Genomic DNA, 72,089 nt, shown 5'->3' on the forward strand with positions numbered 1-72,089 from the left:
AAATTATATATTATCTGTGCCATTGAGAATTTAGTTACCTGGCTGGGTGTCTCTTCTTCTGCAATTTATTGGAAATCACAATGACCAGTGAAGAAGACCAAGAAGGAAAGTAGGGCAAGGACCTAGAATTTTCAGAAAAAGCCCAATGTTTTAGAGACAAACAAGAATCATAAAAAGGCTATGACATAAGAGTAATGGTGGTGTGAGAGGTACTCCTGATCTCTTCCTTTAAAATTTCAACAAATTGAACAATGATAATGCAGTGAAGGAACCCTAGTCAGACTCACAGGTGTGCCTGAAAAATCTATGCAACAAATGGACTAAAGGTGGGACAGTTTTAAAAGGGGAGCAGAAGATAAAACGCATTCATGGTGGGCTCTAAAGAGGAGACAAACCTGGAGTGACTGGGGATTTTTTTTTTTTGCTGCTGGATTATGGGGAGAAGGGAAGTTCAAACAGTCTGGGTTATATCTGAGGGGTATGGAGAGAGAAAACTGAGTGACTGGGACTCTTTCTTCCAGGAAGAGCAGTAAGATACAGGGGCAGAGGGGGAGAAACTAAACCAAAGTGACCAGAGTATGGTATCACAGCCAATGTTCCCAGAGTCTGCCTGCAGTCAACACTCAGCAGAGACAGAGAAAGCTAAAGTGTGGCCCCACAGCCTCCCATATCCCACCTTCCTCATCTTGAGAGTACAGAGATCAGCAAAGACAAACCCCATGGCTAGCTCTCCAGAACCATGGCTAGCACTCCAGAACCACTCTCTCCCCTGAAGAACAGACATGTTCTGCATCTGGTTCCTGGGCCAGTTGAGACATGGGAGGAGTGCCCAAAAGCCTGAGATCACCATTGCTAGAGCCATAGCCATAAAGCTGAAAAGCCAAAGTTATAAAGCCCTCATAAAACACCCCACCCACCAATGTGACTGTGGCCCAGCCTATATCATTGCAACAGCAATATCTCAGTGAAGGGGAGCCCAGGAACTTCATAGAGCTAAAATTTGTAATACAATGATACCAACTGGTAGAAACCCTCCAAAATTTTTATCATTTTTTTCTTTTTTCCTTTTTTTCTTCTTATTTTTTCTCTTTTGAGTTTAATTTCCTTTAATTTTTATATTTTTATTACTATTTTTGTGGGTGTTTTTGTTGGCTTTTAATATTTATTTTCTGTGCTTTTTCTTTTTTATTTCTCATAATTTTTTAAATTTTTATATTTTAATTGTATTTTTTATTTTAAATTTTTCAGTTTGTTTGTTTTTTTAGTGTTCTTAACAATACCACCTCAAATGCCATCAAGGAAGAAAATATTGAATACCATGGCTGCACAAGACAGAGATGTATTTCATAAAAAAAGAATAAAATATCTCCATAAAAAATCTCAATCACATGGAAACTTTGGGGTTAAATGATAAAGAATTCAAACTTGAAGTCCTGAAAATACTCAAGATGTGAAAAAACACCAATATGCAACTTAATGAGCTTACCAAGAAGTTTGAAACTTTAAAAACAGAGATGAAAATTCAATACGTGAATTGAAGACTGAGGTAACAAGTTTAGCTAATAGAACAAGCTAGATAGAGGAAAAAATCAGTGACATCAAAGACAGGCAACTAGAGATGCTACAGAGAGAAGAGGAGAGAGACTCAAAAATTTTTAAAAACTGAGAGAGCGCTACAAGAATTGTCTGACTCTATCAGAAAGAGCAATATAAGAATAATGGGTATATCAGAAGAATAAAAGAGGGAAAGGGGGATGAAGAGCCTATTCAAATAATTGATGAGAACTTACCAAGCCTGTAAGAAGAGTTAGAGTCTTGAATCCAAGAAGCAAACAAAATGCCAAGTTACCTCAATCCACGCAGACTTACTCCAAGGCACATAGTAATAAAATTGTCAGAAATCAATGATGAAGAAAGAATCCTCAAGGCAGCTAGGGAAAAGAACATATTTTTTAAAAAAGCCCATTAAGTTATCATCAGACTTTTCAGCAGAAACTCTACAAGTCAAAAGAGAGTGAACCCAAACATTCAAAATACTGAAACAGAGGAATCACCAGCCAAGAATACTATTAATATATTCATCAGAGTTATGTTTCAAATATTAAGGAGAAATAAAAACTTTTACAGACATACAAAAGCTGAGGAAATTTATCAGCAGAAACCTCCCACTGCAGCAAAATACTCAAGGTGGTTATCCAACCAGATACAAAGAACAAAACAAAACAAAACTACAAGTAAAAGCTCCAACAAGGTCACAATAAAAACAAATATAATCTGTGACAACAATAACATAAATGGGGAGAAGATAAAGATCTGCAGTAGCAAAAAAGGATGGAGTGCAAGAGCACTCATAAGACAAAGGGTTCTTGTACATATGAAAATTTTCCTTTTAATAACCTAATAGTAACCACCCACAAAAAAAGCCACTACTGAAATACACAGTTTAAAAAAAGAAGAGAAGGGGAACAAATGTGGAATACCACCAAACCAAAGCAACTGACAGAAACAAAGAAGAACCAAACAAGACACTGAGCTACCAGAAAAGAATACATAAAATGGCTTTCAGAAATCCTCCAGTGTCAATAATTATCCCAAATGTAAATGGGCTGAATTCACCAATAAAGAGGCACAGAGTAGCTGATTAGATCAAAAACCAAAACCCATCTGCCTGGCCAGGCAGTGGCACAGTGGATAGAGTATCAGACTGGGATGTGGAAGACTCAGGTTCGAGACCCCAAGGTCGCCAGCTTAAGTGCGGGCTCATCTGGTTTGAGCAAGGCTCACTAGCTTGAGACCAAAGTCGCTGGCTCAAGCAGGGGGTCACTCAGTCTGCTGTAGCCCCCAGTCAGGGCACATATGAGAAAGGAATCAATGAACAACTAGAGTGGGTGCCACAGTGAAGAGTTGATGCTTCTCGTCTCTCTCCTTTCCTGTCTGTCTGTCCCTATCTGTTCCTCTCTCTGACTCTCTCTGTCTCTGTCACAAAAAAAAGACACATCTAACCTGCAAGGACAAAAGTAAACTCAAAGTGAAAGGTTAAAAAATGATTATTCAAGCACATAATATCCAAGAAAAAGCAGGTATAGCCATACTAATAGCTGACAATGCTGACATCAAGACAACAAAGGTAACCAGAGACAAAGATGGACAGTTCATCATGATAAAGGGGACATTGTATCAAGAAGACCTAACACTTCTTAATATATGTGCACTAATCAGGGAGCACCAAAATATATAAGACATTTACTAACTGATCTAAAAATCAAATCACACAAAAACACAATCATACCATTGATGGCTTTAGATAGATCATTCAAACAGAATATCAATAAAGAAATATCAGCCTTAAACTACACTCTGAGCCAAATGGACATAATAGACATTGATAGGACATTTCATCCCAAAACATCAGATTATACATTCTTCTGCAGTGTGCATGGAACATGCTCAAGGATACACCATATGTTAGGCCACAAAACTAACAATAAATTCAAGAATATTGAAACTGTATGAAGCATATTTTTCTGATTATAAGCCCCTGAAATTAGAATTCATTGGCAAAAAGGGAGTAAAGAAACACACAAAAATGTGAAAATTAAACAACATACTTCTAAGAAATGACTGGTCAGAGAAGAAATAAAAGCAGAGATCAAAAGATATATACAGGCAAATGAAAATGACAAGACATATAAAAATTGCTGGGACAGAGCATTGGCCTGGCGTGCGGAAGTCCGGGTTCAATTCCTGGCCAGGGCACACAGGAGAGGCATCCATCTGCTTCTCCACCCCTCCCCCTCTCCTTCCTCTCTGTCTCTTTCTTCCCCTCCCGCAGCCAAGGCTCCATTGGAGCAAAAGGCCCAGGCACTGGGGATGGCTCCTTGGCCTCTGCCCCAGGCACTAGAGTGGCTCTGGTCGCGACAGAGTGACGCCCCGGATGAGCAGAGCATTGTCTCCTGGTGAGCGTGCTGGGTGGATCCCGGTCAGGCGCATGCGGGAGACTGTCTGACTGCCTCCCCGTTTCCAGCTTCAGAGAAATACAAAAAAAAAAAATTGCTGGGGTGCAGCAAAAGCAGTAATAAGAGGGAAGTTTATATCATTACAGGCTTATATCAAGAAACAAGAGAGATCCAAACTAAACAACATAACATCACACATTAAGGAACTAGAAAAAGAAGAACAAAGGCAACCCAATGTCAGCAGAAGAAAGGAAATAGTAAAAATTAGAACAGAACTGAATAAAATAGAGAACAAAAAACCTATAAAAATATTAATACAACAAGGAGCTGGTTCTTTGGAAAGATCAACAAAATTGACCAACCACTTTCTACATTCACTAAGGAAAAAAGAGGAAGAACTCATATAAATAAAATCTGAAATGAAAGGAGAAATTATCACAGATAAGATAGATATACAAAGGATCATAGTAGAATACTATGAAAGATTATATGCCACCAAATTCAACACTTTAGGAGAAATGGATAAATTTCTAAAACTATAAAATCTTCCTAGACTCAGTCATGAAGAAATGGAAAACCTAAATAGACCCATAAGCAGGGAGGAAATAGAAACAACTATCAAAAACCTCTCCAAAATCAAAAGTCCAGGACCAGGTGGCTACACTAATGAATTCTACCAAACATTCAAAGATTTGGTACCTATCCTTCTCAAAGTGCCCCAAACAGTAGAAGAATAAGTAATACTCCCTAACACATTTTATGAAGCCAACATAACCAAAGTCTGGCAAGGACAACACACACAAAAAAAACAAAAACCTATAAATCAATATTTCTAATGAATACAGATGCAAAAATCCTAAACAAAATACTAGAAAATCAAATACAACAACACATTTAAAAAATAGTACATCACAATCAAGTGAGATTCATTCCAGGAGCACAAGGATGATTCAACAGTCCAAAATCAATCAACATAATACACTACATCAAGAAAACAACTAACAAAAATCATATGATCATATTAATAAATGTAGAAAAGTTATTTGATAAGATACAACATCCTTTTATGTTTAAAACATTCAAAAATAGAAATAGAAGGAAAGTACCTCGACATGATAAAGGACATATATGATAAACCGTCAGCTAATAGCATACTAAACGGTAAAAAAAAATGAAGGTTTTTCTTCTAAAATCAGGAACAAGAAAAGGTTACCCATTCTTTCCACTCTTATTCAACATAGTTCTAGAAGTTTTAGCCAGAACAATCAAGCAAGAGAAAGAAATAAAAGCATCCATATTGGGAAAGAGGAAGTAAAGCTATCATTTTTTGCAGATGACATGATCCTGTATGTAGAAAACCCCAAAGAATCCACTGAAAAACTATTAGAAACAATAAACCAATATAGTCAAGTCACAGGATACAAAATCAATATTAAAAAAAAAAAAGTCTATTGCTTTCCTATGCACAAACAGTAAAACTTTGGAAAATAAACTCAAAAAACAATTCCTTTTACAATTGCAACAAAAAAATAAAATAAAATACTTAGGAATAAACTTAACAAAGGATGTGAAGAACCTATATATTGAAAACTATAAAACACTATTGAAAGAAATTGAAAAACACACAGTGAAATAGAAAAAATTCCATGTTCATGGATTGGAAGAATCAACATAGTTAAAATGGCCAAATTACCCAAAGCAATACACAAATCTAGTACAAACCTCATTAAAATCCCAATGTCATTTTTTAAAGAAATAGAACAAAAAATTAACAGTTTTGTATGGAACCATTAAAAATAACCTGAATAGCCAAAGCAATCTTGAAGAAAAAGAATGAAGCTGGAGGTAACACACTACCTGATTTCAAATTATACTATAGAGCCACGATAATCAAAACAGCATGGTATTGGCAGAAAAAAGGCATACAAACTAATGGAACCAAATCAAGAGCCCAGAAATAAAACCACATATATATGAACAAATCATCTTCAACAAAGAAGCCAAAAACACACAATGGAGAAAAGAAACCCTCCTTAATAAATGGTGCTGGGAAAATTGGAAAGCCACATGCAAAAGAATGAAACTTGACTACAGTGTGTCTTCCTGCACAAAAATTAATTCAAAATGGATCAAAGACCTACATATAGATATAAAACCTGAAACTATAAATTACATAGAAGAAAACATAGGTACTACACTCATGGACCTTGGCTCTAGAGAATAATTTATGAATTTGACCCCAAAGGCAAAGATAAATGAATGGAAATATATCAAACTATAAAGCTTCCATATAGCAAAAGAAACTCGCAACACAACAAATAGGCAGCCTGACCAGGCGGTGGCGCAGTGGATAGAGCATGGGACTGGGATGCGGAGGACTCAGGTTTGAGACCCTGAGGTCACCAGCTTGAGCGTTGGCTCATCTGGTTTGAGCAAAAGCTCACCAGCTTGGACCCAAAGTCTCTGGCTCGAGCAAGGGGTTACTCCGTCTGCTGAAGGCCCACAGTCAAGGCACATATGAGAAAGCAATCAATGAGCAACTAAGGTGTCACAATGTGCAACGAAAAACTAATGATTGATGCTTCTCATCTCTCCGTTTCTGTCTGTCTGTCCCTGTCTGACTCTCTCTCTGTCTCTGTAAAAAAAAAAAAAAAACAAATAGGCAGCCAACCAAAGGGGAGACAATTTTTGCAAACAACAGCTCCAATAAAAGGTTAATATCCAAAATATATAAAAAACTCACAAAGCTCCACAACAAATAAGCAAACAATCCAATTAAATAATAGGTAGAGGACCTGAACAGGCACTTCTGCCAGGAGAACATACAAATGGCCAACAGATATATGAATATGAAAAGATGCTCATCTTCACTAGCTATTCAAGAAATGCAAATCAAAACTATAATGAGATACCACCTCATACCTGTTAGATTGGCTATTATAACAACACAGGTAATGACAAATGTTGGAGAAGTTGTGTCATTCACTGCTGGTGGGAATGCAAATTAATACAACCATTATGGAAGAAAGTATAGTGGTTCCTCAAAAAATTAAGAATAGAACTACCATATGACCCAGCAATCACTCTACTGGGTATCTGCTCCAAAAACTCAAAAACATTGGTACATAAAGACACGTGCACCCCTATGTTCATCGCAGTATTATTCACTGTGGCCAAGACATGGAAACAACCAAAGTATCCCTCAATAGAGGATTGGATAAAGAAATGGTACATATATACACTGGAATACTACTCAGCCATAGGAAATGATGACATAGTGCCATTTACAGCAACATGGATGGACCTTGAGAACATTATACTGAATAAGTAAATCAGAAAAATCTAAGACCCATATGATTTTACACATAGGAGTGATATAAAACTGAGACTCATGGACATAGATAAAAGTGAAGTAGTTACAAGAGAGTGGGGTACATGGGGGAGGAGAGTGTAGGGGAGGGGTGGGAAAAGGGTGTAAAGAGAGACAAATATAAGATAATGAAAAATAACTTGATTTTGGATGATAGTAGACAACACAATCAACAGTTCAAATGCTATAGAAATGTTTACCTGAAACCTATGTACTCTTCTTGATCAATATCACTCTGCCAAATTTAATTTTCTAAATAAAATTTTCAAAAGAATCATAACAAGAGAAAGCACTTTATAATATAAAATATGAAAGATTCTCATGTATTTTATTAATATACAGCATAATAAAAATTGTTCAAAAAAAGTTTTCTAACATTTAGAAAACTGTGACCTATGGGAAATGAATCACATAGGCAGAGAACTGTTACTATTGCAGATTCTAAGAAGTTCCAGTGAGAGGGGTGATAAAAGTGCCCAGCTGCTCAAACCAGGCTCAGGAAAACTTCTTTTAGAAGAAAGCATGGGGAGGAGTCTTTTAGGATAAAATTGGAATTGGACCAGAGTTGTTTTAGGCCGGGGGTCCCCAAACTTTTTACACAGGGAGCCAGTTTACTGTCCCTCAGACCGTTGGAGGGCCGGACTATAAAAAAAACTATGAACAAATCCCTATGCACACTGCACATATCTTATTTTAAAGTAAAAAAAAACAAAATGGGAACAAATACAATATTTAAAATAAAGAATAAGTAAATTCAAATCAACAAACTGACCAGTATTTCAATGGGAATTATGGGCCTGCTTTTGGCTAATGAGATGGTCAATGTCCAGTTCCATTTGTCACTGCTAGCCATAACAAGTGATGTGATGCGCTTCCGGAGCCGTGATGCGTGCGTCCCACGTCACTGGAAGTAGTACTGTACGTGAGCGACACCACATACAGTACTCCAGGAGCACAGGATGACCACCAATGAAAGAGGTGCCCCTTCCAGAAGTGCGGCGGGGGCCGGATAAATGGCCTCAGGGAGCCGCATGCAGCCCGCGGACCATAGTTTGAGGACCCCTGTTTTAGGCAAATGTTTTCAAAGGCCATTCCCCAGCTCCTTGACATTCCCCTATAGCTTCAATCAAAACAAATCTCCCTGATGATTTCTTTTCTCAAAGCCTCCATCAGCTTCTAAAGGCGGTTCTCCAACTTCTGATCCTGTTTGGTTTCTGGCTCTGTTCCTCTTGCCTTCACCTGTTCTTTTATATTAGGTCTATGGTGCACCATTATGCCTTCATTTTTTGGTCCCACCTTTCCATTCCTCTAGGAATTTGGCTTTCCTTGGAAAAGTACTTTTTTTTAATAGCATCAACGTGATGTACCAGGAGATAAATATTTACTTCAGGAAACATTTCCACCCAATTGTCTACACCTACTCCAATGCCAGCTTGTCTAGACTTTCCTCTTAAGAGAGAAGAGTCAGTTTAGTCAAAACACTGTATGTTCTCTAAGGGGATAATCTGATGCTCAAGAGAATAGGATTTTTTGGCTCCCACGTTTAAAATAAGGAGTGAGAGAAACATAGCTATGAGCTACTACAAATTTGTTTTAGGTAAAGAGCTAGACAGTTAATTGCAATAACTTGTTTTTTATTTTATTTTTGTAACTAGTATAAACACACCTGTTTTTAAAGCTCTCCTATAAGGCTTACAATAAAAAATAGAGCCCTGATCGGTTGGCTCAGCAGTAGAGCGTCGGCCTGGCGTGCGGGGGACCCAGGTTCGATCCCCGGCCAGGGCACATAGGAGAAGCACCCATTTGCTTCTCCACCCCCCCTCCTTCCTCTCTGTCTCTCTCTTCCCCTCCCGCAGCCAAGGCTCCATTGGAGCAAAGATGGCCCGGGCGCTGGGAATGGCTCCTTGGCCTCTGCCCCAGGCACTAGAGTGGCTCTGGTCATGGCAGAGCGACGCCCGGGAGGGGCAGAGCATCGCCCCCTGGTGGGCAGAGCTTCGCCCCTGGTGGGCGTGCCGGGTGGATCCTGGTAGGGCGCATGCGGGAGTCTGTCTCTCCCCGTTTCCAGCTTCAAAAAAATACAAAAAATAAAAAAAATAGAGATTCCCTGCCCCATCCCACCTTTGATTCCTGCTTCTCAAAAATCCACTTTAACATTTCATAATTGTTTTTTTTTATTTAGCTCCATTTAAAGTTTATAGTATTATTTCTTGTTTTACATATATTTTTAACCATTTATCTATGTTTCTCACTGACTTTCTTATATAGAAGGTAGGCATTTTGCTTTTCTACATGTAACCCTTTTATCCTCCCAACACACACACACAAACATGCATATTTTCTATTTTGCCTAGTTTATATTGTCTTACTTTGTACTAGAAATAAAAGTTGTTTCAAAACTAGTTTTTATTTCTTTTTAAACTTTCCTTGGGTGTCCTCTATTCCCTTGATGCAATCTAGGTTCAAGTAGTCTAGGTCACCTCACAGCTGTCAGCCTTTACCATTGTTCAAGGAATTCCCTCACTTCTTCACAGCCTATATCCACTCCTGAATTGTAGCACTTGGTTTTAGCTTTTATTGAAGCCTATGGTTCATTTTCCTATTTTGGTGATGCTTATCTTCTGGTAGCTTGCTGTGAAAGGCTTCGTGGCAGATAAATTTTTTGAGTGTTTGAGAATATAACATAACAATTTCTAGTCTTAAAATATTTGACATTTTGATATAAAATTCTGGATTGGAGTAATCTGACATAAAGTCTCTCCCTAAACAAATCCTGTGCCCACATGTAGAACCTCTAATCACTTTTTATACCTCATTCTTAAATTAAAATTAACTGGAAGATCCAGGTTTGTAAGCTAACATTACCTGGCATGTACAGGAGAAGTTCTCGAGGGTTTCATTTAACTCTCTGCTCTTAGCACAGTATCCCTGACCCAGCTATGCTTGGAGTCTCCAGAATTTTCCAGGTTTATCCTGACCAGAGAATAAACCTCTAGTAGTCTGCTAGACAAGGAAAGTGGTGCTTGTGTTATATTGGAACAGCAAGAAACAGACATTTACCACACAATTAAGTAGTCAAATTAAGGAGTCTTTATTATAAAAAGCTGGCAACCAACAAGGGAATTAGTGTTCCAAAACCTTGAGGCCCCAAACACATTCAGGAACAAGCTTTTAAAGGCAAATTTACATTCTGACCAGGATATGGGGAGAAGAGGAAGCCTAGCAGTAAAACAAAGCAGTAAAACAGGCTCATTTACAATGTTTATCTATAGGATTAATTCAGGGAAAAACATTCTGGGTACATCTGCAACCTTACAAAACTAGTCCAAGGCCACAGCCTGCAAAACTAGCCTTAAGGCCAGGGTTAGGGAGTCTTTTAGAAAAAATAAGTCCTGCTAAAAGTCTCTTTGTTTTAGAGAAAGTAAGTTCTGGGTAAAGTTACTTATGCTAAGAGCCTTTCTTTTCTACATTTCACTTGGATGAACAGGGTAAGGAAGAGGATCCAGTAATCTAACTCTCCTTTATATAGATTTCCACCAAAACTCCTTATTAAAAAGTCTCATCTTATCTTTATTTAAAGAAGTACATGATATTTCTAATTTTTGAGACTATTTGGGTTTTATAGTGAAAATTAACTTGATTCTTGTTTTCAGTTTGAATCTATTAGTGTTATCTGTTTAGTCCTGTGGTTCTCAAAGTGTACACCAGGGTGCACTGGTATGCCCTAGAAGATTTCCAGGTGCTCCCTATGGTATTCCAGAGAAATATGTGCCTGTTGGGGACCAAAAAACCAACAGGGTTTTTGGAATTTAGATTTTGGGGGGACAGAGATGTGGGGAATTGGCTGTAAGCTGACAGTATGTCCAACCCCCCACCTCACTTGCCTGATTAGGTTGCAAAAGGCTGTTATGCTGAGATGCTGGATTGTTTACACTACCCCCCATGTTCCCTGGAAAGATTGGAGGCAAGTTTCTTCTATCCTTTGTTTGGTGTAAAGTTAAGATGATATGTATGGTGGGGGTTTTCTGCACTCAATACAATTAAGAGTAAAAAGAGAGAAATTCTTCAATGTATTGATGAAGAAATGAGAGTTTGCCTTTCAAATATATGCCCAAATATTGAAGAAATCTCTAGGACACATCAGGCTCATGTTTCTCATAAACACAAGAATGAAAAAACTTAACACATTTGCGCCAGGACCTGCCAAATTTACTAAATCTTACTAAGAATGTATCTATATATATAAAAAGATAACCTTTTTGTCTTTTTAATTCTTCCTTTTTACAAATTCTAAAAAACATAACTCAAAAAATGTAACATAAAAATGTTTTTAATGTCAGAATAAATTTAATTTTGTCATATTTATTTCATTTATTTACCATATAAGCACGCTTGGACTTTATATTTTTTCTTTAATATTTGACTTAATTATTTTAATATATTTCTCAGAAATTTGTATATAGTGCACCTACAATTATTTGTAGGATTTTAAATGCTCCCAACTTCAAAAAGTTTGAGAACCACTGGTTTAGTCCATAGTCACCCATCTGCTTTTAAAATGTTGTTGTCACTTTTCTACTATTAGTTTCTGTTTTGCTTTTTTGTTTACAACTCTCTTGTTTTGTTTTTTAATTAAGATTTTAGCAGGTCATAGGAGAAAACAGTGGTAAAGGTAGGCATTTAATTTGGTATATTCAATCAGAAAACTCAATGAAAACATTTATATATAATCTTTATTTCTCTTTATATCTATTAAGTGAAGTTAAAGTCCACATTAGCATGCCTCAGAAATGGCTATGTTCAACCACACTGATGGTAACCATGTAGTCTTTTATCTGCTGGGCATTCCAGGCCAAGAAGACATATATGGATTTCCGTTCCCCTCTTTATATCTTATGTCTTTTCCCTCCTTGGAAATGGTCTTCTCATCTTTATTATCCTCATCAAGAGCAGCCACCATAAACTTATGTATCTTTTCCTCTGTATGCTGGCTGGAGTTGACATTGTCTTTGCCACAAAAGAACCAAGGCATTTGCCATTTTCTGGCACAATGGTTGGGAAATCTCTCTCAATAGCTGCATTGCTCAGCTCTACTTCCAGCATTTCTCTTTCATTTCTGAGTCAGACATGTTGCTGACTATGGCATTTTAACTGCTACACTGCACTACATTACTCATGGAGGTATCCCATGGTATTGACTCACTCAATGATAGAGAAAATTGATGTGGCTGTATTTTTTAGCACATTGTACAATTTTCCCTATGATATTTCTTCTAAAGAGGATGAATTTATAGAAATAACATGTTCCTACATACACTGTGTGAATACATTGGCTTGGCCAATTATGCCTGTGATGACTTCCACATCAACATCTAGTATGGGTTTTTTGTCTTAATGTCAACAGCAATTCTTGATGTCCTAATTTTTGTTTCCTAAGTTCTGATCCTTTGTGCTGTCTTCCACATTCTTTCCCAAAATGCTCGCCAGAAAATTCTCAACAGTATGGCTCCCATATCCACATCATCATCCTCTACTATGGGCCTGGGATCTTCTCAGTCTTGGCTCAGTGCTTTGGACACCACATCACACTACATGTCCATATTCTGCCTGCTATTGTCAGTATGCTAAGGCATTCATAATACAGATTTTTTTAAATAAATGTGGCTGTGTTTCATAGACAGTGTGGGGATACCTACGATCAAATATATTTCCAAATGTATTGGAAAGATTATCCCAGATGTGTATGAGAACAAGAATGAATAGGATAGACTGAGGCACAATTTACTTAGGAAGTTCTTTTGCAAACCACGTAGATAAAACAGAAATGTCAGCAAAGGCCTCAAGATTAAAATCTTGAGTCACATAAAGAAAACCATAACATGTTTTTATTGATCCACATAAGTTTAGGCCAAATATAAGTAGATTGTTTCATGGAGAGAATCATGAGCAATCTAGGGCAGGAATGTTAATGTTGAAGATCATTTGAAATCCATGTTCAGTGACATTTTTGTCAAAGATGGCTTGCTAGTGTCCTGACATCTCAACAGTTCATGGGAAAATAAGGTAGGGTTAGTGGCTGAGGAGGGGTATCAACAAAGGGAGTGTCAGTGTCCAGAAAGAGACATCAACAGTCAGTGGATTCCTGCCATCATATTCTCAGAGGACAGAGGGTCAGAGGGGCTGAATTTCTTCTGCTATCATTGAAACCAGGACTGAAGAAAGGCCGCAGGGGTCCAGTGAAGGCACAATTAGAGAAGGTGTACATGAGGGAGCCATGGTCAGTGATGTTGTAGAAGGAGACAGTGCTGGCCTCATAGTCCAAAAAGATCCCAATTTGGCTTGGAGGCACCTGAAGTTGGAAGAGAGTTGGTGGGCTGGTACAGGCCTCATATTTTTGTTTGTTTGACAGCCAAATCGTCCAGAAGCCATTCAAGAGGCTGAGAGAAAAATGCCCCTTTCTCTTCACAGAGTCTCTACAAACCCCCAGGTTCCAAAAATCCTTTCCCGTCACATCTACCTCCCAGTAAAATTTTCCACAGTCAAAGCGCTGGGTACCCAAGACCATGAGATAAGTATCAAATCTCTCCTCATTTTCAGGTACCTTCTGCTGCGTGTCTCCAAGTCTCACTTGTCTCTGATCCTCTGAAACAATGAGCCATGGATGGGCTGTGTGTGCATCCATAGTGATGTGTACTGCAGAGAAAGGACCACAGTCAGGCTAGGAGAGTGTGTGGGGAGGCAATAATCCTGTACCTATGGTAAAGGGGTACGGGGGTGAGCCTGAGCCTCACTGTGTGAAGAAATGTCCCCTTAGACAGCTTAATTCCATGCCCAAACCTTTGAGGGAACCACTTTCCCTAGCTCTGTTCATGCCCCACCTACTTTGACCTGACATCTCTCCCAGATTCAGGACCTATCTGTGCTTTGTCTTCCCATTGTTACCCAACAGGCCATCCTATACTCTTAGAGCTTTCCTCACCTCCATACATCCTCAACATCCTCTTCAGCCCTGGCACATGGCACACGGTCCTCAAGTCTGGAGAGATGATGTCCAGCTCTTTCATGTTCCAGGATTCACTTCTGGGAGAAACAGAATTAGACATCCCTTCTCTAACTCATACCGCACCTTACCCGAACACTAATGTTATTACCTTTCTTGTGGATAACTGATAATTTAGTTCAACATAACTTACAAACTACTGTTTGTGTTAGAATCCTTGGGTGTGGGAGGCAAAAGGAGGCAGGATTTACTTCCCACCCAGGCTGTGCTGGTCACAGGGCCTCAGCAGCACAGGGATAGTCTGTATCCCCTCTCCAAGCCAGAGGTCACCACACAAGGACACTCTGTTTTATTTTATAGGCAGGTTCTGACACATGCTGAATCACTTCATAAGGAACCTCAAGGAGTCTTGCCCACGGCATGGGTCCTACTCATGGCTCTTTCTGAGATGTTTATTACTGGTCAAATTTTTGTTAAAGGAGTGCCATCAGCTTGTAGATGCAGAGCTTCCCAAAATTTTCCCACTTATCATGGCTTCACTTTATGTAGATGTCACAGTCTAATTACTTTGGGCAACTCACCAACTGAGATGTCCATTAATTAACTTTCTCAGACCAGAAAATATTTTATGGAGGATTGGACCTTTGGGAATTGAAAGGAGGTTGGGAAAACTTCAGTGCATGTCAATACATATCTTTGCAACTCAATGATCTTTTACACAGGTAAAAACACTTTCTGATACCTCTTCCTCTAACAAAGAAAACCTCTCCTTACCTTTCCAGGACACTTTTCACCTCCTAGGGTAAAAAGAGATAGAGAGTGAGTTCAGGTTTAACAACTGAGACTTTAATACTGCGGTTAATACGCTACCACCCTGAGGCATACAGGACACTGCTCTGGCTAATTCCTCTGGGCCATTGTTTGAAAAGACATTCTGACTAACTTGGAACAGAGAGATGTGTGGATGTTCATAGGGTAGCAAAAACCCACATGTAACCTATAGCTAAGAGAAGGATAGTCATTTTAATGACTCAGAAAATTAATTAGAAAGATCAGATTCTTGGGGAGACCAAAGACATGAGGAAGAGTGAAAAGGAGCAATAGTCCAACCTGACAGAGGCCTAGAGATAGTCACAGAGAAAGAATAACCAAGTCAGGATTCATAGAAACTGCTGTCTCATTTGTGGACTTGAGTTTGGAAAAAACAGGTTGATTAGGTAAAGCTCTGTCCTGTGCTATAGTCAGTGTTGCTCTCTCATGCATGTGAGATCAGATAACCTGAGACTATTCTGTTGCTGAAGTTGGGAGCCCTTATCTAAAACTGGCAGGTGCCTCAGCCTAGTCAAAAGTGCATGGGAAGCTTGAATCAATGTTAGACTAAAGCAAGATTTAAATAATGGGAAGAAGAGGACCTACCAAGTCAAGCCAATCCAGTCAAGTTTTTGCCCAAAGAGAAAGAAATGACTTCTTGACCACATCTGAATAAGAGAGGGAGATGTGGAGAAGAAACATAGAATGTTACAAGAAGTAACTTTTAAGATCATCTAGTTCCTAGATTCTCAAATGAGGCAAACATATCATTGGTGGATATGAGATCATTTTAAGTAGATATACATTGATGAATTTTAAATATATAATTATGTGAATGGAGTGATGTCAGAGGAATAGCAGAGTGATCTCTCCCATTGAAATTACAACAATTTAAACAGATATAACTCAGCAAAGGAACCCCAGCTTGGTTCACACGCTTACCTTAGAGATCCATACATTGAAACAACTAAAGGTGGCATGGAGTGACTGGCAAGGGGAAGTAGAGTGAAAGATAAGATTGCTGCCCTACAGCTAAGCACTCACAGCTACTGCCAAGCTCCAGACAAGGGAGAAACCTAATTTTTTTCCTGCCTAGAGTATCAGAAAAACTGGTGAGGACTCTCAGGAGTGCAAAACTAGAGCAATGGCTGAATGCAGAGACAGGGCAGACACAAAACTCTGGACAGTGTTGGTGCTCCTAAAATCTACCCACAGCCCACACTTGAGACAAAGAAAAAGAAATACAAAGTGCTGAGGCTCCCCAATCTCCCAGATCCTGCCTCCCTTCATGGGGTACAGAGAGTATCAGTGGCATACCCCAGAACTAACTTGCTGAAACACTGTTTCCCCTGAAAAATAGGTGTTCTTTATATAGTCTCTGGTCTGTCAGACACAGGGGAGGACACACAGAGGTCCGTTATCACCATTCCTGAGAGGAAGAACAAAGAAAGTGATAAAAATCCTCCTAGCCCTTGCAGCCCCAAATAATACAGCTGCAGCCTTGCAGTAGGAGTCAGCTGGGGGATTTCACAGAGCTAAAACTTTAACCCAGTGCCACCTACTGCAAAATAATAGGAAAACCGCTTGAAAGTAAACTACTAAGAGCTACTCACAAATGCCTACTAATCAAAGAAGGAGTCCATTGAATTTCATTATTAACCAAGAAACAGATGCTGTTCAAAAGAAGATGAAAAATCTCCAGAAACCAATCTCAATTACACAGAAACTTTAGGTTTAAACAACATAGAATTCAAAATTAAAGTTCTGAAAATACTTAAAAAGATGTGAGAAAACACTGAAAGGCAATTTAATGCACTCAGGAAACAAATTAAGGAACAAAATAAGTACTTCACCAAAGAGATTGAAACTTTAAAAAAAAAAGAACCAAACAAATTCTGGAGATGAAGAACTCAAAATGTAATTGAAGAATTAACTAACAAGTTTAGCTAATAGAACTGGCCATATAAAGGAGAGAGTAAGGGACATCAAAGATGGGCAACTAGAGATGATACAGAAAGAAAAAGAGAGAGACAAGAATTTTAAAAAATGATAGTGCTGTGTACATGGATCATCTGACTCAATCAGAAAGAGCAATATAAGAATAATAGGTATTCCAAAAAAAGAAGAGAGGGATAAAAGAATGGAGAGCTTATTCAAACAAATAATTGATGAGAAATTCTCAAGCCTATAGAAAGAATTAGATCTTCAAATCTAAGAAGCAAACAGAACACTTTGTTACCTCAACCCAAAGAGGCTTTCCCCAAGGTACATTGTATTTAAACTGTCAAAAATTAATGACCAAAAAATAATCCTCAAAGAAACCAAGGCAAATAAGAAAATAGCATATAAAGAAAATAGCATATAAAGAAAAGCCCATCGGGTTACCAATAGACTTCTCAGCAAAAACTCTACAAGCCAGAAGAGAGTAGACCCAAACATTCAAAGTATTAAAAGAAAGGAATTACCAGCCAAAAATAATTTATCCATCAAAGTTATCCTTTAAATACAAAAGAAAAATAAAACATTTCCCAGGTATACAGAAACTTAAAGAATTTATCACCAGAAACCCCCAGTGCAGGAAATACTCAAGGGGGGTTATTCTACCTGATACAAAGAACAAAACATCACAAAACTACAAGCAAAAGCTTCAACAAGCTTATAACAAAAGCAGGGATAACTTTTGACAACAAAAACATAAAGAAGGAGGGGATAAAGGTCTAAATTAGCAAAGGAGAATGGAGGGCAGAAGTATTCATAAGATAAAGAACTATTATGTATATATTAAACATTTTTCCAATAACCAGTCCCCCTCCCCCCCCAAAAAAAACTTAAGTACATAACTTTAAAAAAGAAAGAAACATAGGAAAGAAGTATGGAATACCATCAAACTAAAGCAATGAACAGAAACACAAAGGAAAAGAATCAAAGTAGACCCAAAACTACCATAAAACAAAAGATAAAATGGCTATAAGAAAATCTTATGTATCAATAATCATGTACTGAATAAATAGACTGAACTCACCAATAAAGAAGTACAGAGTAAGCTGTATGGATCAAAAAACAAAACCCAACCATATGTTGCATTTTAGAGGTACATCTAAGCTGCAAGAACACAGGCAGACTCAAAAGTGAAAGGTAAAAAAAAAAAAAGATTCTCCAAGCAAATAATATCCAAAGAAAAGCAGATGTAGCCATACTTGTATCTGACAGTACTGATTTTAAAACAACAAAGGTAACAAGAGACAAAGATGGACATTTCCTAAGGATAAAGGAGATACGACATAAAGGAGACATAGCACTTCTTACTACATATATACCAAACCAAGGAGCAGCAAAATATATAAAACTACTAACAAAACTAAAAGGAGAAACAGACAAAAACATAATCATAGTTGGAGACTTTACTACTCCATTGACTGTTCTAGAAACGTAACCCAAACAGAGAATTGATAAAGAAATATTGGCCTTAAATGGCAAACTACATCAAATGGACATAATTGACATAAAACATTTCATCCCAGAACATCAAATTATATATTCTTCTCCATTTCATATGAAACATTCTCAAGAATAAACCATATGTTGGGCCACAAAACTTGCTTCAACAAATTTTAAAATATTGAAATTATACCAAGCATATTCTCTGACCATATGAAATTAGAATTCAACTGCAAAAAGGAAGTAAAAGAAAAAAATACAAAAATGTGGAAATTAAACAACATACTTCTAAAAAATGACTGGGTCAAAAAAGAAGTAAAAGCTGATCAAAAGATATATACAGACAAATGAGAATGACAACACAACAGATCAAAACTGGGATACACTAAAAGCAGTAATATGAGGAAAACTTATGTCATTACAGACCTATCTCAAGAAACAAGAGAGATCCCAAGTAAACAATCTAACATCACATCTTAAAGAACTAGAAAAAAAAGAACAAAGGCAACCCAAAGTCATCAGAAGATACAAAATTAAAAAAAAAATAGAACTGAAAGAAATAGAGTACATAATATTATTTAAAAATTAATACAACAAAGAGCTGGCTCTGAGAAAAGATCAATAAAATTGACCAACTCCTGGCTAGATTCACTAAGGAAAAAGGAGAAAGGACTCATATATACAAAATCCATAATGAAAGAGAAGTTACTACAGACATCATAGATATACAAAGGATCATGCTAGAATACTATGAAAGATTATATGCTACCAAATTCAACAACCTAGATGAAATGGATAAGTTTCTAGAACTATACAATCTTCCTAGACTGAATCATGAAGAAGTAGAAAACTGATAAACAGTGAGAAAATAGAAACTACTATCAAAAACTTCCAAAAAAATAAAAGTCAAGGGCCAGATGTCTTCACTAGTAAATTCTATCAAACATTCAAAGAAGATTTAGTACCTATCTTTTTCAAAGTCTTCCAAAAAATTGAAGAAGAGTCAATACTTCATAACACATTTTATGAGGCCAACATAACCCTGATAACAAAACCTGGAAAGCACAACACAAAAATAGAAATTATACTACATACCAATTTCTCTAGTGAACATAGACACAAAAATATTAAACAAAACATTAGCAATTTGAATACAACAATACATTAAAAATAATAATACATCGTGATTAAGGGACACAAGGATGGTTTAACATGTGCAAATCAATGTAATACACCACATGAACAAAAGAAAGGGCAAAAATCATATGATCCTATCAATAGATGCAGAAGTGATGTCCAATAAAATACACCACCATTTTATGATTAAAACACTCAATAAAATGGGTATAAAAGGAAAGTACCTCAACATAATAAAGGGCATATATGAAAAACCTTCAGCCAATATCATACTCAATGTTGGAAAACTGAAAGCTTTTCCTCTAAGATCAGCAAAAGACAAGGCTGTCCACTCTGTTCACTCTTATTCAACATAATTCTGGAAGTCCTAGCCAGAGCAATCAGGCAAGAGGAAGAAATAAAAGGCATCCAATCAGGAAAAAAGTAGTAAAGCTATCACTTTTTTCAGATGACATGATTCCGTATATAGAAAACCCCAAAAACTCCACAAAAAAACTATTAGAAACAATAAGCAAATACATAAAGTCACAGGACACACAATCAATATATGAGTCTACTGCTTTACTATATGCAAAAACTGAAATTTCAGGGAATGTATTGAAAAAAAGCAATTCCTTTTACAATTGCAACAAAAAAAATAAAATAATATACCTAGAAATAAACTTAACAAAGGATGAAGAGGACCTATATACTGAAAACTACAAAGCATTATTGAAAGAGATTGAAAAAGACCACAATGAAATGGATAATCTATGTTTGTGAATTGGGAGAATGAACGTAATTAAAATGGCCATATTACCCAAAGCAATATACAGATTTAATGCAATTCCCATTAAAATCCCAATGTCATTTTTTAAAGACGTAGAACAAAAACATAATCAGATTTGTATGAAACCAATAAAGACCTTGAATAGCTAAAGCAATCTTGAGAAAAAAAGAACAAATCTGGAGGTATCACACTACCTAACTTCAAATTATACTACAGAACCACATTACAGGCAGTCCCCATGTTACGAACAAGATAGTTCTATAGGTTTGTTCTTAAGTTGAATCTGTATATAAGTTGGAACAGGTACATCTACCTATTAAATACAACTTAGACAGATGTTTATCTTAACATAGTATTTATTTTTACCTTTCTGTGCATATGAATACTGAAACATTTTCAAATACAACCTTAAACCATCTTGATGAAGAAGATGATGGACTTGTTGGAGAGGCTAGAACTGGTGTTAGAGAGAGTTTGATTCTGCTGCTGGAGTCAGTTTCTTGAAGTTGGCATCAAGGGAGGTTTGTACAGAGCTTTTCTTTTTCTCATTCATAATTGACCCTGTAGCATCTCAGACCTTCCGTAACTGAACAGTAAAACTTGGTGAACCTCTTCGTATCAGGATCATGCTTCTCTAACTTTGCCATTCCTGCTTCAATGAGGCAAAAACATCAGCTGACTCTTTTGTAGAAAACTTTTTCAGTTCTGGAGTTTCTAGGTCTCTGTTATCTTCCCTAAATGCTATCATCTGCTTCCATAAGGTCTTCATTGGTTAGTTCTTTGCCATGGAAGTTGAGTAACTCTATGATACAATTTTCACTGCTGTACAACTGCAGTTGATTACCAATAGGCCTATGGGATTCTGTTCATAAGTACGAGGATATGTAAGTCATATATTTGTAAATCGAGAATATGCTATGATCAATACAGCTGGTATTGGCAAAAAAAACAGATACAGACCAGTGGAACAGAATTGACAGCCCAGAAATGAAACCATGTGTATGGGCAAATAAGTTTTAACAAAGGAGCTAAAAGTACACAATGGAGAAAAGAAAGCCTCTTCAATAAATGGTTCTGGGAAAATTGGAAAGCTACATGCAAAAGAATGAAACTTGACTACAGTTTGTCCCCAATCACAAAAATTAATTCAAAATAAACCAAAGACCTAAAAATAAGATCTTAAACAATAAATTACATAGAAGAAAACATAGGTACTGAACTTATGGACCTTGGCCATAGAGAACATTTTACAAATTTGACCCAAATGCAATGGAAGTTAAGGCATAAATAAATAAATGGGACTATATTAACTAAAAAGTTTCTGTGTAGCAAAAGAAACTAACACCAAAAAAAAAAACAGCCAACAAAATCAGAGATAATATTCACAAACAATAGATCCAACAAGGAGTTAATATCCAAAATACATATTTTTTTAAAAACTCACAGAGCTCAACAACAATCTAATTAAAAACTGGGGTGAGGACCTGAACAAATACTTCTCTCATGAAGACATACAAACAAAAAAACAGGTATATGAAAAGATGCTCATTTTTGCTAGCTATAAGAGAAATGCAAATCAAAACTACAATGAGATACCACCTGTAAAGCCAGTAGCCACGGTCACCATCACAGCCACCTGGCCAGTGCAGGTTTGCATTAGATTTGGACAAACGGTAATGAAACAACGGAGCCAAGAACTGGTGGGCCATCATTTTAATCCTAGCTTGCACCCGGCGGGCAAGTAAAAACACACACTGGGCTCCAAAACCCACTCATTCAGTGCTCACAAAGCTACTGACTTATCCGAGTTTCCTAGGATCAAAGTTTTCTAGTTCACTAGCCTTATTCACCTCTGTTCCCCATCTCATTCTCTCTGCACAAACTGTCTCCTCCTTCAGCACTCCGCCATCTTGGCTGCTTCTCTCTCCTCCATGTGGCCTTACTCTGCTCTCCTCCTAGAACGCAATCACTCTTCTCCTGGAACAACGTGATCTCTCTTCCTTTTAAAACTTTTTGGCATAAAAGCCTTGCCTCAACACACATTAATACAATCACGCCCATCCCAAGCAATTACCTGGGCAACAGGCTTCCACGCAGGCAGCACCATCTTTAACAAAGTGAGCATAATATATTTTATCTGCCCAACACCACCTCACAGCTGTTAGACTGGCTGTTCAAAAAGACTGGTAATAACAAATGTTGGCGATGGTAAATATTATTGTTATTGTTGTTGTTATTGTTGTTACAAAATAGAAAATTTTCAATAACATCAACACGTGATTTTTTTGGCTACCATTGGTTAGGACAATTTCCTATTAAACTAAATTTGATAGGGTATAGATCTAATATACTATATATATATATATATATATATATATATATAGAGAGAGAGAGAGAGAGAGAGAGAGAGAGAGAGAGAGAGATACATTTGCTAGTGCATCATATGTAATCTATTTCCTAGATTGTCTTTAGCACCTCCCACCCAGGAATACAGGAGCACTATGAAGCCCTAAGCTCCCATACCCCTGTGGAGAACTATTGAAGCAGGTCACTCTCCTACCCTTGAGGAGATGACTGGCTCCCAAGAAGCAATAAAGATGCGATTAGGCCTGACCTGTGGTGGCGCAGTGGATAAAATGTCGACTTGGAACGCTGAGGTCGCCGGTTTGAAATCCTGAGCTTGCCTGGTCAAGGCACATATGGGAGTTGATGCTTTCTACTCCTTCCTTCTCCTCCCTCTCTCTCTCTATCTTTCTGTCTCTCTTTCTCCCACCCTACCCTCCTCCCTTAAAATGAATAAAGTATTAAAAAAAAAAAAAGATGCGATTAGATCAGAACACCATGGAGAAGAAATTAGATCCCAGGAAACAGCCATCCTGTTTGATGATTCTTACAATGCTGTGAACCAGCTAACCTACTAAACTGCATGCCCCCCACTATACTAATCTTACCTGAAAAGTATATACCATATTTCCCCATGTATAAGATGCTTTTTTTTTTTTTTCAAAAAATTTGGGGTCTTAACTGGCTGCCTCTTAATACAGTGGTTGTAGATATTTTTGCTTGCATTTCCCACTTTTTCACACTTGTTTTTGCACTCATGGTTGGAGACAGTGATTCATCATCAGACACAGATGAGGACAAGCTAATGAATGGGAGTTTTGACAGTGATGAGGAGTTGTATGAATTTTATGATGAATAAAACTTGAGTTCAGTAACTTTATGTAATACATTCTTTTTCAAATTTCAAGCCCTAAAATTAAGGTGCATCTCATACATGGATCTTCTTATAGATGGGGAAATACAGTAATCAGCCCTCACTATGGAGATTGTAAGGCAGACTTTGAACTAAGATATGTTGCCTGTCTGCTCATCAACAAAACAACACAGAATAAGTGCTGGCGAGGATGTGGAGAAAAGGGAACCCTCCTGCACTGCTGGTGGGAATGCAGACTGGTGCAGCCACTGTGGAAAACAGTAAGATTCCTCAAAAAATCAAAAATCGAACTGCCTTTTGACCCAGCTATATACCCCAAGAACACCATAGAACGGCTCCAAAAGGAGAAATGCACCCCCATGTTTGTGGCAGCATTGTTCACAATAGCAAAGATCTGGAAACAGCCCAAGTGTCCGTCAGAGGACGAGTGGATTAAAAAGCTTGGGTACATATATACTATGGAATACTACTCAGCCATAAGAAATGATGACATCGGATCATTTACAGTAACATGGATAGACCTTGATAACATTATACGGAGTGAAATAAGTAAATCAGAAAAAACTAAGAACTATATGAATCCATACATAGATGGAACATAAAAATGAGACTCAAAGACATGAACAAGAATGTGATGGTAACGGGGGTGAAGGGGTGGGGGGAGGGGGTGATGGGGCGAGGAAGGAGAGAGGGGGTGGGGGAGGGGAGTGGCACAAAGAAAACCAGATAGAAGGTGACGGAGACAATTTGACTTTGGGTGAGGGGTATACAGCACAATCAAATGTCAAAATAATCTGGCGATGTTTTCTCTCAACATATGTACCCTGATTTATCAATGTCACTGCATTAAATTTAACAACAACAACAAAAAAGATATGTTGCCTCTCTTCTCAAGTTGCTAAGCAATCTTGATTAAAGACACCTGTTTCCCTTTCAGACCCAGTCTCTGTTTTTGGCTTTTGCAGCAGCAGGTGACCTGAACTATGACCAGATGTAGTCCAATAAAATATTTATTCCAGTAATAGAGTGAGACAATTTTTTAAAAATCACATTTAAATCACTAAGTAGTTAAAAAATAGTAGCAAAAAATGTAAAGGTGATACATTTATAACTAAAGTTTGGGGAATACTGGTTATTTGCTCCACTCCTTTTCTCTTTTTCACAAAGAAGAAATTAGGTTTAGAAAAGGAAAGAATTCCCATAACCTAGATTTATGGAGAGAATTGGTGACAGGGCTGGGCTGGGATATTGTCTTAATTTTCATTATGTATTTTTAGTTTTTTTATGAACGTTCGCATGGTCAGACACTCATCAGGGAGCTTTAGAGGATTCTCTCATTTGTCCTCACAAAAAAAAATGTTTTAAATATGTAACAGGACAGTATACATATCCACAAGAAAACCCTGAATTTCAAAAAGATTAAGGATCTTTTTCAAGGTCTCAAACCTGGTACGTATTACAGAAGGCTCTTACCAGACAATTACAACTATAAATATTGCAGCATGGAATTTTCTTATCTAAATCTGTATCTTTCCATGCCTTCAATGCAAACCACTCATGAGTCTGAATTCCAGTTTGTATACTTAACATTTCAGGTATGGGGTTTCTGTTTGCTCTGGTGGTAGCCCCAGAGAACTCTGGCTTTTGTTCAGTTCCTCCTGAGTACAAAGTGGGAGCCTCTCCCCAGTCTCACCTGCAGCAGCTCCAGCGCTGAGACCTTGCTTCTCCTCTCCAGCTCTGAGATCAGCTCCTGCAGGGCCTGGCTATCCTGAGCCAGCTTGACCTCTGTTTCCCCCAAGATTCTCAAGTGTTTCCTCTCTTCCTTCTCTAGCTTCTGCAGTTGCCTGTGTTCCTCTTCAGCCAGGAAGTTTTTCTGTTGCTCAAACTCTGCCTGAATCCTCAATTTGTGTGCCTCCACCATTTCCTTCAGTGTCAATAGAAAGAGGAAGTTGGTTTTATCAAAATCATCCAAGCCACTTTTGCAATGTTGGTATCTATACCTATATCTAATCCTTGCAGACTCACCACTCTGGCTTGGTCTAGGAATATCCACACAAACACAAAAACACACAAAAAATATTGCTGTGGATGTGGGTGGCTGCGGCTCCTGGGATTCAGGGGAGGATGGGATTGGGGCGGGGGGTAGGGAGGGACACACTGTAACTGCACTAGAGTAATAGTTTCAATGGTTCATGGTATCAGAGATGTCCTCAGCTTTTCTCAAAACCCAGTTAGCACCCAAATATGTCCTTTTGTCTTCATGGATCAGTGTTACTGACAGCAACACCTGGCTCCACTTGAACAACCTAACAAAAATAGGCACACAACACCATTTCTAAATCCTGTGAAAAGAAATTATTTGTGAGGTTCTTTGCTCTCCCTCTTGTGCTAGTGATCAGAGGGTCACCTGATGACATGAAATGACCGACCCCTTTGGCCACCACAGCTTGGTTCACCCTCCCTTGGCCTCAGATTGGCCCCTTCTGGTATCTGTTGGCCATGAGTTCCTTCAACTCCTCTCTATCCCTGACCTGCCCCACCTCCAAATCACCAGTACAGAATAAGCTTTACTTCTCCGTTCTGCTAGGGACTAGTGAGCTGGACACAGACAAGCAATAAACTAGTCAAACTGGTTTTCTTACCTCTGGCCCTGGTGGTTCCCTCAAGTCTGTTCCTCGCAGCCTGTTATTTCCTGACAGGCCTAGCCTTATCTTTCTTGGGATGGCTCTGTCCCAGATACCAAGGCACTGATGCAATGATCCCCTAAGGCTAAGCTTAAAGAGTGGGAAATTTAAGGCATAGCTTTTTCCTGGACACCTTCTCCCAAGAATCCTGATCTTTGTGTGTGATTGGAAGCTCTCTCTGAGCTCCATACCTTTTATTTCCCTCTATCAGGAGACCTAGAGGACTTTGGTTCTTAAAGTGAGATATGCTGATACTATCACTCCTCAGACAGGTGTAGCTATGGTTAAGGCTTTCTTGAGGCTAGGACCCTGGGCTTTGCCTAGGCTTTTGATCTAAGACTCCTTTTGGGATTCTCTTGCCTTCCAGGCAGTTCTCTTCTTTGCAACATCCACTTCTAACTTCTCAGCCATCTCTTGCTCCTTTCTCAGTTTCTTTAATGCCACCTGGAGCTTCTCCTGCAAAGACAGATATCAAGTTAATGCCCAACCAGACCAAGAAGTAGGGTGATAAGAGGTGGGGATAGATCATCTGAGTTATTAGAAAAGCTTCAGGGAGGACTAGAGTCTGACTGGGATGCAAATTTTGTTGATAGGAATATTTTGGGAAAAGCCCCATGTTTCTAAGAAAAGAGCCACAGTGATGGAGTGGTATGGTGAGAGCACACTCTTTCCTAATTAACCAGGAAACCACAAGGAAATATGATCCTCGTAGCATTTTCCTACAGCATCTCCTCTGCTCCTGAGGAATGTAAAGATTGTGATGAGCCTTAAATTAGACATGGAAGGTATAGAATACTCTCTTTCTCAGTTCCTCAAATCTATAGGCAACTCTCTCCCATCCCCAGTTCTGGGTAAATAATCATTAAAACCTAATCTCATTTCTACCTGTTTATGCCTTTGTAACAAGGCCTCACCTGGTACTCCTGAGCAGCCTCCTCAATCGGGACCATGGAGTGGTCACGGTGTTTCCGGGACTGGGAACACACCAAGCAAAGAGCCTCCCCATCTCTCTCACAGAATAGGTGAAGTTTCTCTCCATGCACCCCACATCGCTCCCTCTGTATGCCCTCCTCAGCATCTTGGCTGATTCGTCTTAGTTTGTCCACCATGTTGGCTAGTTGAAGATTGGGCCGGAAGGTCTTGAGCAAGAATTTTCTCCGGCACACGGGACAGGTGCCACGCCCATTTTTCCCAACCTGAGAGATGCATTCATGGCAGAAACTGTGGCCACATTTAATGCTCACAGGTTTTACTGTGGGATCCAAGCAGATCGGGCATGTGACTTCCTCCCACATCATTGCCAAGGTCTTTGCTGAGGCCATACAGGAATGTTCCTATTAAGTAGTACTGTGGATATCCTGAGGTGACCTAGGGAGAAGAAGAGAAAAGTTACAGAAAAGATAAAAAAGATTGTGTGAGAAAAACAATACAGGTCATATGTGGGAGAGTAAACTGGGGGTTGAAACAAAATAAGAACATTAACCTATATAACAAGACCTTCTCCTCCAGTCTGGTCCACTGACCCAGTCAGACAGAAAAGGTTATTGAGTCCCCTAAAGAGATAGTAAAAACTGTTGGGAACCTTCTTTGAAGCCTAATGTCACCTCCGCTAAGGGGAGATACACCTACACCATACTCTCAACTCCACCAGAGGCTCTTTCATTGACTGAATCTAACAGGCAGCCAGCAGATAAAAGCAGCTAGAACAGTGGTTCTCAACCTTTCTAATGCCGTGACCCCGCAATAAAGTTCCTCATGTTGCAGTGACCCAAACCAAAAAATAATTTGGTGGCTACTTCATAACTGTAATTTTGCTACAGTTATGATTCGGAATGTAAATACCTGATATGCATTATGTATTTTCCGATGGCTTTAGGCGACCCCGCCGGGGTCGCGACCCACAGGTTGAGAACCGCTGAGCTAGAAGATCTTGAGGTGCCTTGGTACTTTTCCTGACCTTTCCCCTGGGCTATGTGCTGATCAAAGCTGGCCTTGTTGTGCAGCATTGTCCTTTCCACACACACTTCAGCCAGCAGAGGCAGCTACAAATAGTGAATCATTTGTAGCTCCCAATGAGTTGCTGAGAGCCTTTCACACACAGCATCTTACATTAGCCAGCACCAGGTTTCCTCCCAAGAGGCCCAGAACTGAATACCCTGTGGCCAGCATTAGAAACATCAGAGCAAGATCAATTAGTTACACAAGCAGCATATCCAAAGGAGGATTTCATCAGGCTCCAAACCCAGCTGAGGTGAATTCCACTTCCTGTGATCAGCACTGGCACAGCAGCTAGCATGCTCTGGTCAAGGTAGAGCCTCACAAGAAGCTAGCCTCTGGATCAACCCCACTCACAATGGGCCAATAGCAATGAAGACACAATTACAACTGGAGGACCCACAGAAGGAATACTCCTGGTACACCAAGTGCAGATTATCAAAAAGACTGCATCACTGGACCCAACTTAACACCTATTACATAAGGCCACCCCACAAAGACTGTGTTTCATAGCAGATCTATATAATATGATATATAGAAACAAACACATGAAGGCAGCCAAAATAGGAGACAAAGAAAAAGGTTTCAAATGACAGAACAGGAGAAATCTCTAGAAAAGAGTTAAATGAAATGGAAATAACCAACTTAACAGATAAAGAGTTCAAAGTAATGGTTATACAAATGCTCACAGAACAAAGTGAGAACTTTAACAGAAACTATAAAAAAGAACCAGTCAGAAATGAACAATACAATATCCGACATCAAGAATACACTTAAAGAAATAAACAGTAGGTTGGAGGAAGCAGAGGATCAAATCAGCAATTTGGAAGATAAAGTAGAAAAAAAACACCAAGTCAGAATATCAAAAAGGAAAAAAATACAAAATGAATAAGGATAGTTTAAAAGATCTTTGGGACAAAATAAAGCATAACATCTGAATCACAGGGATACCAGAAGAAGAGAGAGAGAAAGTCATCTAGAAACTATGTGAAGAAATAAGGACCAAAAATTTCTCTAACCTGATGAAGGAAAAAGACACAGAAGTCCAGGAAGCGCAGGAAATCCTAAACAAAATGAACCCCCAAAAGCCCACACCAAGACATGTCATAATTAAATAGGAAAGTTTAAAGACAAAGATAAAATCTTAAAAGCAGCAAGAGAAAAGCAGACAGTTACCTACAAGAAAGCTCCTTTAAGACTGTCAGCTGATTTTTCTGCAGAAACACTTCAGGCCAGAAGGGATTGGCATGAAATGTTCTAACTGATAAAAAGCAAAGCCCTGGCCAATTGGTTCAGCAGTAGGGCATCGGCCCAGCATGTGGGACTCCTGGGTTCGATTCCTGGTCAAGGTATACAAGAGAAGTGATCATCTGCTTCTCCACCCTTCCTCTGACCCTTTTCCCTATCTCTCTCTCTCTCTTCCCCTCCTGCAGCCATGGCTTGAAAGGTTCAAGCAAGTTGGCCCCAGGCACTGAGGATGGCTCTGTGGTCTCACTTCAGTCACTGAAATAGCTCAGTTACCAAGCAATGGAGCAGTTGGCCCAGATGAGCAGAGCATTGCCCTGTAAGGGGCTTGCCGGGTGGATCCTGGTTGGAGCGCATGCTGAAGCCTGTCTCTCTGCCTCATTATCCCCCTCCTCTGACTTAATTTAAAAAAATAAAATAAAGAGCTCCCCAGACAAGAAAAAGCTAAAAGAGTTTGTATCTCCAAACCAGTATTGTGAACAATGTTAAAAGGCCTGTTTCAATAAGAAGAAGAAAAGATGAACATAGTTAAAAGAATAAAATGGCAATAAACTTGTGCCTATCAATAGTCACTTTAAATGGAAATTATTGAAATGCTCAAAATCAAAAGACATAGGGTAGCTGAATGGATAAGAAAGCAAGACCCATACATATGCTGTCTGTAAGACAACCCCCTTGGAAAAAAGTAAAAGAATAGAAAAAGATATTTTGTACAAATGGAAATTTAAAAATTAGCTGGACAACAATACTTATATCTGACAAACTAGACTTTAAAACAAAGTCTGTAGTAAGAGACAAAAAAGGACACTACATAATGATAAAGGAAGCAATTCATCAAGAGGATATAATTCTTGTAAACACTTATGCTCCTAATATAGGAGCACCCAAATATGTAAAGCAAATCTTGATGGACATAATGGGAGATATCAACAATAATACAGTGATAGTATGGGATTTTAACATCCCATTGACAAAAATGTATAGATCTTCTGGAGAGAAAATCAAAAGGGAAATGGTGGCCTTAAATGATATATTAGGTCACAGAAAACTTAATTGATATCTTCAGAGCATTTTACCCAAAGCAACAGAATATACATTCTTTTCAAGTATACATAGAACATTTTCTAGAATAGAACACTTGTTAGGATGCAAAACAAGTCTCAATAAATTTAAGATTGAAATTGTATCAAGCATCTACTCTGACCACCAATGGTATAAAACTGGAAGTCAACCACAAGAAAAAAAAAAGAAAAGCATACAATGTATGGAGATGAAATAACAAGTTACTACACAATGAAAAAGTTAACAATGAGATGAAGGAACAAATCAAAAGATATTGTGAAGCAAATAAAAATGAGAACACAAAATAACAAAATCTATGGGACACAGCAATAGCAGTCTTCAAAGGGAAATTCATAACATTACAGGCTTATCTCAAGAAAGAAGAAAAATCTTTTTTTATTTTATTTAGAAAATTAATTTTAACAGGGTGACATTGATCAATAAGAGTACATAGGTTTTAGGTAAACATTTCTATACCACTTGAACTGTTCATTATGTTGTATACCCATCACCCAAAGTCAAATCATTTTCCATCGCCTTATATTTCTCCCTCTTTATACTCTTCTGCCTGCTCTCTTCTCCCTCCCCCTCACCCATATCCCTTTCTCCCTTGTAACCACTTCACTTTGTTCTATGTCCATGAGTCTGTTTTATATCCCACCTATGTGTGAAATCATGCAGTTCTAAGCTTTTTCTAATTTACTTATTTCACTCAGTATAATGTTCTCAAAGTCCATCAACAAGAAAAATCTGAAATGAACAATCTAACTTTATACGTAAAGGAACTTAGAAAAAAATAAAGCCTAAAGTTAGTAGAAAGAAGAAATAATAAAGATCAGAGCTAAAAATTTTAAAAAATGTAGTCTAAATAAACAAAATGATCAATGAAACTAGGATCTGGTTCTTTAAAAAGTTTTAAAAAAAAAAAGATTGACAAACCTTTAACCAGATTCATCAAGAAAAAAAGAGAGAGGACCCAAATAAATAAAATCAGAAATAAAAGAGCAGTAACTACAGACACCAAGGAAATATAAAGAATTGTGAAAAAATGTTATAAACAAATCAAACAATCTGGACAAATCAATAAATTCTTAGAAACATACAATCTTCTAAAACTGAATCAGAAAGTGTAAGAGAATCTGAACAGATAGATTACAGCTAGTGAAATGGAAACAATAATGAAAATACTCCAAACAAACAAAAGTCCCAAACTGAATAGCTTTACCAATGAATTTTACCATATATTCAAAGAAGAATTAACACTTATCCTGCTCAAACTATTCCAAAAAGTTCAGGAGAAGGGAAGACTCCCAAGCTCATTTTATGAGACCAGCATTATTCTAATTCCAAAACCAGGAAAAGCTACTACAAAGAAAGAAAAATATAGGCCAATATCTGATGAACATAGATGCTAAAATCCTTGACAAAATGTTGGCAAACCAAATCCAGCAATACATTAAGAAGGTTATAACCATAATCAAGTAGAATTTATTCTGGGTATGCAAGGTAGGTACATCTGCAAGTCAATAAACATGATACACCAAATAAACAAAATGAAGAATAAAAGTCACATGATCATATCAATAGATGCAGAAAAAGAATTTGATAAAATCCAGCACCCATTTATGTTAAGAACTTTTAGCAAAGTAGATATAGAGGGAACATATCCCAACATAATAATGGCCACATATGACAAACCCACAGCCAACATCATACTGGATGGGCAAAAACTACAAGTGTTTGCTTAAGATCAGGAATAAGACAGGATGTCCGTTATCACCACTCTTATTCAATATAGTACTTTAAATCCTAGCCACAGTAATCAGACAAAAAGAAATAAAAGTTATCCATATCGGAAAGGAAGAATTAAAAGTCATTATTTGCAGATGGCATGTTACTCTATATACAGAACACTAAAGATTCCAGTAAGACCCTACTAGAACTGATAAATGAACTCAGTAAAATAGCAGGATACAAAATAAATATCAAAAAATCAGTTGCATTTTTATACATCATTATTAATCTATCCAAAAGGTAAACTAAGAAAACAATCCCATTCACAACTGCTTCAAAAAGAATAAAATACCTAGAAATAAACTTAACCAAGAGTGTAAAAAAATTGTGCTTGGAATATTGTAAGACATTGAAAGAAAGAAATTAAAGAAAATATAAGTGGAAGCATATACCATGTTCACAGACAGAAAATATTAACATCATTAAAATGTCAGTATTATCCAAAGCAATCTATACATTCGATGCTATTCCTAACAAGATGCCAATTGTGTATTTCACAGAACTAGAACAAATATTTCAAAATTTTATATGGGAGCACAAAGACCTCAAATAGCCATACCAATCTTGAAAAAGAAGAACAAAGTTGGAGGAATCACACTACCTGATATTAAACTATACTACAAGGCCTTAGTAAACAAAACAGCATGGTATTGCCATAAAAACAGACATATATATCAATGGAACAGAATAGAAAATCCATGAATCAGCCCATGCCTATATAGTCAATTAATATTTGACAAAGGAGACAAGAACACACAATGGGGTGAAAGCAGTCTATTCAATAAATAATGTTAGGAAAATTGGACAGGTACCTACAAAAAAAATGAAATTAAACCACCTTCTTACACCATACATGTGAATAAACTCAAAATGGATTAAAGACTTAAATATTTGATTCAAAACTATAAAAATCTTAAAAGAAAACATAGGCAATAAAATTTCAGACATTTCTCATAACATTTTTTCAGTTATATCTCCTCAGAAAGTAAAAGGAGAGAAAAGATAAACAAATGGAATTATCTCAAACTAAAAAAATTTTGCACAACAAAGGAAACCATCAACAAAATGAAAACTGACTGAATGGAAGAACATATTCACCAACATCAGATAAGAAATTATGCAAATTTTACAAAGATCTTATAAAACTCAACACCAAAAGAAACAAAAAAATTCAATTGGAAAATGAGCAAAAAACCTGAACAAACACTTTTTCTGAAAAGGACATACAGATGGACAAAAGACATATGAAAAGATGCTCTATGCTACTAATCATCAGAGGAATGCAAATTAAAACCACAATGAGATATCACATCACACCTATCAGAATGACTATCATCAATAAAACAACATATAAGTGCGAGGGTGTGGAGAAAAGGGAACCCTCCTGCACTGTTGGTGGGAATGCAGATTGGTAAAGCCACTGTATAAAGCAGTATGAACTTAACAAAAAATTAAAAATGATACTGCTTTCTGACCAATGATTCCATTCCTGGTATCCAAAGAAACCCAAAAGACTAATTCAAAAGAATGTATACAGCCCTATGTTCACTGCAGCATTATTTACAATAACCAAGATTTGGAAGCAGCCCAAGTGTCCATCAGTAGATGAGTGGGTAAAAAAGCCGCGGTACATTTACACAATGGAATATTATGTGGCAATAAAAGGAAGAAAATCTTGCCTTTTCCAACAGCATGTATGGGCCTGGAGAGCATTATGCTAAGTGAAATAAGCCGTGTCAGAGAAAGACAAGTACCATGTGATTTCACTTATATGGAATCTAATGAACAAAATAAACAAACAAGTAAAATAGAAACAGACTCATATGTAGAGAGTAAGCTGACAGCTGTCGGTTGGGGGCTGGGAGAAGGTGGAGAGATTGAGCAAAAAAGCACCAAATAAAAAAGAGAAGATAGACTCAGACTCATAAGATTGTGGTAATAGTGGGGGCAGACAGGGGTTGTGGAGGAGGGTATAGAGATGATAAATGGTTATGGATGAAAACTTGACTTGGGGTGAACACAATATGGATTCCAGAGATGTACCGGAGTACAGAGTCGTAGAATTGGGTACTCAAAACCTGTATAATTATGTTAACTAGTGTCACTCCAGTAAATGCAATTTTAAAATAATCAAATAAATAAGTTCTTTATAAATAAAAATATTTACTTATACTTTTGTTGTATAGAGAGAATCAGCGTGCTCAGAAAAACGTTCACCACTGGACCAAATTTAACACAGTTAGGAGTCTTTATTAAAGTCAGCGACTGCAAGGGGTTCTCACGTCTATAAAACCAAGGGCCCCTGAATAAGCTCAGAAGTCTGCTTTTAAAGGCAAAAACCACAGCATGGTGGCTTAGGCGGGAATGGAAGAGCCGGAAATGGGCACCTAGCAAGGTTACAGAAGCAAAACAGGCACATTAAGCTAAAATTAAGGTTATCTTTAGAAGAACTTTGAAAGTGGCGTCTAGATGTCTCAACAGTCATTTGCAGGCCCCCGAACATCCGCATTTTTGCAGACTTGTTGAGCCTGCACAGTAACTTCCCTAAAATGGACAAAAATAGAAAAATGCTGAGGCTAAGGAGTCTTATTTCATTCTAGATCAGATGCACAAGCCAGGCCTGGGTAGCTTACAAAGGGGGTTACAAGTTGGGTCCCTTATAACAATTTCATATTAGGATATAGGTGTGTATATATATGTAGGTGCATGTATGTGTAATATATGTATGTGTTTATACACACACACACACACACACACACACACACACACACATACACATACATGCTTGTGGTCAGCATTCCTTGAGCTCTTCTCTCAGCTGCTCTTAACCTGGCAGTTATCTTAATTTTTTCCAGATCATACAGCTATACATTTCTAACACCCTAAACAACCCTGCCCCATCTCTCCTCCGGAGGAGGGCTTTGGGGGATGGGAATCTCAAGGATTGCAGATCTGCCTACAACATGGGGCTCCTGTGGACCACACACACTCTGGCTAGTTTGCCATCCTGGGTTGTTGTTTTTGTTTTTGTTTTCAGCTTCAGCCCGCCCTCCTACCACCTTACGGCCCAACATCAGGGCAGCCCTAGTTCCTTCCCGGCATCTTGCAAGTCATTTTCACAGTCCAGCCTCCCCCCGGTGCACCAGCCAGCCTGGCACGGGAAGAACTGCTGGGCTTGGGCTGAGGGAACCCTGCCACGGAGAAGGGGAAACTGACCCCCATGGCACTAGGGGTGGGGAAGTTGGAAGGGGTCTTCAGATCTGGGCTAGGGTACCTTGGGCTAGCCTGGTTCACTCACCTTTTCATGGGAATTACAGAAGGGCTGCCAGCTTTATATTTCACTTTCAATTTCTTGTAATAGGCACGTCTGAAAAGGAGGCGGGCCACAGGCCGGGAAGTAAGAAGAGCAAGGGGAGGAGATGAAGCAAGGGGTGGGGCAGGGCTGCAGATGGAGAGGCAGGGCTGCAGATGGGAGAGAAGGCGGAGCTGAGGCACCTCAGGGGTCAGAAGCTGCTAACACACAGGCTAGTGCTTCTTGGAGGCTGGCTGGGTCAGACTGACAGCTCTGCCACATTTGCTTCTTGCTTTGTGCCCCCTCCCCTGTCCTTATTATCTAAAATAATATAGTAAAATATCAGTATCTATTAGATAGAGGGGACATCACCCCACACAGACATGTGGTGCCCACATGTGGGAGCAGCACTTAAGGGGAATGGATGGAGAGAAGAACTCTTGAAGAGCTCCTCACTGACACCCTCTGTTTCCTACTGTAAGAAACAATTCTTTTTTAGACTGGATATTCTTTTAACTTCTGGGTGTAAGAGATTTATTTTGCATGACCCCAAGGCATGTATCACACCAGTGAGTGATAAGAAAATTGACTATTATTGAGCACTGTGTTCTTGTCACTGAGCTAGGAATTTTCATAGGTTATCAATTATTACTTTTTCAAAATTGTGCTAAAATATTCATAATATAAAATTTAGCATCATAACTATTTTAGGTGAATAATTAAGTGACATTAAACACACACATATTGTTGTGCAACCATCATCCATCCACAGAACTTTGTTCATCTTGTCAAACTGAAACTCTGTCCTTGTTTAAAAGTGATTGCTTGGCCCCAGCTGGTTGGCTCAGTGGTAGAGCATCACCTGGCTTACAGATGTCCCAGGTTTAATTTCCAGTCAGGGTACACAGGAGAAGCGACCATCTGTTTCAACACCCTTCCTTTTCCCCTTTCTCTCTTTTTCTCTCTCTCTCTTCCCCTCCCACAGCCATGGCTTGATTAGTTCCAGCGCATTGGCCAGGATGCTGAGGATGGGTCCCTGGAACCTCTGCCTCAGGCTCTAAAAATAGCTGGGTTGTCAGCATGGCCCCAGGTGGGCAGAGCATTGGCCCCAGACAGGGGTTGCAGAGTGGATCCCAGTCAGGGTGCATGTGGCAGTCTGTCTTTCTATCTCCCCTCCTCTCACTTTGGGAAGAAGAAAAAATAAAATAAAAAAGTAAAAAGTGATTGCTCATTATCCCCTCTCTTAGCCCGCACAATCACCATCTATTTTCTATCTCTGAATTCGACTATTCTATCTGTCTCATATAAGTGGAATCAAACAATATTTGCCCTTCTGTCTGAATTCTCACTTAGCATAATGACCTCAAGTTTCATCCACACTGTAGCATGAGACAGGGTTTCCTACATTTTTAAGGCAGAATAATTTCTATTTCATGTCTATACATTTTGTTTATCCACTCACTTGTCAAAGGACACTTGGGTGGATTCTACCTTTGGCTATTGTGAATAGTGCTGCTATGTCAGGTGATATTATTTTAGCCACACTACAATTTAGTGATTTAGAGGTTGTGAAACTCATATTACGGGAGAGGCCATCAAGGCTGGAATGAAGAGACTTCTGTGAAGTGACATAGTAAGCATAGGTGCACTGGGGTAAAGGTCCAGGGAAGACCTTCTTTTAGTGATGTCCAGGGCTAACAGGCTGCCCCATCTGTTCAAGCAGAGGCTGTTGGGGCAGTTGGTGGGTAGTGGTCATAAGACATGAGAGAGGAAGGAGAAAAGAGGAAGAATGGGAGAATAGAAGGATTCTCACTTCCTTCCAACTCAGACAGTCTTTCTTCTTTTAAAGTTTTTTATAATTTAAGTAAAAACATCAGTTGAACTTTGCTTGATATTTTCTATAGATTTAGCAAAGCTAAAAAATATTTCATACTTCTTTGAAATTTCCAGTCTGTTTACAAAACAATTTCCTTAGTGAATTTGCATCAGGCAACACCTAACATACAAGTTGTGACACTGTACTCTGACTTGATTTAAGGAACATATATCCAGAAAGCAAGGTGAAAAAAATCAAATGGAAAAGAGACCTGTATGTAAATTTTCAGACTCTCAGACCCTTTGTTTTTCCCTGAAGGCACTGAGTAGGCCGCTGTCAGAAGGGGTAGGAAAGCAAAAGTCTCACGACAGGGCAGGCATGGATTCGATGTTAATCCTCCTACTTACTAGCTATGTGCCATCCCTCTGAGCTTCAGTGGACTAGTTTATTAAAGGAGAATATCAGTATATACACCACCGGTTGCTTTGATACATGTTCAATAACATGCACACAGATAAATTAACCTAACACAGTCACAGGTATAGCAGTCCCCACATTGGAAATCTGCTGTAAAACCAATGTTGCCACTCATTCCAAATTCACCTCAATTCTAAGATTTTAGGGCTCCAGTATTTTTTCCCTGGTGACAAGAACCAAATCCTCATTCTTGAAAGATTTATATCCTTAATGTTCTTCTCTTTAACACATTGGCCATTGCTATCAGGCAGTGATAATGAGGAATCTCTCTGAAGTATATATTGGGTTTTAGGTATAGCCTCCGCTCCTATGATGTCCAGCAACCGAAGATCTCTTTGGGAATAGGAGACGTCATTTCACCCACTACAGAAGCCCATCCTCTTCCTCTTCTTTAGTGGTTTAAGAGTCCCAAAAAGCCAGGGGATAGATGCAAATTCCAATTTATTAGAACCAGGTTTACTTACTCTAGTGAAAGGGCTTCTCCCTTCTTCACTAGACCCTCCAAACACAGTTGAACACTGTTTGGGGGAATAAAAATGAGGCATAAAATGTTAGAAGAGAGGATTGGTGCCTGGTTAATCTCTAGGTAAAGCACAGTGAATAAAGAAACACTGGTTTTAAAAACCATTTTAAATACTATTAAATAGTGTAAACTTTTGAATGAGTCAAATGGAATACAGTCTTATAAGCAAATAAAACTAGTGTTTAGTTTCAACCTTCTACATCCGTTGGTCATTTTCTCTCTCATTCCATATTTGAGAGACAACTTGCCTTTAGCCATATTTATTAATTACAAAGCAAAGAAAGCATCCCAGAATGAGGGGCTAGAAAAGCTAAAAAAAAAAAGTGTGTGTGTGTGTATGAAACTGCAAAATTTCTAAAATTTCAATGAATGAAAACAGTGTTGTTTGATAGATGTGAGAAGGCTTATACTGGGGTACAGCACATGGAGGAGAAAGATTGTTCTCCTAATTAGAAGAACTACCTGGAAAACCTCAGGAACTGCTGCTAATGGGCTCAAGCAGATGGAACCTTTACGTGTCCTGTTCTCTGATCTGCAGGACACACTGGGACCTGGACTGAAATAAGGAGGACTCCTGACATCCTGCAATGCAGCCAATTGCCTCTACATTGTCCTCTTCTCCATTCTTGACAAAAGGGAGGAGAGGATGTTTGAAGTTAATGAATTAAAACCTCTGACCATCTACAAAAAAACTGACCAATATTATTCATGACTTTCAAGGCCATGACAACCAAGGACAGACTAAGAAACTGTCGCAGACCAGACAAGGCTTAGCAGACATGATGTGGTGCCCTGCATTGGATCCTGGATTGGAAAACACACGAGTGGAGAAACTGGTGAGATACAAATAAAGTCTGGAAGGAAGTTAATAGTGACGTTCCACTAGGAATTCCTTCATTTTGACAAATGTACCATGTTTTTGTTAACATTAGGGACACTGGCTGAAGGATGTAAAGAACTTTTCATTTTTTCTTTGAAATTGTTCTGTAAATTTATGCGCCAATCAAAAGTTTATTTCAAAAATCCCAAAACTCTGACTATGAGTAGCGGTGGAAGAGGAACATGTGGGTGGGCAAGGTAGAGGAGTCCAGACAGACTGCTGAAGCAGTCAGTTCCCAGTTTTCTATTGGAAAGGGAAAAGCGTACATATGGAGATTTTATGATGTTCCAAGTTCTTTTCTGACTGCCTTCATATTCTTTGTGTGTATGTGTGTGATTTTTCAAATTTTATTTAGAAAATTAAATTTAACAGGGTGACATTGATCAATAAGTGTACATAGGTTTCAGGTCAACGTTTCTACAGCATTTGAACTGTTGGTTATGTTGTGTACCCATCACCCAAAGTCAGATCATTTCCATCATCGTACATTTGTCCCTCTTTACCCCGTTTCCCTCATCTCCTTCCCCACAAGCCTTTATATTCTAATATTATTCTAACAATGATCCCATGAAATAACCATTATTCCCAGTTTACAAGTGATACATAAAAGGCTCAAGGAGTTAAAATGATTGGTTTATTTTCACATTTGATAAGTGACAGATCTAGAAACAGACCACAGCTTTTCTGCTACATCATGCTTGATGGATGATCTCCAAGGGTTAAATATGAGGAGAGAGAGAGATTTCTTCATCGTTATGATTTCTTTTCAGTCACCTTCATCCCCTAGGTACAGACATGAAGTTAGAGAACTGTATTCTTTCTGACATGTTTAAGGTACTCATGCACACTTCTGTGGCTTTGTTTCTATCAGCTGCACTTCGTTCTGTTTATTCCTGCAGGACTGCTCACTAAATCTTTCTGCTTCTCCAGGCTAAAGGGAGTGCCAGCCACAACCTGATTCCTACACTCTCTGGGCTGAGCCAGTTTCATGAGCTTATGGCTGCAGGGCTACATCTGTACTTTCTCTCAGCTTTTCTCCCTTTTCTGCTCTCTGGTTTGCTTCCACTTACCCACCCTTAGACGTTTCAATGCACAGATCACTCAGATGTGTTTGTGCTTTAAGCAGAAAAATCCTTTGTTGAATAATAGATATTTAAATTGCTGAAACCTCAAGGGAAAATACCAAGGAAATCTATCACACCACCACGCCTCTGCAGCATTTCTTAATCAGGATAAGAGCAAGACAACTCCCCAGCAAGGCCCACCACACGGAAGTAAGACCCAGGAACTCAGTCAATACTCTTCTCTGTGTGTCCTCTCTCCCCTTCCGGCTCCTTCCTCTCTCAGTTCTGCAGTTGAACTCCATTTCTCTCCTGTCTCCCTCAAGTTTTTCTCCTACACTGGTTCATGGGAGAAGGTAGAAGGAATTCAGAAGGATAACTCTCTAAGGTCCATTCCTTATATAGTTCTAATCTGCAAAGCATTTCAACAACATAATTTTGTATTAATCACAATTTTACATCACTCTGAGGGAATTTATAGCAGTTGCATATTAAATCAACCTCTGTAGACTTCCTTTTTCTCCCCTGTAAAAGGAAAAACAGCTCTTTACAAAGGGCTATGAGGAAATCATTGCCCATGACCATTCCATGTACAATGTAGATTAATATGCTTGGGAAGTCCTGGCTTTGAAGAACTTGAGACATTTTGCTTTCTACAGGCCTTTTCCTTTTCCTTCTTCTCTTGTCTAGGACCATCTCTGACCCAATTCTTTGAATGCTAGCAGTCAGGCCTAGAGTAAGAGTGTGCACAACATTTTTACCTGATATATTAAAACTACATACTTAGTCAACCACTCATTATCCAGTCACTAATGACCCCATCCAGCTCTAGGATATCCCAGATTTAGAGTATGTTCTAGACTAGTTAAACAAAGGACAAGCCTTGAATCCTGGAATTATATATTATAAACTTCTTTTAGATCAGATTAGATTACCCGTTTGGTACCTAGAATCCTATAGAAGCTTAGTTATGAATTAATAGGTCCAAGGATTCTATGGAGCAGTGTGAACTTGCACAAAAATTCTGCATTGGCAACAAAACAATCAGCATTTGCCATTTCCTTCCTAAAATCAAAACTACTTTATATTAATATTAGGTACAAAGCTGCCTAATGCATAATGATGATAACAATAATAAATGCTCCCATCTACTGAGCTCAATAAAAATTATATAATTAATTACATTTATCATTTGCCAGGAATTTAGTCTTTTCTTTTTCATTCATTTATTTTAAAGATAAAGGATTCTTAATATTCTGGGCCACGTGCAAAGTACTAAGGTAGACAAGTCAGGAAAACAATGCCTTGCTGGTGCTTGCAGTAAATACAGAAGATAGACATTGATTCAATAACTACACAAACACACGTAAAACTGGTTCTTGGCTACTGGATTTAGTGCTCTCTGTCCATTATGTACTTGAATCATTATGACATCTCTGTAAGGTAGGAATTATCACCACTTTATAAAGATAAGGAAATGAAGATTCAGAGAAGATAAAACAACTTAAATTTACACAGCTGGTAGTGGTCAGAGGTAAGATTTTGCTTAACTCAGATTTTCTTCATGGATGGGTAAGAGTCTCATTAACCAAAAGATTAAGAACCAAAACTTCAGATTCATGGACACAGAATTTTAACTAATGCCAAAACCTAGACACCACTGTACATCATACCCTGATAATCTTTTTAACTGGCTAACCTGGTAGCAAAGCTTTCTAGATACCATCTCAGGACTCCCCCTTGCATCACACTGAGATACTCATTATTGGGTCTATGGAGCAGAGGGAGTATTAAGAGACATGATGAGGCTTTTGTACCATGATGGAAAAGATGTAGAGACATAGACCCCAGATTTCTTAGAGCTCATGACCTCTTGACATCAGTGCAGCCATGGAATGACTAGCAATGCGGTGATGGGGCTCATGGGTAAAAGTTGGCTCCAAGCTCAAAACTGCTGTTGAGAAAAGGCAAAACAATAAAGCCAAAGGACCCCTACAAACATATACTGGGTGTCTAATATTCAAGCTTAATTCTGCTAACTTTCTGAAGAGGAAATTCCTGTCGCCTGTTCAGTAAAAGATTTGTGGCCCTAAAGAGGAATATTGAGCTCTTGCTATCTATTCAAAGTGGACAATCAGAAAGAATTTACTGAAAACTTTGGTTAGCTACTATTACACATACTGTTCTAAAATGGTAACTCTGATCTCAATATCTGTTGTCCTTGCTTTGGGTTCAATGGGTACAATCTATGACCTTCAGACACACAGGGTTGGCAGTGACCTCTTTCTAGCTGACAGACACAGAGTTCTGGGTTCCTTAGAATACATTCTACAGTGGCTATAATATATAGAAGAAGGGAGACAACATTTCCAACTAAATTTAAGTGTTTGTTTTTTACCAGGAATATCCTTACTCAATTCTTCAGGAAATATTTTGGGTCCTTTAGGAATGAGCAGGCCAAAGGCAATGCTAGTGATGAAATGAGACACCCATAAGTTTGGGGGCAAAATTTCCCCTAGTAGTTTAGAAATATCTTTGGAATAATCTACACACACACACACACACAATCAACTAATCCCTGAGCTGCACCCTTAGAAATAGCCTTAATGACCATATAAATCTTATTTTGTCCCCAAAGTCTTTGGCATCCAACCTTATTCCATTGATGTTTACCAGCTGCTTGATGTCCCCAGTTTTCAGACATTCAGACCTCTTAGTATTCTCCCTCCTTGGGGATGAGCTGTCAAGAATCTTCTGCCCTTTCACCTTCCCTACTCATTTATTGAACAATACATATTGAGCATCTAGTATCTGAAAGATGCCACTCTTGTGGCTGGGAATACATCAGTGAACATAACAGTCCCTGAATTCTGGGCCACATGGATCTTATAGTCTAGCAGTGCACCTATGTTGGAAGTGAGTGGTTACTCACCTTAACTCTTGATGCTTAAGAAACCAGCACTATCCAGATGTTACACTGAATAGCTATCCTAGGTTTGGCAATGTCAAGCTTTCTCTCTAGCTCAAAATAGACAGACATGAAGAGAACCAAGAGAAAACTACCACTCCCTGAACTTTAAGTAAGTGCTAGTAAATTCTGCATAAACCATGGTGTCCTATGAGTTTCCCACCACCCACTCCTGTTTTTTTGTTTCTTGGTATATGAGCTGATTAATATTACATTTGGGCCCTGGCTGATTGGCTCAATGGATAGAACGTTGGCCCAGCATGCTGAAGTACCGGGTTCAATCTCCAGTCAGGGCACACATGAGAAACAACCATCTGCTTCTCTACTCTTCCCCTCCCATAACTAGTGGCTCAATTGGTCTGACTTGGGCCCCAGACAGAGTTTGCCAGGTGGATCCCAGTCAAGGCACATGCCAGAGTCTGTCTCTCTATCTCCCCTCCTCTCACTTAAAATAAAATAACCTGACCAGGCATTGGCGCAGTGGATAGAGTGTCAGCCTGGGACATAACGGACTCAGGTTCAAAACCCTGAGGTTGCTGGCTTGAGTGCAGGCTTACCAGCTTGAGCAAAGGGTTACTGGCTTGTGTGTGGGATCATAGACACAACCCCATGGACGCTGACTTGAGACCAAAGACACTGGCTTGAATCCCAAGGTCGCTGGCTTCAGCAAGGGCTAATTGGCTCAGCTTTAGCCATCACCCCCCCATCAAAGCACATATGAGAAAGAAATCAATGAGCAACTAAGGTGACACAATGAAGAACTGATGCTTCTCATCTCTCTCCCTTCCTGTCTGTCCCTTATCTGTCCCTCTCTCTGTTTCTCTGTTGCACTTCTCTCTCTCTCTAAAAAAAATAAAATTAAGTAAATAAATAAATAATATTTAATTTGGATGCAGAGAGTCGATGTTAAGGTGAATATAGCCTACTTAAACATAATAAACAAACATATATAATATGAATATACTGTAGTTCTTCCTTAAGGTTTAGAAAAGAAATGAGGGTTTGGGGGAGGAAGTCCAGTGAGGAAATGAGGAGAAATACCTGCACAAAAAGATATGCACATGCATAATACAGTTAACATGGTTAAGTCCCCTGGTTAAAGAGAAGTCACTCTACATGAAGTTAATTATATTGAAGAGTATTAAGACAATACTTTGATGTACTTTTCAATGGTTTCACTCACCAAAAACATAATATAGTAGATGATAGTACTACACAAAGTGTTTGAACATTATAACTTAATCATTAAAATAAAACCAAAAAATTAACTCTTCACCATTAATCTTCCTCCTTTCCAAGATTCAGGTTGACTCACTGGGGTTATGTTTCCCTTGGTCTTTCAGGTGTTCTAGGAAACATTAATTCTTTCCTCTTGGAGGACTTTAGGAGGCCCTGACAGCACTGCTTAGACTTCAAGCAATAAATAATGGGGTTTATGAAGGACAGGACCAAGAAGTGCAGGTTGGCCATGAGCCCTGCCAGAGCAGGGTAGCTGTGCTTCTCTACTGGATACACCACAGATATCACCAGTTTGAGCAAATAAAAGATGAGAAAAATGCACAAGTGTGAGACATACATGTTGAGTGCCCAGAGTAATTCCCCAGGTGATGCAATGCCCAGCACAGTCTATAAAATCACAGTATAGCAGAGCAGGATGAGGGAGGAGTCAAGGCACAGTGAGAGGAAGATGGAAACTAGGCCAATCAAGCTGTTGATCTGGGTGTCAGAAAAGGCCTGTCTCACAAGATCACAGTGTGGGCAGTAGAAGTGAGAGTGTACACTGATCTGGAGAAGAGCAGATGCTTCAGGAAAATGGGTCCTGGGAGGTTGAGCAGCCCCCAGTTTGGCCATGGCTGACAGGATAAAAATTGTAGCAGAGTACTGAGGGACCTACATGGCAACAAAACAATTAAAGGTCATGGCAGCTGCACACCAGATTCTACAAAGGTGAAGGTATGGATGAAGGACATCTGTGTTGCTCAGAGATCAAAGGACCACTTACAAGCACTCGGCCAGAACAGCTTCATCATATTTGAAAAAATTGAGTCACAGGCGCCCAGATCAGAGGCTGCCAACATGGACAGGAAGATGCACATGAGAATTCCAAGATGGCTGCAGAGTAGGTGAAAGCTACACTCAAACCCCAAGCTAGATTTACCACTAAAATTTAGAGCAATCAATCTGAAAAACCAACTGAAGACTACCTGATCTGTACTATTATAACCAAGCACTTACAGAAAAATCTACATAGAAACTGGTAAAAAGAGCAGAGACACAAAAATGGCTAACCCCTGCACTCATGTGCAGCGGCTTAAAAGCTGAAGGAATATCATGGATGTGGAACTTCCTCTCCTTAAGAGAATGGTATGTCAAACCAATGCAGCGACCTCCAATCCAGAATAACAAAGATGGGAACAGGAGCCCACATAGCATAGGTGAAATTCAGAGACCCAGACACCACTTTCCCAGGTATCAGCACTTCTATTATTATTATTACAGTACCAGCTAAGAGAGTTCAGAGTATATCAAGGATTGCTGGCAGGGCCACTTTGCCCTTCTCAGTCTTAGAAGTATCTTTTGCAGTGCCCTTTCTACAGGGATGCTTTTGGCAAAGACCCAGACTACTAAACCGTGTGGCTTTGGAAAGAAGGCCAGCTTCCCCCACCTCTGGTATATAGCTCTCACCAGAGAAGTTCTGTCTGGGAACCAAATGGCAGAGACTAGGGTGTGTGTGATGGCATCGTCAGGGTGCAACTTCTATCTCTCTAGTGAGCACAGCCCCTATTACCTGTGGAAGGAAGAGAAGTGCCAATACTCTTCTATAGGCTTCCAGGCACGATCCCCAAAAGAGTACTTACTGTTGGTGAGGCCTTAGAAAGAAACATGCAGTGCTGATACAGCAGAGTGCTGTGCAGAAATTTATGACTTTAGGACCCAGCCTTGCCCGATTTAGGCACAGGAGGTGCTGGGAGAGCAGAGTGCTGTGCAGGGAGACAGGAATTTACAAGCCTTTTGCCCCGGGGAAGCTTTGGTCTAGAAGCCAGGTGAGTGTGTTCTGGGGTGTTTAGCTACATTGCATTGGGGTGAGGTGGGACTCCTCCCTCTCCTGAGAAAAATGTCTAAGCTTCCCTGGCCAGTTGGTAGAGCGTCGGCCTGGCGTGCAGGAGTCCCGGGTTCGATTCCCAGCCAGGGCACACAGGAGAAGCGCGCATCTGCTTCTCTACCCCTCTCCCTTTCCTTCCTTTCTGCCTCTCTCTTCCCCTCCCACAGCCAAGGCTCCACTGGAGCAAAGTTCCCCGGGCACTGAAGATGGCTCTATGGCCTCTGCCTCAGGCATTAGAATGGCTCTGGATGCAACAGAACAACGCCCCAGATGGGCAGAGCATCGCCCCCTGGTGGGCATGCCGGGTGGATCCCGGTCGGGTGCATGCAGGAGTCTGTCTGACTGCCTCCCCGTTTCCAACTTCAGAAAAATACAAAATAAATAAATTAGTTAATTGATTAATTAAAAAAAAAAATGTCTAAGCTATCCTAGGAAGGAAATGAAGTATCCAAAACACTTCAGTAGGCTTGCAGGCATTATCCCCAAAGGGGCACTGTTTGTAGCGCTTTGTAACGAGAGCTTGGCATTGCAGGAGAGCAGAGTGCTATGCAGAGCCAGGACTTTCCAAGCCTGTTGCCCTGGGGAAGCTTTGGTTCAGAAGTCAGATGGGCATGTTCTGGGGTATAGCTGGTGTGTAGCTAGCTACTTTGCATGGGAAGGGTGTGAACATAAGCGGATTAAGGTCAGTTGAGGCCCCAGGCACAGAAGAAAATATTGGGCCCCTTGAAAAAAGAGAGAGACAGAGAAAATGAAAATACATGTTAACCTTATTTTTAAATAAATAAAAAATATTATGTACTATTAATGTTAAAATTGCACATATGAAACCAAACTTAGTGTCATTAGAAAAAAGTGTAAAGTTGGGGTTTTGCAGGGCCCTTCAGAAGTCGGGGCCCAGGGCGTGCACCTGGTGCGCCCACCGTTAAATCTGCCTCTGGGGTAGGGTGACTCCTGCCTCCTCTCTGAGCTCACCTGAGCTAACGGAGGAAAGAAAAGTACCCAAACCTCTTCAACAGTCTTGTAGACATCACCCTTTAATGGGACTGTGGGTGGGGCCTTGGAAAGAGAGTATGACATGCTGGGAGAGCAGAGTGTTGTGAGAGTCAGGACTTTAGGGCACAGCCTTGCCACCTCTGGTGCATGAGCAGTCAGGAGGGAAGAGAAGTTGGGAGAGTCAGGACTTTAGGGCACAGCCTCACCACCTCTGGCGCATTAGAAGTTGGGAGGGAAGATTTCCATGCAGAGAGCTAGAACTTCCTGAGCCTATCAACTTAGGGAAGCCTTGATCAGGGAGCCTCATGGTAATGGCTGGGTGTGTAGCTACTTCACAGTGGTGATGTGACTCCTGCCTCCCCCGCAAGCTCACTCTGAGCTGCCCTGGGAAGGGGAAGAAGTGCCAGACCCCTTTCTAAAGGACCACGAGCACCATCCCTAAGAGAAGGCTGGTTTAGTTTTGCCAAATCCTAGATTCCCAACCCTTTGGAAGCATGGGTAAAGGAGAGAGGTTTAGAGTTCAAACAGTCAAAGTGTGAGCCCCTTGGAGGCTATTTTCAGATGCCTGAACAAAACACTAAGCCCTCTCATGGGGGCTGGGCCATCACCAGCCCTAGTGGGAAACTCTCTCAGCCTGCCCCTGATTGAATCACCACCTCAGCTGAAAGTACTCCTGCAGAGTGGACTTGGACACCAATAGAATTGGTGTCTCTGGCAGTGACTGAGTGATTTGGTTCTGAAGTAAGGACTACTTTCCCCTTATTGTTTGACTGAGTGACTCCCAAGTGAGGACCTACTAACCCTGTTCTCTCAGCCCTAGTGTGGGGTGAGGCCAGTCTTGGCCCAGTCTGCAGTCTTTATTCAGAAGACTCCACAGGAAGACCAAACAATCAAAAGGACAAGCAGAGCAATTAACAGGTAGAGGCAGATCTCAAAGAGCTTGGGTATTTTTACAGAGCTGCCTTCAGCTCTAAGGGAGAAAAAGTTGACCCTTACACAGATTTACACGTCCCATGTATACCCAAGAACAGTAGATTTAGCTATAAACAGTGAACTGAGTGGTGGTTCCTGATAGGTAGCCCATGGATGGTTACAAACAAAGTCTAATATCATTCCATATACAAACCCTGCCCAAATGGAACCAGAACCAACACAACCAGTGATGGGCTTTAGATCACACCAGAGCTAGACCCAAGTAGCCACAAGTGGTACACCCAAAGGGAGAGTCCAGCAGGGACCAAACCATGCCTGGAAGAGCTTCACCTCAAGGGGCAACCACTGCACAGTGTCTCATACATGGTGATCAAGGTTGACCCTTAGAGCCAGCCTGCATGGAGGAAATTGTACCATTTACAACTGCATGGATGGACCTAGAGATTATTAGGCTAAGTGAAACAAGCCAATCAGAGAAAGACAAATACCATATGATTGCACATATACATATATGGAATCTAATGAACACAATAAACTGAAGCCTTTCGGTATCATTGAATGTGTTCAATGGTGACAAATTTTTCTCCTCTGAACATGGGTTGGCTTAGAAGAAGTATTCAAGAGTTCTTCAAAGCCAAATCTGGTAAACTTGGGTGCATTCATTTTTGTTTAACTCTTTCTTCCCCAACCCCATCTCAACCTTGTTGGCTGCTTAAAGTTTGCACAGTTTCTTCTGATTCTCTCTTTAAGACAATCCAGTGAACATAGACTCAAAATGAAACACTTATTTTAATATCCCCTTTTCAGCCCTCTTACCATAAAAGTTGTTGTGACAGCCCCAAGTATTTTGAAGTTCTTTTAAGTTGTGGGCAGAAGGGTGAGAATGACAGGTCTCCAGGATACCACCTGAGGAGTCAGGCTGGGAAGCATGAGCTCAGAACTTCAGGGTTAATGATGTTAAGCAAGGAGCCCAGAATGTAGTTTTAAGCTCATCTATTTCTATAACCTCACATATCAGCATTAGGTTGCACATTCTCCCCAAGTTCTCTCCTCAGCAACAGGACTGCATCCTCTTTTGTCTACTATCTTCACATTTATTTGTATTGTAAATTAAATATCCTGCAGAAACACAAACTATAATTCTATTTTCTCACCAAAGTTCACCTTCCAATACCTGTCAGGCTTTGCTCTATTTTTTGTTATTCATGAAATCTCCAGAAAAAACAAAGACACACAAAAACTTAATATCTCTTTTCATTCTGTAACATATTTCACAAATCAGCTATATTTGAATTATGTCCTCCTTTCAGATCCCAGCAAAACTAATGTAACCAAAATTATCATTATTTCAGTAGTTATTATAACAGCCACCTAACTGTCCTACTTTTGTCATTCTTTATGTATTCTAATTCATTGTCCAAATTGGCATTAGAATCATGATCAGAATAGTTAAGAAAAGGCAAATGTGGACATTTAAATAAACACATGCATAGGTAAGAAACAGTGATCAGGTTTGTTTCAAGAAAGTATCTCCTATGATAACTTCGTTTAATGACTCTCACTGGTTCCTGATGCTGCAGGATGAGGTTGAAGTGAGATCATAATACCAAGTTTATAAGGGGAAGGGCCTTGTCCATTCTACATTTCTAACCTGCTCAGTTACTTCTTTCTTAAGTAGTATATAAACACTATTCATAAGATATTTTTCTTCTCACCACATTTGCCAAATCTGATAATTCTTAGAATATCTATTTTACTGCTGAGACTCATGGATATAGATAAAAGTGAAGTGGTTACCAAGGAGGGGGGTAGAGGAGGGGATTAAAGAGGAACATATATACAGTGACATAAGAAGATTTGACTTTGGGTGATGGGTATACAACATAATCAACAGTTCAAATGCTATAGAAATGTTTACTTGAAATTCTTTTTTTTTATTATTATTAAATTTAATGCAGTGACATTGATAAATCAGGGTACATATGTTGAGAGAAAATATCTCTAGATTATTTTGACATTTGATTGTGCTGTATACCCCTCCCGCAAAGTTAAATTGTCTTCTGTCACCTTCTATCTGGTTTTCTTTGTGCCCCTCCCCTCCCCTAACCCCTCTCTCCTTCTTCACCCCATCCCCCCTCCCCCAACCCCCCGCCGCTGTTGCCATCACATTCTTGTTCATGTTTCTGAGTCTCATTTTTATGTCCCTTCTATGTATGGATTCATCTCAGTTTTTTTTCTGATTTACTTATTTCACTCCGTATAATGTTATCAAGGTCCATCCATGTTATTGTAAATGATCCGATGTCATCATTTCTTATGGCTGAGTAGTATTCCATAGTATATATGTACCAAAGTTTTTTAATCCACTCGTCCTCTGACGGACACTTGGGCTGTTTCCAGATCTTCGCTATTGTGAACAATGCTGCCACAAACATGCGGGTGCATTTCTCCTTTTCGAGCCGTTCTATGGTGTCCTTGGGGTATATTCCTAAAAGTGGGATAGCTGGGTCAAAAGGCAGTTCGATTTTCAGATTTTTGAGGAATCTCCATACTGTTTTCCACAGTGGCTGCACCAGTCTGCATTCCCACCAGCAGTGCAGGAGGGTTCCCTTTTCTCCACATCCTCGCCAGCACTTATTCTGTGTTGTTTTGTTGATAAGCGCCATTCTGACTGGTGTAAGGTGATATCTCATTGTGGTTTTAATTTGCATTTCTCTAATGATTAGTGATGTTGAGCATTTTTTCATATGCCTATTGGCCATCTGTATGTCCTCTTTGGAGAAGTGTCTATTCATCTCTTTTGCCCATTTTTGGATTGGGTTGTTTGTCTTCCTGGTGTTGAGTTTTACAAGTTCTTTATAAATTTTGGTTATTAACCCCTTATCAGACGTATTGTCAAATATGTTCTCCCATTGTGTAGTTTGTCTTTTTATTCTGTTCTTGTTGTCTTTAGCTGTGCAAAAGCTTTTTAGTTTGATATAGTCCCATTTGTTTATCCCGTCTTTTATTTCACTTCCCCGTGGAGATAAATCAGCAAGTATATTGCTCCGAGAGATGTCGGAGAGCTTACTGCCTATGTTTTCTTCTAAGATGCTTATGGTTTCATGGCCTACATTCAAGTCTTTTATCCATTTTGAGTTTATTTTTGTGAGTGGTGTAAGCTGGTGATCTAGTTTCATTTTTTTGCAGGTAGCTGTCCAATTTTCCCAACACCATTTGTTAAAGAGGCTGTCTTTACTCCATTGTATTTCCTTACCTCCTATGTCAAATATCAGTTGTCCATAGAACTGTGGGTTTATTTCTGGGTTCTCTGTTCTGTTCCATTGATCTATATGCCTGTTCTTATGCCAGTACCAGGCTGTTTTGAGTACAATGACCTTGTAGTATAACTTGATATCAGGAAGTGTGATACCTCCCACTTTATTCTTCTTTTTTAAGATTGCTGAGGCTATTCGTGTCCTTTTTTGGTTCCATATAAATTTTTGGAATATGTGTTCTATATCTTTGAAGTATGTCATTGGTATTTTAATTGGTATTGCATTGAATTTATAAATTGCTTTGGGTAATATAGACATTTTAATGATGTTTATTCTTCCTAACCATGAGCACGGTATATGCTTCCACTTGTTTGTATCTTCCTTGATTTCTTTTATCAATGTTTTGTAATTTTCCGAGTACAAGTCTTTAGTCTCCTTGGTTAAGTTTACTCCTAGGTACTTTATTTTTTTGGTTGTAATTGTGAAGGGGATTGTTTCCTTAATTTCTCTTTCTGACTGTTCATTGTTGGTGTATAAAAATGCTTCTGATTTCTGAGTATTGATTTTATATCCTGCCACTTTGCTGAATTTATTTATCAGGTCCAGTAGTTTTTTGACTGAGACTTTAGGGTTTTCTATATACAATATCATATCATCTGCAAATAATGATAGTTTTACTTCTTCTTTTCCAACTTGAATGCCTTTTATTTCTTCTTCTTGTCTGATTGCTGTGGCTAGGACTTCCAGGACTATGTTAAATAAGAGTGGTGAAAGGGGGCACCCCGCCTTGTTCCTGATCTTAAGGGTATTGCTTTTAATTTTTTCCCATTGAGTATGATGTTGGCTGTGGGTTTCTCATAGATGGCTTTTATCATGTTGAGGTATGTTCCCTGTATTCCCACTTTGCTGAGAGTTTTGATCATGAATGGGTGCTGGATTTTATCAAATGCTTTTTCTGCATCTATTGAAATTATCATATGGTTTTTCTCCTTCTTTTTGTTTATGTGATGAATCACATTGATTGATTTACGAATATTGTACCAGCCTTGCCTCCCCAGAATAAATCCCACTTGATCATGGTGTATGATTTTTTCCATATATTGTTGGATCCGGTTTGCTAATATTTTGTTGAGGATTTTAGCATCTATATTCATCAGAGATATTGGCCTATAATTTTCTTTCTTTGTGTTGTCTTTGCCTGGTTTTGGAATCAGAATTATGCTCGCCTCATAAAAGGAGTTTGGAAGTCTTCCTTCCTCTTGAATTTTTTGAAATAGTTTGAGAAGGATAGGAGTTAGTTCTTCTTTGAATATTTGGTAGAATTCCGTTGTGAAGCCATCGGGCCCCGGACTTTTCTTTGTTGGGAGTTTTTTGATAACTGTTTCGATCTCCTTTGGTGTAATCGGTCTGTTTAAGTTTTCTGATTCTTCCAGATTGATTTTTGGAAGATTGTATGTTTCAAGGAATTTGTCCATTTCATCTAGGTTGTCTAGTTTTTTGGCATACAGTTCTTCATAGTATTTTCTTACAATATTTTGTATTTCTGTTGTGTCAGTTGTTATTTCTCCTCTCTCATTTCTAATTTTATTTATTTGAGTCCTCTCTCTCTTTTTCTTGGTGAGTCTACTTAAAGGTTCATCAACCTTGTTTACCTTTTCAAAGAACCAGCTCCTAGTTTCATTGATCCTCTGTATTGTTTCTTTAGCCTCTATGTCATTTATTTCTGCTCTGATCTTTATTATTTCCTTCCTTCTACTACATTTGGGCTTTACTTGCTGTTCTTTTTCTAATTCTTTTAGATGCAGGGTTAAGTTGTTTATTTGAGCTTTTTCTAGCTTCTGAAAGTGTGCCTGTAGTGCTATGAACTTCCCTCTCAGCACTGCTTTCGCTGTGTCCCATAAATTTTGAGTTGTTGTATGCTCATTGTCATTCGTTTCTAGGAATTTCTTTATTTCTTCTTTGATCTCATTCTTAATCCATTCATTATTTAACACCCTGCTATTTAGTTTCCATGTGTTTGAGAATTTTTGAGCTTTTCTGCTGTGATTCATTTCTAGTTTCATGCCGTTGTGATCGGAGAAAGTGCTTGATATGATTTCAGTCTTCTTAAATTTGTTGAGAGCCCTTTTGTGCCCTAACATGTGGTCTATCCTAGAGAATGTACCATGAGCACTTGAAAAGAATGTATATTCTGCTGCTTTAGGGTGAAAGGTTCTGAAGATATCTATTAAATCGAGTTGATCTAGTGTTTCCAATAAGTCTGCTGTTTCTTTGTTAATTTTCTTTCTTGAGGATCTATCTAGTGATGTTAGTGGGGTATTGAAATCCCCTACTATTATAGTATTGCTGTTGATCTTGCCCTTTAAATCCATCAAAGTCTGTTTTATATATTTGGGTGCTCCTATATTAGGTGCATAGATATTTATAATAGTTATATCTTCCTGTTGGATTACTCCCTTTATCATTATGTAGTGGCCTTCTTTATCTCTTACTATATCCTTTGTTTTAAAGTCCAATTTGTCTGATATAAGTATTGCTACCCCAGCTTTTTTTTCATTTCCGTTTGCATGAAACGTTTTTTTCCATCCTTTTACCTTCAATCTGTGTGTGTCTTTTGTTCTAAGGTGTGTCTCTTGTAGACAACATATGTATGGGTCCTGTTTTCTTATCCACGCAGCTACCCTATGTCTTTTGATTGGATCATTTAATCCATTTACATTTAAGGTTATTATTGATATGTAGTTGTTTATTGCCATTTTCTTCTTTAAAGGTGTATTCCTTTTCTTTTTTTTTTTTTTCTGTATTCTTTTCCCACTTTATCTGTTTACACCAGGCCCCTTAATATTTCCTGCAGCATTGGTTTGGTTGTAATGAATTCCTTGAGTTGTTTTTTGTCTGGGAAGCTTTTTATTTCTCCTTCAATTTTAAACGATAGCCTTGCTGGATAAAGTAGTCTTGGTTGTAGGTTCTTGTTCTGCATTACTTTGAATATTTCTTGCCATTCCCTTCTGGCCTCAAGTGTTTCTGTTGAGAAGTCAGATGTCATCCTTATGGGGGCTCCTTTGTAGGTGATAACTTTTTTTTCTCTTGCAGCTTTTAATATTTTCTCTTTATCGCTTAGCTTTGGTATTTTAATTATGATGTGTCTTGGTGTAGGTTTCTTTGGGTTTCTCTTTAATGGAGTCCTCTGTGCTTCTTGGATTTGTGAGAGTTTCTCTTGCATTAATTTAGGGAAGTTTTCAGCTATGATATGATTGAACAAAGCCTCTATCCCTTGTTCTTTTTCTTCTTCTTCAGGAACCCCTATGATGCGGATGTTATTTCTCTTCATGTTGTCACAGAGCTCTCTAAGAGTTTCCTCTGACTTTTTGAGTCTTTTTTCTCTTTTCTTCTCTGCTTTCATGCCTTCATTCCAGTTGTCTTCTAACTCGCTGATTCAATCCTCTGCTCTATCTATCCTGTTTTTAATTCCTTCCATTGTGGTCTTTATTTCTGATATTGTATTTGTCGTCTCCAACTGATTCTTTTTTATACTTGCTATTTCTTTATTTAGGTTTTCAAACTGTCCCTCCATTGTTGTTCTAAGATCCCTAAGCATCCTTACAATCATTATTTTGAACTCCGCATCTGGAAGTTTGATTATTTCCATATCACTCAGTTCATCTCTCGAAGGTGTCTCTTGTGGTTTCATTTGGATTGCACTCCTTTGTCTTCTCATCTTCTTTTTTTTTTTTATTTGTAGAGTTGGTTGAGGCTAGGCTTGGTGTTGTCTGCCTCCAGTTTTCAGTTGTGTTATTTTTAGGTCTTCGTGGGTTGGTATCAGCTATTATTTGTAATCCACTTTTGGATTTGGGCAGCTTTGAAGTCTTGATTTGTTTGTTTTCTTAACAGGTGATAGTCTTGTTAACTGATCTCAGCAGGGGGCTTCCTTGAAACTGTAACCAGGAATGCTGTGGGTGTAACCTGAGACGCTGAAGGTCTCTTCCACCAATTAATCTCACTGGGGGCAGGGTTTTTTCTCAGCTTCAGTAGGGGGAGGTGTATCTCAGATCTCCATGGAGACCTGAGTTACTGCCCCTCCTCCCCACTTCTTGTTTTCAGCTGTGTCTTGTTGCGCTGATTGGAGCTGGATAGATGTCCGAAGATCTCTGATCCGGAAGCACTTCAGCTCTGTTTTGTGAAAGGTTCAGTCCCTCCCCCAGCTATGGCCGCCTCCAGCACGAATGAGTCAGCTTTTTTATTTCGTTTCTTGCATACCTTAGCCCCTCACAGTCTGTCCCTCTCCCTGTCTTTTCCACTTGGGAGATAAGCTGGTCTTTTCAACCCACCTTGCTCCCTGGTCGCCAGGTAAGTGGCTGTGAGCAGTAGTTTCTGCTCTTTTTCCTCTGTGAAATCCTCTCTGGGCTCTCAGCCTCACCCCCCTCCTTCCGTTCCTGTAAGCAGAGGAGATTCAGGCACTCCTTACCAGGATTATTGTGGCTTCCTCTTTGCTCCTTGGTTTTTGAGAGCTGTTCTTGCAGTTCAGTGTTGGTTTTTCATGCTGATTTTTTCTAAATTGATTTGTATTCCAGTTTGGTGTTGAGAGCTGGGCGTCTGTGCATCCGCCTACTCCACTGCCATCTTCTCTCCAGCCTTTACTTGAAATTCTTATTGATCAATGTCACCCTATTAAATTTAATTTTCTAAATAAAATATACCTTTTTATTATTGAAATATATGTAGGAAAGTCTACTTATTGTAAGTGTAGAACTTGATGAATTTTCTAAAAGTGCACACATCATATAACTATCACCCAGATCAAGAAAATATGTTGTCAGCTCCTAGGAACCTTCTGTTCCAGTACCTCTTCCAGTTACCCTACCCTCTCAGAGATAAATCACCATGGTAACCACCATCCTGACTTCTAATACCACAGATTAATTTTGCCTATTTGAAACATGTAGAATGTACTCTTTTTATCTGCCTTCCTTCATTCAACTTTATGTCTGTTTGTTGAGGAAATAAATATGTATATGATTTGATTGTTTTACCATTACTATTATGTGTCAAGCACTATTCTACAAAATTACAGCAAACAAAACATACATTATGCAGGAATACCGTAAAAGAACGTGCTTGTTTGTTACAATATGAATATGTACAATTCCACCAATCAGCATCTGATGATAATTATTAACAATAAGAATAGTTTCTATCATTTATTGACCATGTACTAGACTCTGAGTAGGGATATTACCTACACCCTTAACAATAAGGAGGTAAGTCTCAGGTTGAATAACTTGCACAAGCCAAACATCTGGTAAGTGAATGATCCTGAACTCAGTTGAGCTCTGATTCTCAAGGCCATGTGCTGGCAGACCACTTATGAAACTTTCCCCAAACTGTCAGGCAGACATGCACTGTCTGATAGACCAGAGTCCAAATCTAAAGGCTTTTTCTCTGGATACAACTTAGTCCATACACAAAATAGCAGCTTGGGACCCATCTATGAACACTGACTCTTATTCCACATTGCATCATAGTGTTTTGTGCAAAACTTCAGTGAAATGACAAACACATGCTACAGTCTCACCTTTACAAGTGCTTCTCTGGCAGTTGGCAACTTGGATAACTGTGTTCCAAACTGTCAGTTTACAGCTTTCTCTTTTCTTTTAATCCCTTTTTCTGTGTTCCTAGAGCACACTATGTCACTGTGCAGGAGTTAAATCCACCTTTCTGTACTTTTTTTTAAAACTTTTATCCATATCCTTTGTTTTCTGATACATCTTCAGGGTCCTAAGTTTATTTTCTCACAAAATAATAGTAAGAAGCAGAAATTAACATATTTATCTTTTTAAATTGCTCTCTACACATATTGCTTATTCAATCCCTAATCTGTGGAATATTTTTCTGTTTTCTTGAAACCAGGACAAGCCAGAGCTCATACTGCCCATCACTGTGAAGCCAATACACAGAGACAAGGACTAAAGTGAATATAAGTGTCCTTAATTGAATTGCCAGTAAACCCGATAAGGCAGAGGTCTTTGGACCCAAAGTCAACCTTAACATCCTCAGTTTGCAAGCCTCTTTTATGGAGTGATCGGGGCTAGTTAGGGTTGGGAAAGAAATGTGATATGTGTCTTTTCTCAGGTCCTGATCCTATTCTTCCTTAGGACTTGGCATGTTCACTATCCTTGAAGATAAGGTTTCTGACCTTGTTACTTTTCTCAAGAACTCAGTTCCGGTCCGAGCACTCTGAAGTCTGGGATGGAGACTCTTGCACTTGATTTGGTTTTCAAGGCCTGACATCCAAGTTAGGGAAGCTGTCCAGCAGGCATTTGTATGTCTGAAAAAAGAAAACACTCATACCATTCTATAATGTAGAGTGTAAGATTAATGTATTGAGAATACGTCTGTACCCTTTCATTCCCCACTGTTAGTTTTAACTATTTTATCTATAAGAGTAATTTTATCTGAAAAATTATTTTGCTATGTTTCTAGGCCTAAAGCCAAAATGCTACTGTGACCCTGATGTTATTCCTGTGGGTTAAGGCTTACGTACTCTTCTTTGACCCCCTCATTTATCCCCTGAGAAGGGAGTCTAACCTGTATGACCAGCAATATGTTAATGGAGGAAGGGTTACCCTAGGGCAGTGGTTTTCAAAGTGTGCACCAGGGCACACTGGTGCACCCTACAAGATTTCCAGGTGTGCCCTATCGTATTCCAGAGAAATATGTGCCTGTTGGAGACCAAAAAACCAACAGAGTTTTTGGAGTTTAGATTTTGGGGGGACAGAGGTGTGGGGAATTGGCTGTAAGCCAACAGTCTGCCCAGCCCCCCACCTCACTTGCCTGATTAGGTTGGAAAAGGCTGTTAAGCTGAGATGCTGGATTGTTTACACTACCCCCCATGTTCCCTGGAAAGATTAGAGGCAAGTTTCTTCTATCCTTTGTTTGGTGTAAAGTTAAGATGATATGTATGGTGGGGGTTTTCTGCACTCAACACAATTAAGAGTAAAAAGAGACAAATTCTTCAATGTATTGACAAGGAAATGAGAGTTTGTCTTTCAAATATATGCCCAAATATTGAAGAAATCTCTAGGACACATCAGGCTCATGTTTCTCATAAACACAAGAATGAATAAACTTAACACATTTGTGCCGAGACCTGCCAAATTTATTAAATCTTACTAAGAATGTATCTATATATATGTAGATAGATAGATAACTTTTTTGTCATTTTTTTATTTTTTAGCCCCTCTTTTTTATGAATTCTAAAAAGTATAACTCAAAAAATGTAACATTAAAATGTTTTTTAGTGTCAGAATAAATTTAATTTTTCATATTTTTTTCATTTAATTACCATAAAAGCACACTTGGACTTTATATATTTTTCTTTAATATTTGACTTAATTATTATAACATATTTCTCAGAAATTTGTATACAGTGCACCTACAATTATTTGTAGGATTTTAAATGCGCCCCGACTTCAAAAAGTTTGAGAACCACTGCCCTAGGGTGACATCCTTATTTTCCTAGTTCTGCCCATTGTTAGACACCCAGGGCTTTCTACCCTGAGGCCTCCTGTGCCTGGCCTAATGTCCTTTCTCTGATCATGTCTGTCTAACTGCCTACCATATTTCTCCCTAAAGAATCCTGGTACTGACTTCTTTCAAGGAGAAGAGGTACAAAGTCTCTTCTATAGCTGTTTCTTGCTGAAAAGGGGAAACATTTTTCTCTTAGAGCTGAGAGAGTCTTGCTTTTTGTCACAGGAATGATGAGGCCTTGGAATGGAAAAAGGTGGTGATAGTATCTAGAGGTGGTGTTCTCTGATTATGAGTAGGGCTTGTAACCTAATGGAAACAAACTGTTTTACAAACCTCAGTATTATTGGGAGATAAGCTAGAATGACAGAATTGTGGAGGAAAAAATTTAGTTCTCAATAATTCCAAGTCAAAGGATGGGAGAAAAACAAACAAAAATAGTTAAGAGGTTTATAGCAAAACATTCAAGAAAAGTTTAAAAATTTAGGATTCAGTCTAGTTTCTGTATTATAGAGTTTATTGAAACATAATCTCCCTCCTAAAATCACCCTCATTTATACTAAAGGTAGTCAAATTAAGACGTCACTGTATTAAGTCCAGTTTCAATGTGACCTGATTATTTGCATAAACACAGCAAGAATAGCAATTGATCATATAGGATTTTTCAGATCTGCTTTGCTGGAACCTCATAAGGAACTTTAGATTGAGTCTTAATAGCCTTTCCAGGGGAAGCCAAGTCCTACTGTTGGCATCAGGCTTTGCCTGAAATACCTGTAGTTTGTGTAAATACCTCAAGCTCTTGAGGTCCCCAAAAATGTCCCAGGTTTCCTTCCTTGCCACCTCCTAGGAAAGAAACTTTCATTTCTTACCTGGAAAGACTACTATGAACCAGGAATAAGCAAAGGTACCAGGCTGTTTTTCTATTGGCTTTTATCAGCTTGAACAGTCAATCTCAATTCCTTAGGGCTTCCTGGTGACACTTAGAATTTAGGCATGTCCTTTCCTGACATGACATTCCAGCCAAAGTTTTGGTAAATAAAACCACAATTGGAAACTAGTTCTGTGTCTTACAAAGAGAACAGGTTCTTACTTGGTTTATGTAAATAAATACATTATTGTTACAATAATACTCATTAAGCATTATCAAATTCTGGAGGAATCAATATAAATGCCCAAATATCGCTTATAAAAATATATTTCACTGAATTGCTTTAAGAAACAAGTTTCCTTGTATCTGGAAAACAAAAATATTTTTAAATCAACATTACTTTAAACAGAGTCAGGAAAATAATAATTCTCAGTTTATTTAGTACCAATAAATATCTCTTTATCCTACAAACTTGTCAGTATTTCTATAAATCCAGCTATTTTCCAAAGTCCTATAAATTTTCATCCGGTTTCAAAGTATGATTTGAACATTTATCTTCAGAAATATATTTTTAAGAATAACTTCAAGTTTTTCTTATGGATCTTCCTGAAGAAGTAATATATTTGCAAATGCATCAGACCAAAATAATGACTCTCTAAATGACAAAAAAAAAATTAAATGACATCGTTATAAACCTGATTATAATGCAGTTGACAAAGGAATTTGTTTTTGTAACATCATTTTAAGATAATCAGAACACAAGCAATATTTCAGAACTTTATAGACTCAGAGATTTTCACAGAATTTTTAAAACACTATTTTAATAATAATAAATTTATATAAGTAGAACATAGGTATTATTTATTATTATATCTTTACAAAGCTTCCCATGTAATATCAAGCATATCAAATAGGCCAAATTAGTTTAAAATTTCTCTTTTGCTTCTTTTCTCTACACAAACCTTTTGCAACTTCCCTATCCCTTCTTAAACTTATTCAAAAATAACTATTTTAGAACAATAAATTTTTATTTCTTGTCTTTCAAAAATGTATCTTTATACCTTATATTTTTATTGCTAAAACTATACAGTTATTTTCTGACTGAATTAGAACTCCTAATTCTCAGAAACTTCAATATTCAGTGAAAACAAAAAGTGAGTAATCGGCATTTTTAGATGGATATTTTTATGAACACATTTTATAACTTTTAGAAACAGGTTCTTTCATTGGTAAACACACTCACGTTTTTAAAAGACATAACAGAGATAACTAAAATCTTCTGTAAACCCAGGCAAAACAAACACATATTTTTTGTCAAGAACTTTAAAAGAAGGCTAACCTGTGAAGGCTCACTGGAACGCTGAGGTCGCTGGTTTGAAACCCTGGGTTTGCTTGGTCAAGGCACATATGAGAAGCAACTACTACAAGTTCACCTTTCCCATTCTTTCCCACTTCTCTCTCTCTCTCACCTCTCTAAAATTAATAAATAAAACCTAAAAGTAAAAAAGAACTTTAAAAGACATTAATTAAACTTAAACCAGTAGTAATATCAAATGCTTTCCTAAACTACCTGATTCAAAAAAAATTTTTGTAATATTTTTATATTTTACCATATATATAAACAGTATTATTAATTATTGTAGAGAAAGCAAAATTTTCCTTTGTCTTTAACAACTTTCCAAGGAGACTAGAGAGAAGGAAGGGGACATATCAAGCATGGGCTATTCAGAACTGCTTGAATTTTTAAAAGCAACACATTTTTTCCCTTCATACGGAGGTTGCATTACTACCCCTCTTACTCCCACAGCCTGCACAAGGTTTGGGGTGGTATTAATGGCTCTATTGTTCTATGACAATAGCAATTCCCAGATCTCCAGGAGGACTCTATAAATGTTTAAAAGACTTCTTTTTTTTACCTCCTGAGTTTAACTGTCTGGCAAGGGAGTGAGCCCTTTTCCCCTCTTTGAACCATCAATCAACTAATTTCTTTTCTGAGAGTAATACTCATCATGTAACAAGATGGAAACGAGTGTATAAAACGATTTTGATTATCCATTGACTTATAACTCTAAGTTGACCAGCGAGTTAAAATATGGCCTAATGGACTTTCTGGTAGAACCAAGACCACACATTTATTTAAAAATATAAACAATATCTGAAACAGAGTTCTAACAAACAAGTGTTTATAAACCAAATTCCCTAAAAGGAGAGACTGAGACACTAGTTTTAGAATCATCCCTCACATCAACTGGTACTGCAAATGACCTATAAAAGTCCAGATGGCACAAAGCTAAAAAAGTAGAGAAAATGAATTTTCGGTGTGGATAGAATAGTATGAATTTCAGACAGATAAACAGATGAGACCTCTCAAACCAAACCTTACTTCTTCTATTTCACATACTTGAGTATGATCTTACATTAAAAAAATACAAATACAGTACAGAAATATGAGTAATGACACAGAAATAAAAGCTGATATAGTGTAAGAGCAGAGTTGCTATTGGCCCCCAACACTAAATAGAATGAACACAGCATAACAATTTGCCTGGCAAATACTTTCAGATTATAAAAACAAAGAAACAAGTTCAGGATCTAAAATTTTATTCTATTCTATTTCAATTTAAATGAACTATCCTCAAATATTATCAATTCAAAGCAATAATGTCCAGAGCATCTAGGTACAGGAATGAGACAATTCTATAGAGTATATACAATCAGAATAGCATATCTTAATTCGTTATATTTATTAAGGTGACCAATTGTCCTCCTTTAGGGAGGACAGTACTTCTTTTGTAAGTTCCATTCTACCTCAAAAAGTGTTCTCCTAAATGTCTTCTTTTTTGATATTGGAATACTAATCTGTAAATGTCCATATTTGATCGACACAGAGTTGATCCATTGCATATGATGTGACATATTTGTATTTGACATGACAATTCAAGGATCAGTACACTGTAGCCAGACGCGATTATGAGATGCATGCGCTCTACACAGAAGACCTTGAGAGAGCACACGATATACCAAACGTGCAAATGGCTTTGTGTACTTCTTACTGAAACATGACATGGCACATATGACATTGTAGACTCACTATTATTTCTTTCTCAGTGAATATTCAATCATAGACAGGTAAGCACAATTCATATTTTATTAATTCATTATCTATTTAATAATTTCCAAATACATATAATTTTATTTACAAGTATTTTCCCAAAATTTGAATTTTAAAGTGGAAATCTAACCTCAAACCATATCTATTAATAATGCATTTTGTAGTTGCATAAAACAGACTTTTTTTAATTAGAAAATGATAAATATACCCAAATATCACTCCAAATTAGTGGTTTTGTTTGATAGTTTTACTAAATGAGTACTTTTTTCTTACAATTATTATTAAAAATTAATAGGCATGTAAGCATAATTATAATATAAAATATTACAAATGTTTTTATGTTGCATTTATATTATAGTCTATTATTGTTGCAATAAATAAAATGATTCTTTTATTTACAATATTGTTTTCTTCAATTTATTTTTGTCTATATTTTCATTGTAAAAAGTTAGTCTCCTTATATTTATTTAGTTTAATTTTTGAGCCAGCATTTTCTAATTTTGCATGCAAAAAAAATAATTTAAGCATTAAAAGAGCTCCATTTTGGCCATTCAAAGTTGATATCATTTCTAGTTATGGTAGATCTTTCTATTTCTCTTATATGTTTCAAGTAAAAGCTATTAATTGATTCTCACACACAACTTTTAGTGCCACTTCAAGGATTTCATCCCATTTCTCTGGTTTTTGACAAAACAAATCTAGTTTAAACCATTTTTATTTTAGTCATAGGTACATAAGCATAAGTCTCCCAATCAGCCAGAATTTCCCCTAGTAGACTGCCTCCAGGAGTGGAAGTAGTACCCCATTCTACCAGAGAGAGCTCTGTAACCAGAGATGTACTCTAATTCAACAAAAACTAGAAACACAGAGATACTTATAATTTTTATGTGATGCCTCACAACCCAGAAATTAGCACACAACCAGAACAGACCAGAAAGAAACCTCTCAGTTCAATCTCAAGTGATTAAGGCAAGGCTAAGCTGGGAGGCAGGTACACCTAAATTCCTCCAAGTAAATCTGTACCTAGCAGCTACAGGCAAATTTCACATCTGCAATCTAAAGACTCTCACTGTCTGGGCAGAATACAGGACCCCCACTAGAGAAACCAGAGGAAAACATGATGTCAGAGTAATGGTGGCCTTGATCTCGCCCTCGAAATTTCAAGAAGTTAAACAACTATAATACAGCAAAAAAAAAACCCAGCTGGTCTTGCAGCCACACCTGAAAGTTCCAGGCACCAAATAGATGAAAGGGCCTGACCTGTGGTGGTGCAGTGGATAAAGCGTCGACCTGGAAATGCTGAGGTTGCTGGTTCGAAACCCTGGGCTTGCCTGGTCAAGGCACATATGGGAGTTGGTACTTCCAGCTCCTCCCCCCTTCTCTCTCTCTCTGTCTCTCCTCTCTCTCTTTCTCTCTCTGTCTCTCCCTCTCCTCTCTAAACTGAATAAATAAATAAATAATTAAAAATAAATTAAAAAAAAAGAAAAAATGGACGAAAGGTTTCATAACAATATCACTTCAAATGTCAACAAGAAAAAAAATCAAATACCATGGCTACACAAGACAGAGACATAGTTCAGAAAGAAAATAAAAAATCTCCAGAAAAAAATCTAAATCACATGGAAATTTTGGAGTTAAATGATGGAGAATTCACAGTTAAAGTTCTGAAAGTACTCAACAAGATGCAAGAAAACACCAATAGGCAACTGAATGAGCTCATCAAGGAGATTAAAACTTTTAAAACAGAGAGGAAGAACTCAGTACATGAATTGAAATCTGACATAGCAAGTTTAGCTAATAGAACAAGCTAGATAAAGGAAAGAACCAGTGACATCAAAGACAGGCAACTAGAGATGTTACAGAGAAAAGAGGAGAGAGCCTCACAATTATAAAGAAATGAGAGAGCTCTATAAGAATGTCTGACTCCATCAGAAAGAGCAATATAAGAATAATGGGTATGTCAGAAGAAAAAGAGGAAGGAAATAAAGAGCCTATTGAAACAAATAATTGATGAGAATTTTCCAGGCCTATAGAAAGAGTTAAAGCCTTGAATCCAAGAAGCAAATAGAATGCCAAGTAACTTCAACCCAAACAAACATCCAATGTACATCAAAATAAATTTCTCAAAACTCAATAAGAAAAAAATCCATCCTCAAGGCAGCTAGGAAGAAGAACATGTAAAGGAAAGCCTATTAGGTTATCATCAGACCTCTCAGCAGAAACTCTAAAAGCCAGAAGAGAGTGGACCCAAATATTCAAAGTACTGAAAGAGAGGAAGTGCCAGCCAAGAATACTATAGCCATCAAACTTATCCTTCAAATATGAAGGGGAAATTAAAATTTTTTCAGACATACAAAAGCTGAAGAAAGTTATCACCAGAAAACCCCACTGCAGGAAATACTCAGGGTGTTATTCAACCAGACACAAAGAACAAAACAAATCAAAACTACAAGTAAAAGCTCCAACAAGGTCACAATAAAAACAAGGATAATCTGTGCAACAATAATATAGAATGAGAGAGGGTAAAGATCTGCAGTAGCAAAAGAGGATGGAGTACAGAAGCTCTCATATGACAAAGGATTCTTGCACATATGAACATTTTTCTCTTAATAACTTAATGGTAACCACCCCCCCCCAAAAAAAAGCCACTACTGAAATACACAACTTGAAAAAAAGAGAAACAAGAAAAAAAAATATGAAATATGACCAAACAAAAACTGACAGAAACAAAAAAGAGAAGAACCAAACAAGTCATAGACCTACCAGAAAAGAAAACATAAAATGACTATAGGAAATCCTCAAGTGTCAATAATTACCCTAAATGGAAATGGGCTGAACTCACCAATAAAGAAGCATAGAGTAGCAGTTTGGATAAAAAAGCAAAACCCAACAGTATGTTGCCTTCAAGAGACATATCTAAGCTGCAAGGACAAAAGTAGATGCAAAATAAAAGGTTGGAAAATGATTCTCCAAGCAAATAATATCCAAAGAAAAGCAGTTGTAGCCATATTCACATCTGACAATGATGACTTCAAGACAACAAAGGTAACCAGAGACAAACATGGTCATTTCATAATGACAAAAGGCACATTGCATCAAGAAGACATAACACTTCTTAATATATATGCACTGAATCAGAGAGCACCAAAATATATAAGATATCAAACCAACTGGTCTAAAAATAGAAGAAGACAAAAAACATGATCATACTTGGAGATTTCAACCCTCCATTGATGGCTTTAGATAGATCATCTAAACAGAAAATTAATTTTAAGAAATATCAGCCTTAAACAACACTCTGGGTCAAATGGACACAATAGACATTTATAGGATATTTCATCCTAAAACGTCAGTTTATACATTCTTCTCTAGTGTGCATGGAACATGCTCAAGGATACACCATATGTTGGGCCACAAGACTAACACCAATAAATTCAGGAAAACTGAAATTATACCAAGCATATTTTTGATCATATGGCTTTGAAATTAGAATTCAACTGTAAACAGGAAATAAAGAAACCCCCTAAAATTAAATAACATACTTCTAAAAAATGACTGGGTCAAAGAAGAAATTAAAGCAGAGTTCAAAAGATATATACAGACAAATGAAAATGACAACACAATATATTAAAATTTCTGGGATGTAGCAAAAGCAGTAATAAGAGGAAAATTTATATCATTAAAGACATATCAAGAAACAAGAGATGGGGCAGCAAGATGGTGATGGAGTAGGCGAACGTTCCAACTTCCACCTCCCAGAACCAAAGTGGATTACAACTTAATTTTAAGAACAATCATCTGGAAAAACCAACTTTGGGCTAAACCAAGAAGAATCCATATAACTAAAGATCACCAAAGAAGCCACACTGAGACTGGTAGGAAAAGCGGAAATGTGGAGAGGGCTGCCTAGCTTCCCGAAATGAGTTGCAGCCCAGAGGGACTCACGTGGTGGGGGAGGGGTGTCCAAGAGAGGGGAGGGTCCTGGGCCCCAGGTCTGAAACCCCAGCCTGCAGCCTCGGTGCCTAGAAGAGGCATATGGACAGTACTTACATGCAAAACAAGCCAGGATACTGTTTGCAAGAAAGGGACAGATTTCTCAGACCCAAGATTCACCTTAAAGGAACCGCACAGAAAACCTCTTTTACAGCTACTCCCCTGGGGGTTTGGGGGGTGGGGAGAGCTGAGAGGACCAGAGTAGCAGGAAGAGAATGTAATCTAGGAGGCACAGGAAGAAACACTTTGAGGGTCAGCCACCCTAACCCCTGGGCTGAGTCAGTCCCCAAATCTAAAGTGAATATTTTTTCTAGAACCAACAATACCAGAAAAGGGAAGCAGGTCACCAGCCAAATGGAAACTCTCCTGCTACAGTCACAGCAAAGAATTGCTTAGAAGTAGGAAGCCACCAGGGATACAATACTGAGTGCTGAGGTCTAAACTACATCGCCACTCTCACACTGCTGAGTGCTCACCAGAGGGTGGGCAGCAGTGGAATGTAGGAACGTGATCCTGCCTATGGGGGTGGAAGCCGGAGGCCAGCTGCAGCTGCAGACAGGGCACGCGAAAGCGGTCCAGCGCAGAGCTATGGGCCGGGTGCGTGAGCACGGTCCCGCCTGCAGTCCCGCCCACGGCAGCAATGCTGAATCTGGGGAACTGGCCGAGGCTTGTGCCAGGCGCATGACCACAGTCCTGCCCACAGGGCAGGGCGGAGGCCCAGGGATAGCCACGACAGAGGCCCAGGCTCACACCTGCAGCCCCAACTGCAGAGGCGAGGCAGAAGCCACAGCAACTGCAGTGGTGGGCCAGCACTGGCAACGCCAGTGCCCAAATACCAGAGGGGATGGCAGCAGTAGTGGTGGGCTGCAGACAGACCACACCTTGGGAACACAGAGGCCACACCCATTGAACTCTTGTGGCCACACCCTTCTGAAGGCTAAAAAGAAGAAAAATATAAAATAAAATAAAATAGAATAGAAGACTGGATAGAACAACATCTAAGGCTAAGGGGCAAGCCACATCCAATACCTTACCTAACACCTGATTTATAGTACTGAGCCCAGCAAGTAGCCACCAATAAGAGGCAGCAGAAAGCGAATCTCAGTGGAACCTCAGTGGACATTTGAACAAACATCTTCCAGGCCAAAAGTAGATAAAAGCCAGCCTACAGTGATATTAACCATGGCACCTGGGCTCAGCAGAGGCAGCCACAGGATCTAGATCACCTGTTGCTCCAAAAAGATAGATAAGAGCCACTCATAGGCAGCAACCCCTACCAGTCTGTGTCAGGCTCTGGCCAAGAAGGTCCAAGGAGGGCACATCCAGAGGCCAGATATGGAGAGCATCAGTTCAGGACCTAACAAGCCTTGTTAGAATGATATTTTAAGGAAAGGCTCCTCACACCTGACCCAGTTAAGATATAGAAGATGTCAATACAAATAGCAAAAATAACAGTGACCAGACAAAAATCCTCCAGCAGTTTACAAACAGCAGCTGATGCTAACCCAAGAAGTTCTAGAAACAACACAACTAGAAACTAGAGGCAGACAATACCAACCCTAGACTCAGCTAGCTCTACAAAGAACTCATCCAAAGGAGGGGTCTATACACAGACAAAATGGGAAGGCAGAGAAATGCAACCCAAATGAATCAACAAAATAAATCCCCAGAAAAATATATGAATTAGTTGGAAATAACCAAATTACCAAATGCAGAGTTTAAAATACTTATTTTGAGAATGCTCAAAGATCTTAGAGCAGCAATGGATGGACATAATGAGCACCTAAATAAAGAGATAGAAAGCATCAAAAGGATACTAAAATCATAAAAAAAAGAACCAGTCAGAAATGACAAATACAATATCAGAAATGAAGAACACACTAAGAGGAATAAAAAGCAGGATGGATGAAACTGAGGATAGAATCAGTGATTTAGAGGACAAGATAAATGAAAGCACAAAAGCAGAGCAGCAAAAAGAAAAGAGGCTCAAAAAGTCTGAGGAAACTCTAAGAGAGCTCTGTGACAACATAAAGAGAAACAACATCCGCGTCATAGGGTTCCTGAAGGAGAAGAGAAAGAACAAGGGATAGAGAACCTGATTGAAGATATCATAGCTGAAAACTTCCCTAAATTGATGGAGAAAAAAGTCACAAAAGTTCAAAAGGCACAAAGAGGACCATTAAGAATGAACCCAAAGAGGCCTATAACAAAACACATCATAATTAAAATAAAAAAAATTAAGAGACAAAGAAAGAATACTAAAAGCTGAAAGAAAAAATCAGTCTATTACCTACAAAGGAGTCCACATAAGGATGACATCTGACTTTTCTTTTTTTTTTTTTTTTCTGAAGCTGGAAACGGGGAGAGACAGTCAGACAGACTCCCGCATGCGCCCGACCGGGATCCACCCGGCACACCCACCAGGGGCCACACTCTGCCCACCAGGGGGCGATGCTCTGCCCCTCCGGGGCGTCGCTCTGCTGTGACGAGAGCCACTCTAGCGCCTGGGGCAGAGGCCAAGGAGCCATCCCCAGTGCCTGGGCTATCTTTGCTCCAATGGAGCCTTGGCTGCGGGAGGGGAAGAGAGAGACAGAGAGGAAGGAGGGGGTGGGGGTGGAGAAGCAAATGGGCGCTTCTCCTATGTGCCCTGGCCGGGAATCGAACCCGGGTCCCCCGCACACCAGGCTGACACTCTTCCGCTGAGCCAACCGGCCAGGGCCCATCTGACTTTTCAACAGAAACATTAGAGGCCAGAGGGAATGGCAAAAAATATTCAAAGTAATGCAAAACAAGAGCCTACAACCAAGACTTCTATGTCCAGGAAGGCTATCTTTTAAAATTGAAGGAGAAATAAAAAGCTTCGCAGACAAAAAAAAACAACTCAAGGAAAGGATTACAACCAAACCAATGTTAAAAAAAAATGTTAAGAGGCCTGCTGTAAACAGAACAAAGGGGGGGAAATCTAGTAAAAGAGGAATGTAGATTTAAAGAATAAAATGGCAATAAACAACTACATATCAAGAATAATGTTGGCCCTGACCAGTTGGCTCAGCGGTAGAGCGTCGGCCTGGTGTGCGGGGGACCTGGGTTCGATTCCTGGCCAGGGCACATAGGAGAAGTGCCCATTTGCTTCTCCACCCCCCCTCCTTCCTCTCTGTCTCTCTCTTCCCCTCCTGCAGCCAAGGATCCATTGGAGCAAAGATGGCCCGGGCGCTGGGGATGGCTCCTTAGCCTCTGCCCCAGGCACTAGAGTGGCTCTGGTTGCAGCAGAGCGATGCCCCGGAGGGGCAGAGCATCGCCCCCTGGTGGGCGTGCTGGGTGGATCCCAGTTGGGCGCATGCGGGAGTCTATCTGACTGTCTCTCCCTGTTTCCAGCTTCAGAAAAATACACACACACACACACAAAATAATAATAATAATAATAATAATAATAATAATAATGTTAAATGTAAATGGATTAAATGCTCCATTCAAAAGACATAGGGTAGTCACGTGGATAAGAAAACAGAACCCATACATATGCTGTCTACAAAAGACCCACCTCAAAACAAAAGATACACATAGACTAAAAGTAAAGGGATGGGAAAAAATACTTCATGCAAATGGAAATGGAAGAAAAAGCTGGCGTAGCAATACTCATATCTGACAAAATACACTTTAAAACAAAGGCTATACTAAGAGATAAAGAAGGTCGCTACATAATAATAAAGGAAGCAAGCCAACAGAAAGATATAACCATTATAAATATCTATGCACCTAATCTAGGAGCACCTAAGTATATCAAGCAGATTTTGATGGACGGGAATGTCAATACTCCACTAACATCACTGAACAGATCTTCAAGAAAGAAAATTAACAAAGAAACAGCAGACTTAAAGGACACACTAGATCAACTGGATTTAATAGATATCTTCAGAACCTTTCACCCTAAAGCAGCAGATAATAGATCCTTTTCAAGTGCTCATGGTACATTCTCTAGGATAGACCAAATGTTAGAACACAAAATGAGTATCAATAAATTTAAGAAGGTTGAAATCATATCAAGCATCTTCTCAGATCACAATGGCATGAAACTAGAAATCAACTACAATAGAAAAACTAAAAAACACTCACACACTTGGAAACTAAATAGCATGTTTTGAAATAATGAATGGGTTAACAATGAGATCAAGGAAAAAATAAAAATTTTTCCTGAAACAAATGAAAACTAACATAATACTCAAAATTTATGGGACACAGCAAAAACAGTTTTGAGAGGCTAGTTCATAGTACTACAGGCATACTTAAGAAGTAGAAAAAGCTCAAATAAACAATTTAACCCTACATCTAAAAGAACTAGAAAAAGAATAGCAAGTAAAGCCCAGAGGTAGTAGAAGGAAGGAAATAATAAAGATCAGAGCAAAAATAAATAACATAGAGGCTAAAAATAATACAGAGGATCAGTGAAACCAAGAGCTGGTTCTTTGAAAAGGTAAACAAGATTGAAGAACATTTAACCAGATTCACCAAGAAAAAAAGAAAGAGGACTCAAATAAATAAAATTAGAAATGAGAGTAGAAGAAACAACTGACACAGCAGAAATACAAAGGATTGTAAGAAAATACTATGAAGAACTGTATGCCATAAAATTAGACAACCAAGGCAAAATAGACAAATTCCTCGAAACATATAATCTTTCAAAAATCAATATAAAATAATCAGAAAACCTAAACAGACCGATTTTATCAAATGAGATTGAAACAGTTATCAAAAAACTCCCAACAAACAAAAGCCCTGGGCCAGATGGCTTCACAGGGGAATTTTAACAAATATTCA

The 72,089-nt window shown here is 38.6% G+C and overlaps 1 protein-coding gene and 1 pseudogene across 1 annotated transcript; one reads left to right on the plus strand and one right to left on the minus strand.

Annotated features, from left to right (window-relative positions):
* The first annotated feature begins 11,714 nt into the window (after nucleotides 1-11,714).
* Nucleotides 11,715-13,091, plus strand: LOC136394261 (olfactory receptor 52B4-like; annotated as a pseudogene).
* Nucleotides 13,092-13,188: 97 nt separating this feature from the next.
* Nucleotides 13,189-35,858, minus strand: LOC136394266 (E3 ubiquitin-protein ligase TRIM21-like). Its single transcript, XM_066367154.1, has 7 exons — nucleotides 35,773-35,858; nucleotides 27,293-27,746; nucleotides 26,739-26,834; nucleotides 25,388-25,618; nucleotides 15,098-15,120; nucleotides 14,303-14,403; nucleotides 13,189-14,016 (listed from the first exon to the last, which is right to left on the minus strand). Exons 2-7 carry the CDS (start codon nucleotides 27,698-27,700, stop codon nucleotides 13,472-13,474), a joined length of 1,404 nt encoding a protein of 467 aa, XP_066223251.1. The 5' UTR covers nucleotides 27,701-27,746; nucleotides 35,773-35,858; the 3' UTR covers nucleotides 13,189-13,471.
* Nucleotides 35,859-72,089: the final 36,231 nt, after the last annotated feature.

Source organism: Saccopteryx leptura, chromosome 1 (assembly GCF_036850995.1).
Source record: "Saccopteryx leptura isolate mSacLep1 chromosome 1, mSacLep1_pri_phased_curated, whole genome shotgun sequence".
Classification (NCBI taxonomy): domain Eukaryota; kingdom Metazoa; phylum Chordata; class Mammalia; order Chiroptera; family Emballonuridae; genus Saccopteryx; species Saccopteryx leptura.

Coding starts and splice junctions, on each gene's coding strand:
- LOC136394266 (XM_066367154.1), bottom strand. CDS start 27,700: ATGGCCTCAGCAAAGACCTTGGCAATGATGTGGGAGGAAGTCACATGC. Junction 25,619..26,738: donor AGAAGAGAACTGCCTGGAAG/GCAAGAGAATCC, acceptor TTGACACTGAAG/GAAATGGTGGAGGCACACAA. Junction 14,404..15,097: donor GTGAAAAGTGTCCTGGAAAG/GTAAGGAGAGGT, acceptor TGTTTCTCCCAG/AAGTGAATCCTGGAACATGA.